The 71753-nt window shown below is 45.6% G+C and overlaps 1 protein-coding gene across 1 annotated transcript; it reads left to right on the top strand.

The window, feature by feature from the left end:
- Positions 1-19528: 19528 nt before the first annotated feature.
- SERINC2 (serine incorporator 2) lies at positions 19529-42064 on the top strand. The gene is made up of 9 exons (XM_056845779.1): positions 19529-19684; positions 20397-20584; positions 23677-23756; positions 29089-29226; positions 31275-31444; positions 32545-32635; positions 34207-34351; positions 37771-37983; positions 41926-42064. Exons 1-9 carry the CDS (start codon positions 19649-19651, stop codon positions 42062-42064), a joined length of 1200 nt encoding a protein of 399 aa, XP_056701757.1. The 5' UTR covers positions 19529-19648.
- The last annotated feature ends 29689 nt before the right edge of the window (positions 42065-71753 follow it).

The raw sequence follows: 71753 nt of genomic DNA, 5'->3' as shown, positions 1-71753 counted from the left end.
TAAAGGGACTAGGCAGGTAGGTGATGTGAAAGGCCTCTGCCTGAGACCCTGGAGAGCCGCTGCAGATCTGAGTAGTCACTATTGTCTTTGATGGACCGAGGGTCTGATTCAGTAGAAGGCAGCTTCACGTGTTCACACTAAGGTGACATACTGCTTGGTTTACAGGGTTGCCAGCTGATCTGGAAGAAAACACCCTCTCCTTCAATGTATCTGGTTGTTCATTGTAGGTTGTGTTGTGGTGGAAGTCGCTCTCCAGGATGGGAGGGGGGGATCCCCAACATCTTTGAGCCTGTGGGCACCTTTGGAAATCTGACATAGGGTGGTAGTGCAAACACAAATTGGCCACCATGGGAGGCTGAGCCAGCCACTTACACTGGGGTTGCCAGGTCCCTCTTTGCCACTGGCGGGAGATTTTGGGGGCGGAGCCTGAGGAGGGCGGGGTTTGGGGAGGGGAGGGGCTTCAATGCCATAGAGTTCAGTTGCCAAAGCGGCCATTTTTCTCCAGGTGATCTGATCTCTGTCGGCTGGAGATCAGTTGAATTAGCAGGAGATCTCCTGCTACTACCAGGCGGTTGGCAACCCTACATTTACACAGAGGAAAGCCAAGTGCAAGGGTCAAGAGAGGAGTAACTTTTGAAATACACTGGGACATAGGAGAGAATAAATCCAACCCTGTGGTGGCAGCTAATGCCGAAACAATGTTATTTTAATCTGTACAGCTATTCAGATCTCCAGTGGTCAATCTGAGACCCTGCTAGGCAGGAGCCCCACCCGCTTTCTAAAAACGTTTGGCAGGTGCCAAGAAAGGTGTTGGTGGGTGCCTTGGTGCTCTAGACGATAACTAATAAACATCCAACAACACATCAAAACCCACCTGGGAAAAGTCCAATATGCAATGCAGGGGAGCATATGGAGTACCTTTTTGGAGCGGGGTCCATTTCTAACCCATTAATTTGCAATCACGCTGCATTAGGGGTCCCTCTCGATACTTGGCTTAAAAAGCCATGACAATCCAATTAGCCCTCTTCCGCAATGAGTTTTTCAATACCTTGTTGCAAACAACACAAAGCCATGTGGTGCTGAAGGCTTTTAAACGAGCCTGAAAGCTGGCTGCAAATCATCGGTGCCCAACAGAAGCCAAAAGCTAAAGGGATGTGTGTGCTCAAATGCCAGCGTGGTGTAGTGGTTAAGAGCGGTGGTTGGAGCGATGGAGTCTGATCTGGAGAACCAGGTTTGATTCCCCACTCCTCCACATGAGCGGCGGAGGCTAATCTGGTGAACTGGATTTGTTTCCCCACTCCTAGAAATGAAGCCAGCTGGGTGACCTTGGGCTAGTCACAGCTCTGTTAGAGCTCTCTCAGCCCCATCTACCTCACAGGGCGTCTGTTGTGGGGAGGAGAAGGGAAGGTGATTGTAAGCTGGTTTGAGTCTCCTTAAGTGGTAGAAGAAGAAGAAGAAGAGTTGGTTGTTATCCTATATGCTGACTTTCTTTGCCACTTAAGGGAGAATCAAACCGGCTTACAATCACCTTCCCTTCCCCTCCCCACAACAGACACCCTGGGAGGTAGGTGGGGCTGAGAGAGTGTGACTTGCCCAAGGTCCCCCAGCTGGCTTCATGTGTAGGAGTGGGGAAACAAATCCAGTTCACCATATTAGTCTCTGCAGCTCATGTGGAGGAGTGGGGAATCAAACCCGGTTCTCCAGATCAGAGTCCACCGCTCCAAACCAGTGTTCTTAACCAACTCTTCTTCTTCTTCTTCTTCTTCTTCTTCTTCTTCTTCTTCTTCTTCTTCTTCTTCTTCTTCTCCTCCTCCTCCTCCTCCTCCTCCTCCTCCTCCCCCCCTCATACTTTGTAGTTTTTATTATCAGGGTACTTGTTCACCCAACGAAGGATTCCAAGGGTGTTCCCAAGATTATGTTCTTTACAGAATGAATAATTCTCTTGTGGGATACACTGCCAGCGCTAGTATCGATGGCACTATGAGGGGATTCAACAGATCCATGGAGGATACTTCTAGGCGTGGCTGCTAGCCATTGGTGACTAAAGGGAACCTCCACATCCAGATGCCTCGACCCCTGAATTACCAGTGCTAGGAGGCAACATCAGGGAAAGGCCTCTGTGTTCGATTTGTTGGCCTCCAGGGCAACCGTTCTGCAATATTTACTGGATTTTAATTCTGCATGTTTTCACTTTCTGCAGCTTCGATGCATGTTTTATGGTTTTCTTGATGTGGGAATTATATTTTACAAGAAGACCCACAAGGAATTGCAGAGGGCGTCTCATTTTTCCCTTCGCCACTATGCCCTCCTTCCCTTCCCTGAAAGCCCCCGTAGCCTCTCCTCTTTTCTTGCTTCCTTCCCATCTACCAGCCAACCAACCCTTATCTGCCCCTCTGTCTTCAGATTTCCCTCCCTCTCTCCCCCAGCACCCAAAACCCAGGGACTTGGGTACCAAGCCAGAATCAGTTGTGCAGTGGGGAACCAACAAGGACTTGTGGGGGGCACTTCACTTTCTTCTGTATCTCCCTCCCCACACTACTTCTCTTCCCCCCATCCTAGCAACCCCTATATCCTCATCTTTCCCTGCTTTGTTTTCTCCTCACCACCCTTCAATGAACTTACCTTTTATCTGCCCCCGTCATTGTAAGCTGTAATTATTATCATCTTCATTTATTCCCCACTTTTCTCCACAATGGGGACCCAAAACAGCTTACATCATGTCCTCTCCTCACAACAACCCTGTGAGGCAGGCTAGGATGAGAATGTGCAACTAGACTACGGTCACCCAGTGAACGTCCACAGCAGAGTGGGGCCTCCCAAATCCTAGTCTGAAACTCTAATTGCTACACCACACTGGCTTTTGTGGGATGGTTACTGTTGAATAGTAGCAAGCAGTAGGATCTGGATGAGTCATGCAATTTGCATGGTATCAAGTCACTTGTGGTGGCTGACAGGCCTGGGCCCAATGAATCCTCCCTCAAAGGTGAAAATAGCCCTGGAAATGGCCTTACCCCTCCTCCTGCCTTTTACTAACAGAAACCAAGACTTGAATGCTGGCAGTACTGTTGTGGTTGCCTAGCAACAGCCACTGTGGGCATTTGTTTCTGAAAGCTACAAGTGTTGCTTCTATCACTTAGAAGGTCTTAACCCTCCAGTGTGCTTGTAACACAATTTTCAGATTTTTCTGCTTACTTTGGGTGTTTCTCGGGTTTCTCAGGTTTGTAGAAAGATCTGTCCAATCCAGTCTCCGGATTGAAGTATTCACAGATTTGGTTATGCTGAGAATTAGATTTATTTAGTTATGTTATGTTACCTACAGGGAGACTCAAAATGGATCACGCTGTGCAAGTCAATACGATGCGACATCCGATAAGCAATATAATAGGATTAGGATGCAGAAATTAAAACCATGTAAAAAGCTTGAACAAGGCTCAAACAAAGCATAAGTATTAACATGGAGTATTAAACCATGCAGAAATTATATAATAGGACAATACATACAGCAACAGATAGTACGTACTATATGTAGTAGTATAATCCACAGTATTTCCCAAGTATTTCCCAAGTATCCAAAGTATTGAAGCATTCTTCCTGAAGCATTCCATTACAATAAAGCCCTATCACCTTTGTAAAAATGCCCTCTTGAATAAATCAGTTTTGCATAGTTTGTGAAATGTCAGGAGAGTGGGGGCCTTCCTGACCTCCTCAAGTAGGTCATCCCACAAGATGGGGGCTACAACGGAGAAGGCATGTGCATGGGCAGTTGTTGACTTTGCCCATTTTTAGGTTGTCACCTGCAGAAAGTCTTGCTCAGATGAGCGAAGCTGTCGTGGCAGAGGATAAGGGGAGAGACAGTCTTGCAGACATGAGGACCCATGGGCTTTGTATGTGACAGTGAGTACTTTGAACTGAACCCAGTAACAAATGGGCAGCCAGTGGGGTAGGGTTGCCATCCTCCAGGTGATGGGCTGGAGATCTCCCGCTATTACAACTGATCTCCAGCCGACAGAGATCAGTTCACCTGGAGAAAATGGCCACTTTGGCAATTGGACTCTATGGCATTGAAGTCCCTCCCCTCCCCAAACCCTGCCCTCCTCAGGCTCTGCCCCAAAAACCTCCAGGTATTTCCCAACCTAGACTTGGCAACCCTAGTCTTTAAAGTGCTGCTGGAATCTTGTTCCTTTCTACTGTTACAAAGAAACAATGAGAGCTAGAGTGGTGTAGTGGTTAAGAAAAGTGGTTTGGAGCAGTGGACTCTAATCTGGAGAACCTGGTTTGATTCTCCATTCCTCCACATGCGCGGCAGACGCTAATCTGAACTGGGTTGGTTTCCCCACTCCTACACATGGAGCCTGCTGGGTAGTCATACTCTCTCAGTCCCACATACCACACAGAGATCAGTTCACCTGGAGAAAATGGCCGCTTTGGCAATTGGACTCTACGGCATTGAAGTCCCTTCCCTCCCCAAACCCTGCCTTCCTCCGCTTCTGCTCCCAAAACCTCCCGCCAGTGGCGAAGAGGGACCTGGCAATCCTACAGTGGAGTGACTCCAGAATGGGGTTAATGTGTACTGGTCCACCCATAATAACTGAGCAGCAGCATTTTGCAACAACTGAAGTCTCCAAGATGACTGAGGGGAGACCTGTGTACAGTTCACTACAGTAGTCTAGGCTCAATGTTACCGTAGCATGAATCCAGGCGGCCAATAAATAAGCAATAAATAAAGGCAGAGGCTGTGCGGTGTAGTGGTTGGACAGTCAGAACAGAGCTCTGGTTATATGTATTTGTTAATTTACAAATTAAAATGTTGAATGTGTTTTGAGTTTTGTCGAAGGCTTTCACGGTCAGAGTTCATTGGTTCTTGTGGGTTAACCGGGCTGTGTAACCGTGGTCTTGGTATTCTGAGTTGTCGCTGTTTTTGCAGGTTTATTAAAGGATACAGTATTCTGTTACTAAGTTTGCAAATTAAAGAGGAATTCAGCATTTTAAATATGTTATGGTTTTCTACATTAAGAGCTCTTACATTTTCAAATAAGGCCTTAGTAGCAGTAATTTTACAGTAATAATATATTAATTTTTGTTTTAGATTGACGTGATTGTTATGTTTCTCATGTGTCTTCTTATTCCTCTTATTAACAGGATTCTCATTGATTTTGCTGGGATCTGTCGACATATTACAATATTTATATTTTAATTAATTAAGCATATTTTAATCCTCCCCTTCCTGCAAGCAGCTCAAGGGGAAGTGTGTTATTTCATTCTCCATTTGATCCTCATAACAACCCTGCGAGGTAGTTTAGGCTGAGAATGAATGACAGACCCAAAGTCACCCAGTGAGTTTCCATGACAAGTGGGGATTCGAACCCGGGTCTCTCCAGTCCTGCATTCTAACCACTATACCTCACTGAGATGCTAATGTCCTTGTTTAAGGATCCATTGGTGCTGTAGCTTAATGTTTCCCCATCTTGAAAAAATAAAGTTGATTTTGTTTGTTTTTAAAGTAACTCGTTTTGATCAGGTGACTAACAGGACTTGCTTCGGAATCCAGTTCATATACAGTGCAATCCTAAAAACACTTTCCTGGGAGTGAGACACATTACATAAAAAGGGACTGATGTCAGAGTAGGATTGCTTAGACTTGCTCCTGTTCTCCAGCAGCAGGCGGAGACGAACCTTCAACAAAGGTAACTTAATTACTCAGGAGCTGATCTTCCCTTCCCTTCCAGATGTGACCTTATTTCCATCTGTGAAATGTTTGCTTTGGCTTAGAGTATTTATAACCTGCGTTTGTCCCTTTGCCATCCTCCCAGTGGCTAGCAAAGCATTAACAAATCCAGTCTGACAGCAATGACATTTTTTTTTTTAGATTGCGAGAGTTTCAAACAAGACCCAACAATGAAAACACAGCAGGCGCAGAGATTAATCGAGCCTGTAACGTCCCTCTTTCAACATGGCCCGGAGGTCTTCCGGAATAAAAATGTCATTGTCTCCATCTGGAAGACCTGTAGCTATAGCAGCACTCTAAATAAAGCCCTGCCGTGGGTCCCAAACCCCACAACATGGTTCCCGTAGGAAGGCATTTCTCACCTTGGAGGGTAGGGTTCCTCCTGATGTTTGGCTGAAAATGCTTTCGATTTAATAAGTACCTGTTGGTTCTGGTCTGACCTTCTGGGGCAACAGAAAATAATTCCGCTCCAACCTCTATATGACAGCCCTTCAAATACTTGAAGAGGGCTATTATATCATCTCTCATTCGTCTCCTCTCCAGGCTAAACACACCATCTTTATTGCCCTCCTCTGGACACATCTGAGTAGACAATACTCATCAAGGGAATGATTCAGTATAAGGCAGCTTTGTGTGTCTATGGTCGTTTATGCATGGGTACTTTCACTCACGTTCACCCCTGTCTGTCTCGGTTGTCCCTTGGAGTTATGCATGAGTTCATTGGTTCTTGTAGGTTATCCGGGCTGTGTGACCGTGGTGTTGGCATTTTCTTTCCTGACGTTTCGCCAGCAGCTGTGGCAGGCATCTTCAGAGGAGTAACACTGAAGGACAGTGTCTCTCCACACTGTCCTTCAGTGTTTCTCCTCTGAAGATGCCTGCCACAGCTGCTGGCGAAACGTCAGGAAAGAAAATACCAACACCACGGTCACACAGCCCGGATAACCTACAAGAACCAATGAACTCTGACCGTGAAAGCCTTCGACAATATGCATGAGTTTTCACTACATTAGAGATGACCTCACTGCCAGCCCTCACAAATCCTGGACCTTCCCGTTCCTCTGTTAACCCGATTCTTCCCTCTCCCCTGAGCTCAGCCCGGGTGAAATCCCCATGCATAAGGCAAAGCGCAGGACACAGAAGCTTGGTTTCTCTCACAGCAAGAAGACAGCCAATTGCAAAGTAGCATGTCAAGGGCCGGGGATTCAAATACTTCCTGCTTTCTCAGAGTTCTTTCTGAGCAGGCTTTTTAAAACGAGGCTTGGATTTCTCTCCCCCTTCCTTTCAAATAGCTCCGTTTTTGTTGTTGTTCTTAAAATGCTCTTAACATGCTTTTTTATATGGCAATTGGGTTTCGGGGCGGGGGGCTTTTCTCTCAATACAGCCAATTACAAAGCAGCATTTCAAGGGGCAGTGACTCAAATGCTTCCTGATTTGAGCTTGGAGACTGCTGGCGCATAGACTCCCAATAGGAAAGTGTGGTTCCAGCAAGCAATGAACCTCAGGTAAAACTCCCATGTATAAACAACCTCTGTGTAGTTCTTGCATGTCACAACCCCTTGAATTTGCTATTGGTTTCTTTTCATAATCTTGGATTTAGATGTCTACCTAACGCAGACTAGCTGCATGTATCTGATGAAGTGGGACACAGTTCATGAAGCCCAACGCTGGAATAAAGGTAGTCTTTAAGGTGCCACTAGACTTCCATTTATTTTTGAGGCAACCAACAAGGCTACCTCTCTGGAATCCCTTCCTAACATACATCACTTCTGCAAGTTTCTCGAGACCACACTGACCCATAGCTGAATATTGCGCTATATCAGTCCTTTGCCACTGGACTGGCTTGTGCACAGAGGAGAATCCCGATGTAAAGGATGGCTTTAGCACATCGTCCAAGAATGTGTGAATGAACTCCCTGTGGGAAAGTCAGAGTATAGTTTCCTGGCAGTGATACAAGACAGTTAACTGATTCCCCAGCCTGGAGCGCTGGGTGACATCATGGGAACCTGGCTGTGAAGGAGAGGAAGTCGCAGAATGGATGCATCTTGAACAAAGGCTGCCAGTTTCCCACCTTTTTCGATGCGCATCCAGCCGTTTTGCCCCAAAAGAGATTTTTCCACAACCCCCAACTGGTTGTGAAATGCACACCTACTTTTTAGGGCTGCCAGTTACAGATCTTGCTCATTTTTATTTTTTACCCATGACACACGCAGTTAGACATGCACACACACACACGTCTGTATCTACACCTATAGACTAGTTCTCTTCACAAGTTACAGCGAACACAAATCCTGCCTGTGTGTGTGTGTTTATATATTGCCCTCCTCTGGACACATCTGATACACACACACACACACAGAGGCAGGATTTGTGTTTGCTGCAACTTATTTCATATTATTAAGGGCACAGAAGGGAAAAGGGGGGTGTAAACAGGGTATCCATCAAAAGATAAAGAAGAAAAAGAACATAAACGTTTCCTCTTGAAAAATTAGTCATGCAGACTACATTATGACTATTATATCTTTCGAGTTAGCTATTATCCTGGCGAAAATATTAGTACGTTCAAAGAGTAAACATCTTACGCTTCTTATCCAAACAATTTTCTACTCTACACTGAGAAGCTACCTTGTGATTATATAACGTTTAGTTTTTAATGGTGTAGTGGTTAAGAGCGGTGGTTTGTAGCAGCCGACTGATCTGGAGAACCGGGTTTGATTCCCCGCTCCTCCACATGAGTGGGCGGAGGCTAATCTGGTGAACTGGATTTGTTTCCCCACTCCTCCACTTGAAGCCAGCTGGGTGACCTTGGGCAACTCACACTCTCTCAGCCTCACCTACCTTACAGGGTGTCTGTTGTGGGGAGGGGAAGGTGATTGTACGCCGGTTTGATTCTTCTTTAAGTGGTAGAGAAAGTTGGTAGATAAAAACCAACCCTTCTTAGAATCACAGAGTTGGAGGGAGCCACCAGGGTCATCTAGTCCAACCCCCCGCACAATGCAGGACATTTTTCTTCTTCTTCTTCAGGCAGTTACGACCAATAACTGAAAAGAATGCCCTCCCAGTCGCAGCTTTTTTTTAATAAATATTTGTATTGATTTTGAATTATAAGTGGAATACAGAAGGAAAGAGGGGTGGGGGAGTAAACGTAAGGAAAATGCAGAAATAAATACATAAATATTTTTCAGTTTTAGTATATCTAGCACTACCACCTTGTAGAGTGAAGGGAAAAATAGGGAAAGGAAAAATGATATTATTTACATATCATTATGTTAGTATCTAACATTCACTACCCCTGTTTATAGCATCTTGCATATTTTTAACCTAGTGATGGTTTAATTCGATTGGGTCTTTTGTCTGGTATTTTTCATGAATTCATAAAAGGGTCTCCACCTCTCGTGATTCTGTTCTCAGGTAGTATCTTTCAGATAATCTGTTAAGTGTGCCATAGTGATATATTCCAGGGACTCATCTAACCATGCCTGAAGTGTTGGGATCTTATTCGTTTTCCAGTCGCAGCTCGAACAACACCCCGCATTGCAAAACAGTTTCCTGCAGACCAAAACAGAGAGGGGGGGGGGAACCTGCCCCTCCATGCGCCCCTTCCGTCCTCTTCCCTGCCTGGCGACCCCAGTCCGCATGACGTCATCCTGTTGGGTCTTAGACGAGTTTCATTGTATTTCAGACAGTCAAAGGTTAAATTGTTTGTAACCCAGTTGACCAGATCAAAAGGTGATGTGACCTACAGTATGTGTCAACTGTGTGTGTGTGTTAAGTGCCGTCAAGTCGCTTCCGACTCATGGCGACCCTATGAATGAAAGTCCTCCAAAATGTCCCATCTTTGTGTCAACTAGCTATTGGTTAAACAGGACAGTTGTGAAAGTATTTGCATATTAGGAGCTTCTTCTTTGCTTAGCAAGAAGCCACCGCCATCGTATTTTAGATCTTACTATGTGAAGCTGTGAAGCTGTAGAAACTCCCAGCTATGAACCTGGGAAGTGATAGGAAACTTAGAATGTAGTAAGGAATTTATTATTTTAAACTCAAGTTACCCTTCCCTGATGTTAGTAAGTAAAGTTGATTTTTGCTAAGAGAACAGACTGCAAGTCTTTATTGCGTGCGTGCAGCCTTAATTAGCTTCTACCGCTTATATCATTAATATCCAAAGATGCATTTCCTCTGACAAGGGTATTAATTCCCATCACACCAGCCCCGCCAAGGTACACCCCCCATGGCACCGCCCGCGCTAATGAGCGCCCAGCCGACGCGCGCAACCCGCCGCTTCCCCCTCCCTTTGCACCTGCGCCCTTCCCGCAGCCTCCCCTCCTCCCAGGCGCGCCGCGTCCAGTCCGGGCTGGGTGGGCGTGGCCAGGCTGCCTCGAACGTCGGCGGAAAGAACCGAAGGGAAGGAGAGGAGGGGGGGCGGAGAAGGCGGAAAGTGCCGAGCAACCCCGGCGCGCAACCCGCAGCTTCCCCCTCCCCTTGCACCTGCGCTCTCCCCGCAGCCTCCCCTCCTCCCAGGCGCGCCGCGTCCAGTCCGGGCTGGGTGGGCGTGGCCAGGCTGCCTCGAACGTCGGCGGAAAGAACCGAAGGGAAGGAGAGGAGGGGGGGCCGGAGAAGGCGGAAAGTGCCGAGCAACCCCGGCGCGCAACCCGCAGCTTCCCCCTCCCCTTGCACCTGCGCTCTCCCCGCAGCCTCCCCTCCTCCCAGGCGCGCCGCGTCCAGTCCGGGCTGGGTGGGCGTGGCCAGGCTGCCTCGAACGTCGGCGGAAAGAACCGAAGGGAAGGAGAGGAGGGGGGGCCGGAGAAGGCGGAAAGTGCCGAGCAACCCCGGCACGCAACCCGCCGCCTCCCCCTCCCCTTGCACCTGCGCCCTCCCCGCAGCCTCCCCTCCTCCCAGGCGCGCCGCGTCCAGTCCGGGCTGGGTGGGCGTGGCCAGGCTGCCTCGAACGTCGGCGGAAAGAACCGAAGGGAAGGAGAGGGGGGGGCGGAGAAGGCGGAAAGTGCCGAGCAACCCCGGCGCGCAACCCGCCGCTTCCCCCTCCCCTTGCACCTGCGCCCTCCCCGCAGCCTCCCCTCCTCCCAGGTGCGCCGCGCCCAGACCGGCGCGTCCAGTCCGGGCTGGGTGGGCGTGGCCAGGCTGCCTCGAGCGTCGGCGGAAAGAACCGAAGGGGAGGAGAGGGAGGGGAGGGGAAGGGAAGGCGGAAAGTGCCGAGCGGCCTCGGCGGAGGAGAAGAGCCAAGGTGTGTGGGTTCGGGTTCCTTCGCGCGAAGGCTGGGCGGGCGTGGCCAGGCTGTCTCGAGCGTCGGCGGAAAGAACCGAAGGGGAGGGGAAGGCGGAAAGTGCCGAGCGGCCTCGGCGTGCCGAGAAGAGCCAAGTTTCGTGGGTTCGGGTTCCTTCGTGCGAAGCCCGGCGGAGCGGGCGCTGCGGTCTTGGCTGCACCATGGGCGCGTGCCTGGGCGTCTGCTCCGTGCTCAGCTGCGTGAGTGGCCGGAGGGGTGGGAATAGGTGCCGGGGCGCAGGGCGGCGGCTCTGCAGGGGAGGGGGCGCGCTTCTCTCCCCCTCGCCCGCTTTGGTCGTTGCTTCGGAGCGCTGGACCGTAGCTTCGTGTTGGGGGGGGGGGAGAAGAAAAGTTTCCGGGGCTGTTTTATTTTTATTGAATGATTCAGTACCGGAGATTACTGCGGGTGTTGCCAGTTTTCTTGTGGATGTGATGAAAGTGATGAAAGTGCAAAAACTTTGAAAGTGCAAAAATATTTGATTATATTGTTCTTTGTTTTATTTCACTGATTTTATGTTTTATGATCCCTTTTTGTAACATTTGTAATAATGTTTATGCCATTAAAGGTTGATGATGATGATGATGAGGTTCCGGGGCTGCCTGAGCCCCCAGTCTATCCTGCTCGAGTTCTATCCCCCCTTCGGGACGACTCGCCCTTCAGCACTCCAGGGGAGGTTTTGCCTTGGGTTTGCACACCTAGATGCACATTTTCCCCATCTGAATTCTCAAAACTCTGCATGGGGGCTTATTTTTTTTAGTTTTGAGAATTTGGCGGGGGGGGGAAACGTGCATTTAAAGAGCGGCAAATCCAAGGCAAAGCCTCCCGTGCGTTTTTTTTAATATAACTTTTTATTGTTTTTATAATAAGAAAAAACAAATTATAAAAAACGAAGAAAACAATAACATAAAAAATACAAAAACACAATAAGAGCACTTATATGTCATTCAAAATTACCCCATACCATATGAATTATAAAATACACAGTGCTCTAATACCCACCACCCACCTTAACAGTGTGTCCCACCACCAATAGACTTCCCGTGCGTTTTCACCCCCTGTCTCTCCTCTTCCTCCTTCAACCCAGTTTGGATTTGCTTTTTTATTCCGGGAAAGTCCAGCACCTTTTGTTAAAAAAAAAAAAAAAAAAAACGAACAAAGCTGGGTTTTTTTTTTTTTTTTTGCAAAGTTTCTTTGGAAAGCGCTTATTCAAAAGATTTAGCCCATTTGTAATGGAGGGGTCGGGACCCACAACTCCACTGCTGTCGGTAGAGGAGTGTTTGTGGGGTGGGAGATGACCATGTGCACTTTCTACAGATCATTTAAAAATGTTTCTAATCTGATTTTTTCCAAAGAAGGAAAAGGTTAAGGAGTATAAATGCTGGTTCTGTATATGTTATAAATGTGGGCTAAGGGGGGTTTTCTGGGGAAGAAGGCTATTACAGGCTAGCGAAGCAGTATATCGGACCTTATCCCCTGCAAAGTAGGAAAGTTTACTCCCCCCATTGTAAGAATGTGAGCCTTTCTCTCAAAAAAATGGAAATAGGATTTGTTGCGTATGTGCGGGTGTGCCGCTCTGTGAAATGCTGCCTTCCTTCTATACCCGCCTATTTCCTGAAAGGTAAAACTGGCGGTTGCAGTAGAAGGGAGACAGTTTGTTGTGTAATCTAATATTTAGACAGGGTTGGCCGTGCGTGCTGGGGCCTCACTACGTTGGCAGCATTGAACTGGGACAGGTGAAACCGCCCGGAAATGTTTGGAGAACTTTGACCTCATCTCCAAAATGGAGCAGTCTTAAAAATTTATTTTATTTATCTTTAGGTTTACAGACTGCCCTCTGTCCCCGGCCAAGGTTGGGCTCGAAGCGGGTCACATCAAGTAGAAAACAATACATCAGAAATACACAGGGAAATGCAGTCCTAATGAAAATTAACTCCAGACTTTAAAACCGATTAAAACAATTTTAAACAACGGCACTCGACTATCTACATACAGGATGGAAAACCAGCCTAAAGGAGAAAGCGGGGTCCCCTATAGAATCAGATGGTAAAGAAAGGAAAAGGGGAATCAGACTGGGCAAAAACCCAAATATATATTTCTGTTATGGTGTGAGACTGGTCTTCCTTGTGGAGAGTCATTGTACTTTGGAGCATTTTACCTGTTATGCAAATGTTTGCATACAAGTAGCAAGTTCCTCTTTAGCGAGTTGTAGCCTCAGATATAAAACGATGAATGCAAAATATATAGCTAGTGGGGTCGCAACGCTTCTTTGAAGGGGGCTAAGGAATCCTGGATTAAACCTGAGAACGTGGATAAAATTTCTTCAAGTCACGGTCCTCTTTTTTGTAATTTGTTTTCTGTCTACCAAAATATTTCTAACATCAAAGTGCAAAACTTCCCCACCCTACTCTGACCACTAAAACTGCAGGCAGAGGTTAGAGAAGAAGGAAGTGAAGGTAAATTACGTGTCAGACTTGCGGCTTTCTTTAGGGTTCACCCTCTTATGAACAAATACCAGTAAATCTGGATACCGGCTCGCCTGAGAGTTGTTCCATCCAAGTATCTATGTGTGGTGGCTTTAATGCTTTCCAGTTCCAGGAAGATCTGATGTGCAGAAAACATTCTCTTTAATACCCATCATTGTTTACATTTGGGGGGCAAATGTTATAGTTTCCCAGCAAAATGTTTGAAGTTGTATAACTTCTGTTATATCCCCTCTAGAAGAGCCTCCTTCTTTTATCGCACAATTTTCTGGTGGATAGTTGGGGAGGAGTGGAGAAATCCTAGTATTCTGGAATACTCTAGTTGGAAAAAAACCTTAATCTCCATTTCTGTTTTAATAGCACGGATGGGATTCTTGGGGACTTAAAAAGGAGCAACACTTTCTGTATCTGTTTTGGGCTGTTGAGAGCTTCAGTCGCCACTAGATCCACGTATGTGGTTCTCCACTTGAGTAGACTGCTCAGATGCTTAATAACCACTCGTTTTGTGTTCTACGCTGGTATTTGGCCATTATAGGGGCAAACTGTCAGACACACTCTCCTGCATTGCAATACCAAATTTTGAGTAAGATTGCTCTTTTCTGAGTGCACATTCCTCTCCTGCTTGAGGAGGAGAGGGAGGATACATGCAGTTGGTCCCAGCTGCCCCTCATAAACTAGATTCATTGCCACTTGGGATAGCCTCTCAAAATAAGTTTTCACATCTTTTAGAGAGTCAAAGGTAGAGCTAACTGTTTTAGCTGTTAAATCAAGCAGTTCTATATTTTTATTCATGTCGTTATCTGGATACTGGCTTGCCTCTGGCTGTTGCTTTTTCTTGGACTGCCATGCACAAGAGTTCTTCCATCCAAGTATCTATGTGTGGTGGTTTTAATGCTCTCCAGTTCCAGGAAGATCTGATTCTTTCTCTTTAATACCCATCATTGTTGACTTTTTGGTGGCAAATGTTATAGTTTCCCAGCGAAATGTTTAAAGTTGTATAACTTCACATCTTGTTAGTCTCTGAGATGCTATTGGACTGGAATCCAGGGCAGCTTGGTCTGTTGACTTGTAGAACTCAGTCCCATGGGATGAGATGGATTTGCAAGGTGGAAGATCCATCTGTCACTGGCTGTGATTCTGGATGGAGTGATCTAGTCCAGATTTGATTATCTGATCCTGGGAAACTGCATCAGTGCCCCTGTTTGTGAGCATCTGGTTGGCCATTGTTGGCTTGATTCTGCAGGGCAACCTTTTATGTTCCAGTTTTCCTTCTTACATACAGTTGGGAATAAATTCCATTGGTCTTATTGGAATTTGTACTGAACTCTTGCTGGCTTTATTCAGAAGTCTCTGTGGAAGTGTGTCGTGGGCTACAAATCCTAGGCATGCCTGCTTTTAAGTAGGTCCTGTTGAGCACTCTTGAGCACATGTGCTAGCAGCCTTATAGAACAGTCTGATGTGAACACGTGAAGCTGCCTTATACTGAATCAGATCCTTGGTCCATCAAAGTCAGTATTGTCTATTCAGACTGGCAGCGGCTTTCTAGTGTCTCAGGTAGAGGTCTTTCACATCACCTACTTGCCTAGTCCCTTTAACTGGAGATGCCGGGGATTGAACCTGGGACCCTCTGCATGCCAAGCAGATGCTCTACACTGAGCCAGAGCCCCTCCCTGATGTGGATTTAACTGGAAGCAAGTTCTACTGAGGTGTGTTTGCTGATCAGTAAATATGCACACAATCTAAGCCTTAAGTCGTATGACACAGGGAGAAGGAGTCATCTTGACATGCAGAGGAACTTGTATAGCCTCTGTAACAATCAATTGTGTTGCAACACTGGAACTATGCGACGTAGAAGGGTGTGTCATATTTTCCTAGGCTTGTCACATGAATTTCAGTACTAATTCATCCATTAGCAAGGAAGCCCATTAACTGATGAGGATGACTCTTCCAAACAAGAGAATGCCAATAATACAATCTTGTGGTATGTCTTTTAATAAATTGAGGCTAAGGATTTTGGAGGAATGTAGTAGACCAGATACAGAACTTTAGTGTAATTATAGACACTTACTTTTTGGATCTGGCGGGTTTGCAACTGGAAAAGCACAGTAATCAATATACACCATAAAATTGTGATGGGGATATCTTATGTTCTCCTTTCACACCTACCCAGTGGGCATTCATGACTTAAAGTTACAGAGATTGCTTTATTATTTTGGGAGGTTAACCCCCCCAGTGTATTTGTCTTAGATTTTTTCTCTGCAACTCTTGAGCTTCAGTAAGTTTGTAAAAAAAATCCTCCATGCCTGATCCTGGCCCCATTGTGTAGATTTTTTGATCCACACTGTAGGGCTTGGTTCAGAATAGGATAAAATGATAAAACCGAGTGAACTTCTGGCAGTCGAAGTAGACAGTAGTCAGGCAGTACTGATATTGATAGACCAAGGATCTTACTTGGTAGAAGGTAGCTTGGGGTGGAAGAAAGTGCCATCAAGTCGCAGCTAACCTACGGTGGCCCTGTAAGGATTTAAAGGCAAGAGACATTCAGAGGTGGTTTGTCATTGCCTACCTGTGCATAGCAGCCCTGGATTTCCTTGGTGGTTTCCCATCCAAGTACTAACCAGGACCAACCCTGCTTCTGATATCTGATGAGATTGGGCTAGCCTGGGCCATCCAGGTGATGTGAGCTAGCCTTCCTTAAATTACAGGATTGTTGATAGAGGCCCGTTTTACACATGGGTAGTGCTTTATCTTGAACCATTTCGGGCTGCGGGGAGCCATATGTATGTTTCCCTGCCACTCCTTAGCATGTTGTCTCTCCGCACACAAGGGAGGCTTTAGAGTGTGGGTGGGCATAACATTGTAAATCTGTAGGCTGAAGCCCAGCCAAAGTTTTCTCTCCCATCTGGTGCAGGCAGACGTTAGGTCTGAGATAATGGATAAATAATGCTTTGAAGCACTGAGGAAAAGTGCTTTGAAAAATGAAGGGTTGCTTTTTTCTCTTGGGAATATGCGCTGGCGTGATGCTCCGCAGCCTCTTGAAATTAACTGTTTCACTTTGGGGCAAGAATTGTGTATGTTTGTGTGCGGTTCTTCACTTTCGTAGACTAAGCAGGTCAGTTTGTGCTCCCTGCAGTTCCTCCTAATGTCCGTATTTGGTGGGGAGGGAATCTCTCTGGCATGTGTTTTGATAATATCTTGAAGTAGTTGCCTGTGACCATGAAATGCAATAGCTTTTTTTTTTTTTTTTTTTTTTTAAAGAAAGCTAAATATCTGAGGGATTCAGATCCTGGTTTCTTGTGCGTGTTAAGTGCCGTCAAGTCACTTCCGACTTATGGCGACCCAATGAATCAGTGTCCTCCAACACATCCTATCATCAACAGCCTTGCTCAGGTCTTGCAGTCTAAGGGCCATGGCTTCCTTTATAGAGTCAGTCCATCTCATGTAAGGTCTTCCTCTTTTCCTGCTGCCTTCAACTTTTCCTAACATTACTGTCTTTTCCAGTGACTCTGGTTTTCTCGTAATGTGACTAAAGTACGATAGCTTCAGTTGAATCATTTTAGCTTCTGGGGAGAGTTCAGGCTTGATTTGATGTACAACCCCACTGATTTATCTTTTTTGGCTGTACACACTATCCGTAAAACTCTCCTCCAACACTACATTTCTAACGAATCTACTTTCTTCCTATCAGCTTTCTTCATTGTTTAGCTGTCACACCCATACATAGTAGTAGGAAATACTATGACATGAATTAACTTGACTTTGGTCACCAGTGACATATCCTTACACTTAAGAATCTTTTCTGGCTCTGTCATGGCTGCCCTTCCCAGTCTCTTCTTAATTCTAGGTTGCGGTCTCCCTTTTGGTTGATGATGGAGCCAAGGAATAGAAACTTTTGAACAATTTTAATTTTCCTCATTCCCACCCTAAAGTAGTCATTACTTTGTCTTCTTGATGTTCAGCTGGCACTTTCTCCTTTAACTTTCAGCAGTAGTTGTTTCATGTCTTCGCTATTTTCTGCCAGTAATGTAGTATCGTCGGCATATCTCGAATTGTTCCTCTCCCCAATTTTCACTCCACCTTCATATACTCTAATCTAGCTTTCCTTATGATATGTCCTGCATACAGATTGAAGAGGTATGGAGATAAAATACGTCCTTGTCTGACAGCTTTGCCAACTGGAAACCATTCTGTTTCTCCATATTCTGTCCTAACCATGGCCTCTTGTCCAGAGTACAGGTTGCGCATCAAAACAATCAGATGCTGTGGCATGTGGCACACCTATTTCCTTTAAAACTAGCCATAGCTTTTCATGATCTACACAGTCAAAAGCTTTGCTGTAATGTATGAAGCAAAAGCTGATTTTCTTCTGCAGTTCTCTCATGTGCTCCAGTAACCAGTGTAAATCTGCAATATGATCTCTAGTGCCTTTTCCTTTTGTGAATCCAGCTCGGACATCTGGCATTTATCTTGCGAGATAAATTAATGCGATGGCCTGATAGTTGTTGCAGTCTTCAATGTCTCCTTTTATTGGAATTGGAATGTAAATTGACCGTTTCCAGACTGTGGGCCATTGTTTGGTTTTCATATTTGTTGGCGTAGTCTTGTCAAGATTTTGATGGACTCGTTTCTGTGTCTTGGGATAGCTTTATTGAAATCCCATCTCCCCCTGGTGATTTGTTTCTCCCGATTGCTCTCAGTGCAGCTTTCACTTCACTTTCTAGAACTTTAGGTTCTTCTTCAAAAGATTCTTCTTGGAAGGAATCTGTCATCCTTTTATCTCTTTTATATCTCTTTGGTATAGTTCTTCAGTGTATTGTTCCCATCTTTTCTTTATTTTGTTCTGTTCAGTTAATGTATTTCCATGGTGATCTTTCAGCATGCCTAAACGTGCTTTAAATTTCTTTTTGATTTCTTGGATCTTGTGGAACCGATCTCTTCTTCTTTTTGTTGTTGTTCTCATCTATTTCTTTACATTGGTTATTACAATAGTTCTCTTTGTTTCTACATGCGAGTCGCTGGAATGCTGCATTTAGAAGTTTGATTCTGTTTCTGTCTATCTTGTCTATCTTTAGCTATTTTAAGCATTTCCTCTGTCATCCATTGAGGCTTTTAATTTCTTTTGGCTGTGGGAATAGTCTTTTGGCATTCTTTCTTGATAATATCCCTGGTTTCAACCCATGGTTCTTCTGGTTCACATTCACTTGAACATAGTCCTCGGTTCTTTGGGTATCTGAAAGCCTTCCTTCTTTCAAGTGAACTTGTCTGCTGATTAAGATAACCCTAGGAGGCCTTCTCTGGTGCTTCCTGCCTGGGTGGATTGTTAACCAGAACCTTTTCTGTGAGGGGACCCACCTGGGGGGCCTTTCTCACCAAAGACACCCTCTTGGCACCTTTTCATTTTCCATGTTTTTGGAGAGCATTGTTTTTTGGTTGTCGTTCAGATGCATTCGTCTCCTGCTGCTTGTACTGTTTCTGGGTTGATGCATGATGCAGATACTCTAATTTGGTCAATTCCTGTTCAAATTGTTATAAAAATGTCATTGGGTTTTTTTATTACGTGTTATAACCTGCACATCACCTTGAACATCTCTGCTCTGAAGTGGGATATAAACCTCTTCGACTGTTTTACATAAAACTCAATAGGTGGAATCTTGCATGGCTTGTTCTCTGGGACTGTTTTGACTTGGATAGTCTAAAACATTTGCTTGTTACCAAGCTGAGTGAAAATCTGAATGATCACTTAATATGATCTTGGGTCATTCTCTAGGGTTCGCCGAGAAATTGCTAGGGGTACTGTGAGAAATAGTGACGAATAGGCTAATCATATGTCGGGTTCCCTGAGGCATGAATATTATTTTCAAGGGTTCCACAAGGGTAAAAAAGTTGAGAAAAGCTGCTCTAGATCCTCCAGCATGAAAGCCAAGAATGGGATTTTGGTATGGGGTGGAATTTTAACAGTTGAGCAAAACATTGGTGGGCTGTTCCTGTTGCATCGTCCCATGAGCTCCCAATGGATGTTCACCTTTGTTCTTTCCGTGCCAGGTGTCTTGTCTCTGCGGCTCGGCCCCTTGCCTCTTGTGTGGCTGCTGCCCTTCTACAAAGAACTCCACTATAACCCGTCTGTGTTTCACCTTGTTCCTGTTCCTGGGCACCTTGGTCTCGATTATCATGATCATTCCTGGAGTAGAGGCCGAACTCCACAAGGTAACTGGTCTCTTCCTCATTTCCGCACATCCTTGAAAAGCAAGACATTCTGGAGGAAACTGCGCGAAATAAGCCGTATCTATTTATAGAAGAAGAGTTGGTTTTTATACCCCGCTTTTATCTACCTCTAAGGAGTCTCAAAGTGGTTTTCAATCACCTTCCCTTCGTCAGCATAGTGTAGTGGTTAAGAGCGGTGGTTTGGAGCGGTGGACTCTGATCTACAGAACTAGGTTTGATTCCCCATCCCTCCACATGAATGGCGGAGGCTAATCTGGTGAACTGGATTTGTTTCCCCCACTCCTACACATGAAGCCAGCTGGGTGACCTTGTGCTAGTCACACTCTCTCAACCCCACGTACCTCAGAGGGTGTCTGTTGTGGGGAGGGGAAGGGAAGGAGATTGTAAGCTGGTTTGATTCTTCCTTAAGTGGTAGAGAAAGTCGGCATATAAAAACCAACTCTTCTTCTTCTTTCCTCCCTATGAGGAAAGGTTGAAGAAGCTGGGTATGTTTAGCCTGAAGAGGAGAAGACTGAGAAGGGAATATGATAACCATCTTCAAGTACTTGAAGGGCTGTCATAGAGAGGATGGTGCCGAGTTGTTTTCTGTTGCCCCAGAAGGTTGGACCAGAACCAACAGGTTAAAATTAAATCAAAAGAGTTTCCATGTAGACATTAGGAAGGGCTATCTTGATGTTGTCTATCCTTTTACCAGCTTCCTGGGTTCTGTGAAGGGGGCACGTCGATTCTGGGCACCGAGGGGAAAGTCAACTGCAAGTCCTTCCTGGGTCATAAATCTGTGTACCGCATGTGCTTTGCAACGGCCGCTTTCTTTTTCCTGTTCGCCTTGATGATGGTCTGTGTGCGGAGCAGCAAAGATCCACGGGCGTCGATACAGAATGGGTGAGGCAGCTGGTACTGGGCACACCCTATTACGGGGACTCTGTGTGAACCCAAGAAGGGTTCATGTCCCTTTATAAGGAAGGGGTGGGACATAAAGGAAGAGGTAGACACCTTTAAAATTTATTTGGGGTGGGGAGCAGAGCCAGTCTGGCCTGTCAAGAACCAACATGGTCCTACCAGGAGTTTCTCTGGTGGCTCCTCAGACCCAAACAAAACTCAAGCATCATCTGAAAATAAATCAACATGACTTGCCAACTCCATGGACCCTCACGGTGACTGGGCCACCTTAGAATTTTGTCCCTGTATCTCCCTCATCAATGCCCACAGTCTTCTGAACCCTCTTTGAGTTCTCCTTTACAGACCAATTGGTATTATGTGAATATTAGTATAGCTTTGAGTATCCCTTATTTGGGCTGCTTGGAACCAGAAGTGGTCCATATTTCGGATCTTTCTGTATTTTGGAATATTTTGGCATTTTTGCATATACAGAATAAGATATCTTGGGGATGAACCCGCCTAAACACGAAATTCATTTATGTTTTATATATACTTCATACACATAGCCTGACTATAATTTTAAACAATATTTTTTAATAATTTTGTGTACATTGAGCCAGCATGGTGTAGTGGTTAAGAGCAGTGGGTTAGAATGGTGGACTCTAATCTGGAGAACCGGGTTTGATTCCCCACTCCTCCACATGAGCGGTGGAGGCTAATCTGGTGAAGCGGGTTGGTTTTCCCACTCGAACACGTGAAGCTGCCTTTTACTGAATCAGACCCTTGGTCCATCAACGTCAGTATTGTCTACTCAGACCGGCAGCGGCTCTCCAGGGTCCTCAGGCTGAGGTCTTTCACATCACCTACTTGCCTAGTCCCTTTAACTGGAGAGGCCGGGGATTGAACCTGGGACCTTCTGCATGCCACTCTACCACTGAACCACCACCCCTCCCCAAAAACACTGTCCTTCCTGGCCACATCACATGAAGCTGCCTTATACTGAATCAGACCCTTGGTCCATCAAAGTCAGTATTGTCTACTCGGACTGGCAGCGGCTCTCCAGGGTCTCAGGCAGGGGTCTTTCATGTGAAGCCAGCTGGGTGACCTTGGGAAAGTCACAGCTTTCTCAGCCCCACCTACCTCACAGGGTGTCTGATGTGGGGAAGGGAAGGTGATTGTAAGCCGGTTTGGTTCTCCCTTAAGTGGTAGAGAAAGTCGGCATATAAAAATCAACTCTTCTTCAGTGGCTTCTGAGGACTTTTGAGTAATGCCTGCATGCTGGCTCAAAATGTCCGGTTTTCGGATCAGTCCGGAAACTGGATGTCCGGATAAAGGATACTCAACCTGTACTGAAAGCCAGCCCGAACTGATCCAGCTATGCCTCATGAGCAGAGCTGTGCTCCATAAATGGCAACTTTTCTGCTTCTCCCTGCTTGGAGAAGAGTTGGTTTTTATATGCCGACTTTCTCTACCACTTAAGGAAGGATCAAACTGGCTTACAATCACCTTCCTTTCCCCTCCCCACAACAGACACCCTGTGAGGTAGGTGGGGCTGAGAAAGCTCTAAGAGAGGTGTGACTAGCCCAAGGTCACCCAGCTGGCTTCCTGTGTAGGAGAGCTCTAAGAGAGGTGTGACTAGCCCAAGGTCACCCAGCTAGCTTCCTGTGTAGGAGTGGGGAAACCAACCAGGTTCACCAGATTAGCGTCCGCCGCTCATGTGGAAGAATGGGGAATCAAACCCGGTTCTCCAGATTAGAGTCTCTGCCACTCTTAACCACTACACCATGCTGTCTCTTGTGCTTCTGAGGGTCAGTGGTCATAGGAACATAAGAGCCCTGCTGGATCAGACGAGCAGTCCATCTCGCCCAGCATCTTGCACTGCCATGAGTCATGGTAAAGAAGAGTAATTTGCCCGAGGTATTCCTGTTGGCCAAATCTGGATAGCGCTTGCGTTTCTGCAGCTTTTACTGAGCAGCCTAAATTTCTGCTCCTGACGAGCCAGACAGTTGATGTATGACTTCAGTTGCAAAACCCGAAGGCTGGTCTTTGCAACCTGGCAACAGCGAGTGTTAGATGTCTTCATTCCTTTCCGGAAATAGATACAAACGAAACATGAATAAATCATCTCTCTAAATAAAATGCTGTCTCCCTTTTGGCGGCGGCTACTCTTCCGCCCCGGCTGAGCTTTCCTTTTCTCTGAGTGTGCTGGAAAAAGACTGCAAGCCTCTTATTGGTCCTTGACATCCTTGTGCGTTAGAAATGCAAAGATGCTCAGGGCTGACCTGAGTTGGGCTCAACTATTCTGCTGGATGTCACTTGAAGGGCTCATTCAGATGTTGACGCAAGGAAGCAGGGATTCTCTGTTTCCATGGCCGTCTTAAGGCGAAATAATGTTGAGAGGGAAGGGGAGAGAGAAGAAGAAATAATAGAGTTGGTTTTTATATGCCGACTTTCCCTACCACTTAAGGGAGACTCAAACCGGCTTACGATCACCTTCCCTTTCCCACAACAGAAATCCTGTGAGGTAGGTGGGGCTGTGAGACTTTGGAGAGAGCTGTGACTGGCCCAAGGTCACCCAGCGGGCTTCATGTGGAGAAGTGGGGAATCAAACCCAGTTCTCCAGATCAAAGTGCACTGCTCCAAACCACTGCTCTTAACCACTACACCACTCTGGAATGAATGAATGAATGAAAGAAATCTTTGCCCTGCTCTTCCTCCAAGGAGCTCTTAAGAGAGCTGCGACTAGCCAAGGTTTCACACAGGATTCCTTCCTTTCCGTCAGTTTATCCTCATAATAACCCTGTGAGGTAGGTTCGGCTAAGAGTGTGAATGACTGGCCCGAGGTCACCATGTGAACTTTATATGGTGGAGTGGATGGAGGGGGTTGGCTCCTAATCAGATTCTGTAACCACTACACTGTGCTGGTTCTCACTGACCCGCCCTTACATCAATCCTATAAGGTGGGCAAGTGGTACTGTTTCCATTTTGCTGTTAAGAGGCTAAGGGTGTGAGAGTGGCTTGCCAAAGGCCATCTGATGTGTTCAGAGGCAAAGTCTGAACTGGAGAATGGCCTTTTCTCTTCTTCTCCACTCCAGGTTCTGGTTCTTCAAGCTTCTGATACTGATTGGGATCACCGTGGGGGCCTTCTACATCCCCGATGGAGCATTCACACCTGGTAAACGAAGCGAAATTAAACCTTGTGCCTGGCATGGTTACTGTGATGCTTTGTCATTGTGTTTACTCTTTTGTGTAAGGTAGGGCTGGATGCTTTCTACCGGGAAGGATGGTGGACCATTGCCAGACATGGAAGCCTTTCCTTCTGGCAGTTAATACCTCTGTCCAGGATCCTCTTTTGGCAGGAAGAAACCGAGTGCACTTGCCCTGGCCCCTCCTATCCGCGTTCACTTGAACGCTGGCACAGCCCCTATGCTTGTAGGGCTTGGGCTTGCCTAAGCTCCACCCTGTGATTGGTGACCACCGAGAACAGATGTTCCACAGGAGTGGCGCTAGGGTTGCCAACCTTCAGGTAGCAGTTTGTATCCCTCCAGGAACGGCTACAAGCATCTGTGCAACTATGCATTGAAGATATAATATCCTTGCAAGGAATATCAGAATTATACTAGGCATAGCTGCGTTTTCAACCCATCAGGAGAATAGAAATGATATTTGAATACATACAATCTGACCTCAGTTGAAAGGGGCTGAGGAAGAACGGAAACGATCGTCCCCCTCATTATTCTTCTAAGAAGACTTCTACAATATTAGACTTTACCCATATGGGACTGTGAACATCTTGCTTCCTTATCATTCCTCTATGAAGATTACTCATAGTGGGATTGTAGAGATATATACCTTGTAGGATTGTTTAAATAGGATTGTATATATAATTGTGTGTTTGTCTTTCACTACACTGTATGCACTACATTGTGATAAAATTGTGATATATTTGTACTGATTTGTGACCGTGATTGTCTTTGAAGGCATTAGCCTTATCTGTACTTATTTCCTGACTTCAGTAGTAGTACGGAGGTGTTTATTTTGGTTTATTTTGGTTGCTTAACCTTCAGGTACTAGCTGGAGATCTCTATCGGCTAGAGGCCAGCTGTAATAGCAGATCAGTCCCCCTGGAGAAAATGGCTGCTTTGGCTATAGGACTCTATGGCGTTGACGTCCCTCCCTTCCCAAACCCCTGTCCTCAGGCTCTGCCCCCAAACCTCCTGCCGGTGGCAAAGAGAGACCTGGCAACCCTAAGTGGCTCCTGTGCTCTTACCGGCGCTGTGCCCACATACAGTAAAAGCACATAAGGTGGGGACAGCGGCAGCTTGGTGATGTGTTGGCAGCAGGACCAGGTTGCTTCCATCCAACCCTCCGTATGTGGTGGCCCATCTGTGTGGCTAGGTTGGGTGTGCAGGGCTTTTGAGTCACACCATTGTCCCATCTACTCTGACTGGCGTTGGTTCTCCAGCCTCTTGGGTCATTCTCAGCCCCTGTTGCCAGAGATTAGGGTTGTCATCAGTGTTGGCCTCCCTACCTTCCCCCCGTCCCCCCCCCACACACCGTTGGTAGGGTTGCCAGGTCCCCCTTTGCCTCCGGCGGGAGGCTTTTGGGGCAGAGCCTGAGGAGGGGAGGGTGTGGGGAGGGGAGGGACTTCAATGCCACAGAGTCCCATTGCCAAAGCAGCCATTTTCTCCAGGTGAACTGATCTCTATTGGCCGGAGATCAGTTGTAATAGCAGATCTCCAGCTAGTACCTGGAAGTTGGCAACCCTAACCGTTGGCCTGATGGTGTGTGGTTTTTAAGTTGTTACAGCCTCCAGCGACCGCTCTGCAGATTGAGCGCCATCTTTGTATTTTGTGCAGGAATCTTGCATTTTGATTGAATTAAATTATTTTTCTTTGTTTTGATGATTCGACTAGGAAATGTTAGACTTTAACTGTTTTACTGTAACAAATTGTTGTAACCTTCCCGGAGCCTGGCTTTGGCCAGGGATTGAGGGCAGTGTAGAAATCAAATAAGTAAAACAAATGAAACTGCCCAATACTGAATTAGACCCCGATCCATGAAGGTGGGCATTGCCTACTTTGACTGGCAGTAGTTCTCCTGGGTCTCAGGTCAAGGTCTTTCCCGGTGCCTATTACCAGATCCTTCTAACTGGGGATTGAAAGTGGGACATTCTGCTGGCAAAACAGATGGTTTGCCACTGAGCTCTAACTCCAGCATGTCCTCCCCCCCATGTGGACAGCCCCTATCCACCTTGCCCGCTTCCTCCTAGGCCATTTATGCGGTGTCGATTTTGATGCTCGCTCAAAGCTCCTTTTTTAAATCCCACCTTTAAAACGACTATTCAGGTTCCCGATGCGGGAGGAGAAAGTCAAACAAATTCCAACCCCACACTCGCCTGCTCCTTCGTTTGCATAGTCATTAGCAATAGTCATTTGCATAGCTAAGTCCCGGCTGTGATTCTGCCTGCTTCCTTCAGTGAATGCTTTGATGCGGGGGCGCACAAATACAAAAGGTTGCATTAAAGGGCTCTTAAGAAATGCGAAGCAGGTATGCACTGGCTTCACAGTGACTTCTGGAATGACGATTCAGCATGAGGAAATAAAAATAATATGCTGGGCACTTCAGCCTGGAACGCGCTGCTAATTACCAAGCATAAACGGCCCTAGAGATTCTTCAGTCATTTGCCATAATTTTTGCTGCTCCTTCCAAGGGGGAAAACAAGAAAATCCAGGTAAGTTCTGCAGCATCAAGTGGCCTCGGATGCAGGGTATGTGCTGGGCTCAAAAAGAAGCATGCAGGTTTAATTGGCCCCAATGGCTCCCCTTGAGGTTTTTCTTTCAGTGTGCGATAAAGGATGCGAATTTAAAACCAAACGGGACCAGCAGGAAAGGGAGATTAGGGCTAGATTCTTCAGGTACGCTTCATGTTGCTGGAATTGGAGCAGTACACAAACAAAGAAGACGACAGGGAGACAGAAGCTGACGGGACCCTTTCATTAAGTTTACTGTTCCCTGCTGACCACCGTCATGCTGGGTCTGTCCTAATTCTATTGCCAGATTGGGACAAGATGAATTCCAGTTGGATTCAATGGCACGCCTTTGTTCATATGGGTCAGGGATTCAGAACGGGGTTCCCGTGGGGGCCAGGAAGTGTTTTTAGGAAATTGGTGGGGCCAGGTGAGGCTTTTGCCAAGCAAGGCTTCTGACTGGCTATTGCCGATTTGGTCGGCTGTGCCTATTTTTAAAAGCATTTTGGCAGCAGCTGCCGCCACAGCACAAGGAACTTCGCTGTGTGACTGAAAGTCAGCTGCGGCAGCCGTTTTCTGGCTGCACCCCTCCCTCTGTGTCAGAATCCAAAGGTGGCCCCAAAAGGTTGGGGCACTCCTGAAATGGGTGACATGTTGAGTAATAATCTGTGGGGTAGCTCCAGCGTCGTCTCTGCTGAGATACTGAGCAGGAAACCCTGGAGGGAAGATGCACTATGTACCACGTATATAAAGTGGACATTGTAACACTGGGAAGTGGACATCGAAGTGGACATTGTCCCTATTGTCCATATTGAAGTGGACATTGTAACACTGGGAAGACACTAAAAAGAACCGATGGAGAACTGAAGAGTCGAAACGGCCATCTGGCTTAATGATTCATCAGAGTTGAGGCCGGATGACCTACTGATCTCCCTGTGGAAAGAAATTTATATTTCATATATATGTCATAAGTACACTGGACAGGAAAACGGGACTGGATAAAATTTACATTTGAGTATACAAAACAAGCATATGAGAAATTATGAAATTGTACTTACCTTACACTGATCCTTGCAATATTTATGCAGACAGCATGCAACTAGGTTGTAATTCAGTTACTAGAATTACAGTTGTTAGTCATATTGATGGATGAATGACTACATTTTGAAATTATTTGCGCTGAAACATGTTTTTGTGTGGCTGCTGCTGTCGGCTTTCCCCAACTACTTATTGTACTTAGTGGTGCTTTTTTCTCACGAGATACTGAGCAGGGCGACGTTTGAAAATCTTGTTGAGTTTCCAACATCTGGCTTGCGTGTGTGAAAATCTGCATCTAACTGCTCTGTATTGTACGTTGGCATTAGACCAGTGTTTCTCAAAATGTGGCAGTTTCCTCATGGGTTATGTGTCCTGGGTTGAATAAAATTCAGAAATGGATTCTTTTCATGCTTCTCCCAACAGCATTGTGGTGCACCTCCCAGGGTTTCCCCGGCTTTTCCCCAGTGTAAACTTCCAGGAGTCATTGTTCCCCAAAGATTATACTGGAATAAATTGTAATTAACCTTTAGTAGCACCTTTAAGGTTAGTTACAATTTATTCTTTGGGGAACAATTACTCCTGTTTAGTTTTGCTACCCCAGGTTAAGGGCTAAACGAGATGAGACTTTTTTTCCCTCTTAAGTTGGTTCTGAGTTTGGGGAGGGGCTGTGGCTCAGTGGTAGACCCACTGCTTGGCATGCAGAAGGTCCCAGGTTCAATTCCCAGCATCTCCAGTTTAAGGGACTAGGCAAGCAGGTGATGTGAAAGACCTCTGCCTGAGACCCTGGGAAGCCTCTGCCAGTCTGAGTAGACAATACTGACTCTGATGGACCAAGGGTCTGGTTCTGTATAAGGCACCTTCGTGTGTTCATGGCTTTACTTCATGTGTTCATGTGAGTTCCTCCCACTTAACTCTCTCATCTGATGAGGCAGCGGCTGGGGGTTAATTTCCCAAATGTGCATGGGCCCAATTTCTAATCGGAACCATGGGCCAATGCAGTCGAATCAATCACACATATAGTGCTGTACTTTGAGTTTTATGATGAAATCAGAACAAATACTGTTTTCCCTCTGCTATCTCGTTTTAAGCATCTGGACTTTTTTCTGGGGGGTACGGAGTTAGCCTTGATCAAACGATTGCTTGAGGATAAGGAAGCTGCTGTATCCCATGCAATGGCAAAATTCTGTTTTTTACCCATGAAGTAGAAGAACACACTTACAAGTAAGGAGGTGGATTAATGGTTTTATATAAACAGTACTAATTTATATTGTAGTTGAGGTTCGCATAATTCACATCTGACATCTACAGTATATAGTTATCCTTAGCTTATTTATTCAATCGGCTTTTATTTTTTGCTTTTATACAGTTTTTCTCTTTTTATAACTATTGACTGTAATTTGTATGGATGTTGGTCTTTGACTGTAACAATAAAGATTGATTGATTGAATTAGAATCATGGTAGGGGGCAAGAGGGGGCTTTAGCCTTCCCCCTGTGCCATTTTCCCAACCTGAATTGAGTCTTGGGGCATTTTACCTTCACATCACCTCCCCCTACACAGACATATCTGAATTGGATCTCTACAGTGCTTGGGGAGATTAGTTCACAGACCTAACTTGGGTATGAGAAAATTTCTGTTCTAGTTTGGCTTTAACCTGGCTACCCATCTGGATCTAGAATAATACATTTCACCTCCCTCTCTTTCTTTTTTTAAAACTTGAGTTTGGTTCTACTTCGGCGTGGTGGGCTCTTTCCTCTTCATCCTCATCCAGCTCATCCTGCTGATAGACTTTGCGCACTCCTGGAGTCAGATTTGGCTGCACAATGCGGACGAAGGCAGTGCCAAATCCTGGTACGCAGGTCAGTATCGAGCACAGATTAGCCAGGGTTTAAAACGGCTGCCTGTCGAGTTGGTTTCTGTAGCCTGGCTGAGATTGGACTGGGGACCTTTTATTCTCACCTTGGTTTTTCTGTTCTGTTTCATGTAAGCTGCCTTGGGTATTCTGTTGTTGCAGAGAAGCGGGATATAAATGGTCAAAAGAGATAAATGTAAAAACCCTGGTGCGGACAAACAGGTCTTCCTCCCACACAAACATACCTTTTATGTAGCTATAGGTAAAGGTAGTCCCCTGGCAAAGCACCGGGTCATTACTGACCTATGGGGTGATGTAACATCCCTACGTTTACTAGGAAGATCGTGTTTAAGGGGTGGTTTGCCACTGCTTTCCTCAGTCATCTTCCCTTTACCCCCAGCAAGCTGGGTACTCCTTTTACCGACCTCGGAAGGATGGAAGGCTGAGTCAACCTTGAGCCGGCTACCTGAAACCGACTTCTGTCGGGATCGAACTCGGGTCGTGAGCAGAGCTTTTGACTGCAGTAGTGCAGCTTACGTTAGAAAATTTATTGTATATGGCCGTTGGCCGTCACAATTAACTTAAACATAGTAATGCAACAAATAGTAGTAGTATATACATACAGATGGCTAAAACATGATAATGTGTGTGTGTAAAGTGCCGTCAAGTCGCAGCTGACTTATGGCGGCCCCTTTTGGGGGGTTTTCATGGCAAGAGACTAACAGAGGTGGTTTGCCAGTGCCGCCTTCTGCACAGCAACCCTGATATTCCCTGGTGGTCTCCCATCCAAATACTAACCAGGGCCGACCCTGCTTAGCTTCCGAGATCTGAGATCCAGGTCAGGGCACAACATGGTAATACAGCAATATAAATAAAACAAAGCAGAGATTAAAATATTATAACAGATACCAGAATATACTCACTGTTTTAAATTTATTGCAGCTTACCACTTCGCCCTGGGGGTCATTTACATAGCTATATGCTTCTATTTTTTTCTTTATTTTGGTCTGTGTTCTCTCTAGCACTGAGGCATCCCTTCACATGCCTCCCCCCACCCACGTCTTTCTGCCTTTCAATTTAAGTGTATGGTCTGTTTTATTTATTTATTTATCTGCTTTATTTACTTCATTCATTTATTTACTTCATTTATACCCCACCTTTCTCCCCAAAGGGGGACACAGGGTGGTTTGCATCGTTCTCCTCTACTCCATTTTATCTTCATGACAACCCCGTGAGGTAGGGTATTTATTTTTTTATTTAAAACTTTTTTTTTTTTTTGCTGCCTTCTGACCTGATCAGGGTTCCCGAGGCGGTGCCCATAGAAACATTGAAACGTTTGAACAATTTAAAAACATTTATAATGATAAAATAATTCACTCAAAACACATAAGCACACAACACCAGGCCCGGGGAGGAGGGCCAGAAATAACTGTTCTTGGGAGATATGCCAAGCTAAACAAAAAAATGTCTTCACCCACTGGCAGAAGACACCGATAGAGGGTGACAGACGAATCTCCACATGAGTGGCGGACGCTAATCTGGGGAACTGGATTTGTTTCCCCGCTCCTACACATGAAGCCAGCTGGGTGACCTTGGGCTAGTCACAGCTCTCTCAGTCCCAGCCACCTCACAGGGTGTCTGTTGTGGGGAGGGGAAGGTGATTGTAAGCCGGTTTGGTTCTTCTTTAAGTGGTGGAGGAAGTCGGCATATAAAAACCAACTCTTCTTCTGCGGTCCCTGTGTAGCAGATCCACTGCCTCTTCTATTTAGTGCATATTAAACAGCTGAGATGGTGACGAGAAGGCAGCATAGTGTAGAGGAAACCCAGGAAACCTGGGTTCGAGTTGCCCCTACACCAAGAAGCTTCCTGGGCGACGCTTGGCTGGTTGCCGTCACTCTCAGCTTAACCTACCTCACAGGATGGTTATGAGAATAACATGGAGGAGGGGGCAATCATGCTTGTTGCCCTCAGCAGTTCAACCTGGTTCTTTAGACACTCTGGAAAGACCTTTCTTTAGCTGCTAAGATCTCTCCGTCTCTCTCTCTCCTTTACCAGCCCTCTTCTTCTTCACCTTCCTCTTCTACGCCGTCTCCATCGCAGCCGTGGTGCTCCTCTACGTGTATTACACAAAACCAGACAGCTGTACAGAAAACAAGGTGCTCATCAGCCTCAACCTCATCTTCTGCATTGTGGTTTCTGTGCTGTCCATCCTGCCCAAGATCCAGGTAAGAGATTGTTGGGATCCGGTTCTCCTCTCCTCAAGGGGCTTCCAGGCCATTGGGCAGAGAAGGGTGGCTGGTACCTGTGTCGTCACGCAGACTGTTGACATTCAGCATCTTTTGGTGGCCTCGTGGGCGTTTTGAACACTTGAGCTTCTCTCTTTTAAGTGGGCTCTTTGTCCTGCGATGAAAGCAAAGTCGGAGGAAATCTCCCCAGTTTTGACCTGGACCCCTCAATTGAGGGTTTCACCAGAGGTCAGAGCATGCTCTGGCATGCGGGCAAAACCTACTATTTAACTACCATAAGAACATAAGGGAAGCCCTGCTGGATCAGACCAAGGCCCAACAGGTCCAGCAGTCTGCTCACACAGTGGCCAATCAGGTGCCTCTAGGAAGCCCCCAAACAAGACAACGGCAGCAGCGTTGTCCTGCCTGTGTTCCACAGCACCTAATATAATAGGCATGCTCCTCTGCTACTGGAGAGAATAGGTATGCATCATGACTAGTATCCATTTTTACTAGTAGTCATGGATAGCCCTCTCCTCAATGAACATGTCCACTCCCCTCTTAAAGCCTTAGAACATAAAAAGGTCCATCAAATCCAGCAGTCTGTTCACACAGCGGCCAACCAAGTGCCTCTAGGAGGCCCATAAACAAGACAACTGCAGCAGCATTTATCCTGCCTGTGTTCCAATGCACCTAAGATAATAGACATTCTCCTCTGATGTAATTATGCCAATAAAGGTATGTGTATGTGACATGCTCCCCTGCTCCCAGAGAGAATAGGTATGCATCATGACTAGTATTCATTTTGAGTAGTAGCCATGGATTGCCCTCTCCTCCATGAACATGTCCACTCCCCTCTTCAGGCCTTCCAAGTTGGCAGCCATCACCACATTCCCAGTGGGTGCTTGGTGAGCACAGGGCAGGGTTGATGTCTCCATGCCATTCACAATCAACGTTCCTGAAGGTTGTGGGCAAAAGGGAAAGCAGGGTGGGGTTTTCCAGAAACCAGCCTCTGTCACTGGTTGACCTCAATGTTCCTCTAGCTAAACAGAATGCCTGGCTGTTAATGGGGTTTTAATTGGACCACCTCTTTCCCGCAGGATGCGCAGCCCCACTCTGGCCTTCTGCAGGCTTCCATCATCACGCTGTACACCATGTTCGTCACCTGGTCATCCCTCGCCAATGTGCCAAGTAAGTCCTTGTCAACCTGCCCTGAAGGGTGTCTTCCTTTGTAATTGCCGGGGCCGTGTTTGGAGGTGGTGCTCAGTGGGCAGGGCCTTTTCAGCAGCAGCTCCTTGCTTATGGGAAGTGCTTCCCCTTGAGACTTGCCTTGCACCTACCCTCTTTTTAGGCACCCAGCCAAAACTTTTCCTTTTTTTCTTTTATCCCAGGCTTCTAATGATGGAGTTGATCTTCAATATTATTGTTATAGTATCCTTCTAGCCTGGCCAGTTTTATGAGACTTATTTAATAACCAAGTTGACGCTCTAGCTGGAGGTTTTTAAGCAGGGTTTTTCACAGTTAACTTTAATAGTCATATATTCTTTATTATGTAGCCCTGACTAGCCCAAACCCATCAGATCTTGGAAGTGAAACAGGGTCTGTTCTGGTGAGTACTTGGATGGGAGACCATCAAGGAAGACCAGGGCTGCTATGCAGAGGCAGGCAAAGGCAAACCACCTCCGTTAGTCTCTTGCTCTGAAAATCCCATGGTTCCAGGGTTGCCATGAGTTAGTTGCGACTTGACAGCACATTACCAGCAGCATCAGCATTATCCACCACTATGTTGTCTGGAGAGGTGGCATAGAAATATTCTAAATAAGTCTTGGCTGAAGCAACCTCCAGGAACCATTTGATCTTGGAGTCTAATGGCCAGATGAGAAGAGATGCTGAAAGATCACTGATGTATTTCCAGTTCCTTTTTGAATTGTGCAACTCAAGGGCCAGCAAAGTTGTAGGGTATATAATCAGGGTGCAAGGGTTTTGTGTGTGTTTAATAATAATAATTGTGTTCTATCAAGTTGCAACTGACTGATGGCAACCCCAGATCCATGGGGTTTTCAAGGCAAGCGAGGTGGTTTGCCATTGCTTACCTCTGCATAGCGACCCTCGTCTTCCTTGCTGGTCTCCCATCCATTACTAACCAGGGCTGACCCTGCTTGCCTCTGTATAGCAACACTGGACTTCCTCGGTCGTCTCTGAGGAAGTACTAATCCAAGTACTAACCAGAACAGACCCTGTTTAGCTTCTAAGATCTGAGTAGATCAGGCTAATCAGTGCTATTTAGGCTGCTTTTTAGTGTTTATGGACAGGATAAAATAGATCTTCATGCCCTGTAACAGAAAAAAAATATCTTTAAACAATTCTCCTTATCCAGCAAAGGTGCCTATAGCAGTATACCTGGTTCTCTCCTCTATTTTTTTTTTTTACTTTCCCCAATTTTATTCTTATACCAAACTTTAGGGAAGAAGAGTTGGTTTTTATGTTTGTGTGTTAAGTACTGTCGAGTTGCTTCCAACTCATGGCGACCCTATGAATCAATGTCCCCCAAAATGTCCTATCTTTGACAGCCTTGCTCAGATCTTGCAAACTGAGGGCCGTGGCTTCATTTATAGAGTCAATCCATCTCTTGCTGGGTCTTCCTCTTTTCCTGCTGCCTTCCACTTTTCCTAGTATGAATGTCTTTTCAAGCTGGGCTCTGGGCAGGGACCATGGTTCTTCAGGTGTGGTTATTTTTTTGATTTCTCGGTCTTGTTTCTCAGACAAATACTGCAACCCCACCCTTCTGGTACGAGTGGAGAACAACAGCACAGCAGTGGTGTCGGATGGTGAGCCGCTGACGCAATGGTGGGATGCACCAAGCATTGTGGGATTGGTGATATTTGTCCTATGCACGTTCTTCATAAGGTGAGTACCTGTCTTCTCCTTGTCTGCTTCCACGCTAGGGAATGCCAAACCTAAACTGTAGTTGGGAAGGGGCTGTAGCTTGGTGTTAGAGCCCCTGCTCTGCTCGTTGAGCTTCCCAGGTTCAGTCCTTGGAATGTCCACAGGAAGAGGAGCTCTGGTCGCGATGGGAAAGGCCTTCTCTGCCCGAGGCCCTGTATGGCCACTGTCAGTTGAGGAGATTATATTGAGTGAGTCAGGACAAAAATTAAATCTGAAGAAGAAGAGGAGTTGGTTTTTATATCAAAATTTTCTCTACCTTGAAGGAGTCTCAAAGCTGCTTACAATCGCCTTCCCTTCCTCTCCCCACAACAGACACCTTGTGAGGTAGGTGGGGCTGAAAGAGTTCAGAGAGAACTGGCTGGCCCAAGGTCACCCAGCTGGCTTCACGTGGAGGAGCGAGGAATTGGACCTTGTTCTCCAGATTTAGAGTCCACCGCTCCTAACCACTACCCCACACTGGCTCTCTGGATCAGACTAGTGGTCCATCTAGTCCAGCATCCTTTCTCGCATGGTGGTCAACCAGTTCCTCTAGAGGTCTAACAACAAGACATAGAGGTTGAGGCCTTTTCTTAATCTTGCCTCCTGGCACTGGGATTCAGAGGTTGACAGCCTCTGAATCTGGAGGTTCCATTTAGTCACCATGGCTAGCAGCCATTGTTTGACCTCTCCTCCTCCATCAATATGTCTAATCCCCTTTTAAAGCCATCTGTGCTTGTGGCCATCACTACATCCTCTGGCAGCGAATTCCACATTGTAATCACTCACAGTGTAAAGAAGTATTTCTTTTTGCCCATCCTGAATCTCCTGCCCATCTGCTTCAATGGATTCTCTCAAGTTCTAGTATTCTGGGAGAGGGAGAAAAAGGTTCTGTTTATCAACTCTCTCCACCCCATGCATAATTGTATAAACCTCTATCATGTCCCCCCTTGGTCATCATTGAGAGCCAGTGTGGTATAGTGGCTAAGAGCGGTGGTTTGGAGTGGTGGAGTCTGATCTGGAGAACCGGGTTTGATTCCCCACTCCTCCACATGAGCGGCGGACGCTAATCTGGTGAACTGGATTGGTTTCCCCACTCCTACACACGAATCCAGCTGGGTGACTTTGGGCTAGTCACCGCTCTCTTAGAGCTCTCTCAGCCCCACCTACCTCACAGGGTGTCTTTTGTGGGGAGGGGAAGGGAAGGTGATTGTAAGCCGGGTTGATTCTTCCTTAAGTGGTAGAGAAAGTTGGCATATAAAAACCAACTCTTCTTCTTCTTCTTCTTCTTCTCTCTTCTAAACTGAAGTCCCAGACTCTTCAGCCTTTCCTCATATGGAAGGAACTCCCTATGTGCCCATATGTGCAAAGTTTCTGGGAAGCAGTGTTGTCTCTTTGGCAGAGGGCGCACTTTACAGGCAGGGGGTCCCAGGTACAGTCTGTGGCATCCCCAACGAAAGAATCTCAGGTAGCCACAGTTGGGAAGGACCTTTCTTGGCCTGAGACCCTGGAGGTCTACTGCCAGTCAGAGCAGACAAGAGACATTTTTAAGTATTTATTTATTTACAGCCAGTACATAGTAAACAATTAGACTCTTCAAAAGGATTTTAAAAGGGTAGGTATCAAATCTAAAAGTATCTCCATAGCTTAACAGAAATATATTAAACTGATAAAATAGTTGCGATAAAAAATATTATACTAAAATTTACCTAAAAGTTAGTTGTTACCATTAGTGATCTCTCTGAAACGGATCTTAATAGCCACTGAACAAAATGTAGCAACTTGGTTAAGACAAAAGGTGTTCCCTTCCCATATCAGAAATTTCATTTCCTCTTCTTCTGAAACAAACTCCCTTAGGTTCACCAGTGGATGAATCAACCTCTGACTAATGTCCTTATAATAATTACTCCTGAGGATAACATGGCTGGAGTCTTCAATTTCTCTGGCCCCACAAGGACATTCCCGCTGAACCCTTGGGAGTTTTCTACATTTCCCCTCCAACATTGCTGAGGGAAGTACGGAACCTCTAGCGTGGGTTTGAGCTCGCCTTTGCTTGTTTACTTCTATAGTATGAATATACTGAGCCGGAGCCAGCTGGTATCTTGCCTTGGAGGGAGCATGGGAAGTTGGGGAGCACCTAAGATCCGTTTGGACAAGAGACGTTGGACCCATGGCCTGATTCCCCAAGGCAGCTTGGCCGTTTTTGAGCACGGTTACAGCCACGTGGGAACCGTTTCTCAAAAGCTGCTCCCACAAAGGCCGAGAGCCCTTTATTCTGGAACCCAGCCATGATGGGAACTTCGCTGTGGGTGACGGTCAGAATCCAAGCTGTACCTACTGCTGGTAATAGTTTCGCAGCAGGGTCCCCTGGCCTGACCTGGCCCTCTCCTTTGGGAGGCCGCAGTGAATGCTGGGAGAAAATAAAAAAGCATGGTTGAAAGTGGTTTTGTGCAAGCCAACAGGGTAACCCCACAAGCTGTCTCCACAGGAGGTACTGAGTTGTCTCAGTATCGCTTCCAGCCTCCCTCTGGTGGTAGTGCAAAGTAAATTCCTCCCTAAGGTTTTTTTCTTTAATTTTTTTAAAAAACAAATCACATATTTTCAAGAAGACTAATACAGCATGGCTTACATGAAGAAGAGTTGTTGTTTTTATGCCAACTTTCTCTACCACTTAAGGGAGAATCCAGCTGGCTTACAACCACCTTCCCTCCCCACAACAGACACCCTGTGAGGTAGATCTGATGAGATTGGGCTGTACCATACCATTCCACACCCCCAGCCCTGGTTAGCATTCAAGAAAGAAATTCCTCCCTGAAGAAGAAACAGTATTCAAGCCCTGCAGTGCCTTAAACATCAACAAAAAATTTCCAGGGTATAAGCTTTCATGAATTAAATACCCTGAAAATTTTTGTTGGTCTTTAAGATGCTGCTGGACTTGAATTTTGTTCTACTAGTACTACTAATAATATAGAGAACCCGATGGCACAGAGCAGTAAGCTGCAGTACTGTGGTCAAAAGCTCTGCTCACGACCTGAGTTCGATCCCAACGGACTTTGGTTTCGGGTAGCTGACTCAGCCTTCTATCCTTCTGAGGTGGGTGAAATGAGTATCCAGCTTGCTCGGCAAGTGTAGACGCCTGAGGAAGGCCATGGCAAACCATCCTGTAAACATAGTCTAGTAAATGTCATGATGTTACGTCACCCCGTGGGTCAGTAATAACCTGGTGCTTGCACAGGGGACTACCTTTACCTACTAATACAGCTATCCACCTGAAAGTTACCTGCCCACTCAGGAATCCTGATGGATAAAATGCAATGCTTTTGATGTTACAAGACAATTTTTTGGGGGGGGGGGAATATACAATATGAGGTGTGTGGATGTAACCTCTCTCTGTTTGCCACCAGCGTCCGGTCCTCTGACCATGCCCAGGTGAATAAGATGATGCTGACGGAAGAGAGCTCGGCAATGACAGGTGGGAACACCCCAACCTTGGAAGATGGGGTGCACAAGGCTTATGACAATGAGGAGGATGGAGTATCTTACAACTACAGCTTCTTCCACATCTGTCTCCTCTTGGCCTCCCTCTACATCATGATGACCCTCACCAACTGGTACAGGTGTGTTTGGCTTCTCTGAGCATGCCCCTTGCTGTAAAGGAGCCGGAGCTGAACAGTCCAAGATGGTGGAGAGGAATCTGGGCATAGGATATAGCACAGGAACTCGGTGGTGGAAAAGGGAGGAGGCTTCATGCTCCGGTTCTCCTGTCAGGCGGTATCTGAAGTCTATAACATGAGCCTCATGTTGGGAAATTTCTGGATATTTGTGGAACTCCCTGCCCCAGGATGCGCTGATGGCTGCCAACGTGGAAGGCTTTAAGAGAGGAGTGGACATGTTCATGGAGGAGAGGACTATTCATGGCTGCTGGTAAAAGTGGATGCTGGTCATGAAGTATACCTATTCTCTCCAGGCTCAGAGGAGCATGCCTATTATATTGGGTGCGGTGGAACACAGGCAGGACAATGCTGCTACAGTCGTCTTGTTTGTGGGCTTCCTAGAGGCACCTGGTTGGCCACTGTGTGAACAGACTGCTGGACTTGATGGGCCTTGGTCTGTTCCAGCGTGGCCTTTCTTATGTTCTCATGAGATCTGGGGGTGGGGTGGAGCCTTGGGAGGGCAGGGTGTGGGGAGGGGAGGGCCGAGTTGTAATTCCAGGGGATCTCCAGGCCCTACCTGGAGGTTGGCAACCCTCCTTGTGCCAAGAACAGCTTGGGTGGGAGGAGAGGCATTTAATTCCCTCCCCCCACACACACACATTGGTGCCCATTTTAGTTATAATTTGGATTGTAGTTTGACCCATTATGGGAAACGTGCAGGCCATCGGGATAGCATGGAGATTGACCCATTATGGGAAACGTGCAGGCCTTCGGGATAGCATGGAGAAGGGACCACAGTCGGTCTTCTGTCAGTCAAGGAAAAAAACCCTCTGAAGATCTGACTTCTTGGCTTCTACCATGTGTGTCATGGGGGGAGAGACTGACCCAGCATGGATGTCCTTGGAATCTGTTCTGGCATAGAAAGTAAGAACTAAAAACAGCAGCTGGTAACTCAGTATGAGGTAGGAGAAGAGAGGTTTTTCTCTAGATTCTGTAAACTTCGGCATAGATCTTGGTTTAATATTTTGTCCTGGCTGACCATAATCTGGGTTTGCATTCCTTACCACTTGTTCTCCGACTTGGGAGAACTTAAATCCCTCCTGAGCGGTGTTCTAAAACTCTGCATTGCTGAGTATATCGGTGCATTTGCATACTGTCTCCATACGTTACTGGAGTGTTGAGCGAATCTAACCTTTTCCTTCAAATTCAAACCTTTTTACAATTAGAGGTGCCAGAGTAGTTTTAGGATTGGTTTTAGACTTTTAGGGCTATTTTAAATGCTGTTTTAAAAGGTTTTATCGATTAAATGGGTTTTATTCCCCTGTAAGCCACTCTGACCCCGGTCTCGGCCAGGGAGAGCGGGGTATTAAATTGAAACAACAAATAAATAAATAAATAAATAATAAAACAATAATGTAGTGGCATAAGATTCAGACCGCAGCAAAAACTGTAAAAAAAAAAAACATAAGCAGTCAACAGAGAACAAGCGTGGTGTCACGGTTAGGGTGTCGGACTAGGTTATCTGGGAGACCCAGGTTGGAATCGCCATGGATGCTTGCTGGGTGACCTTGGGCCAATCTCTCTGTCTCTCCCAGCATAACCCACATCACAGGGATGTTGTGTGGATAAAATGGAGATTCGAACCCATGCTCTTCCCCATCCTCGTCTGACACTCCTAATAATCACGGTCAGGTCCTGTGCAGTGTAGGGCTGCCCTCGAGACAGATCTGGAAACTCCAGCTGGGACAGAATGCCGCAGCGAGGCTCCTTACCAAGGAAGCATATTACAGCCAGTGCTCTGCCAACTGTGCTGGCTCCAGCTGGAACTCCGGATCAGGTTCAAGGTGCTGGTTTTGACCTTTAAAGCCTTATATGGTCTGGGACCTTCATACCTGTGGGACACCCCCCAAGAGAACATTGTTCTACAAATAGTAAATCTTTTGGTGGTCCCTGGCCCAAAGAGCGTCCGGCTGTCCTCAACTAGGGCTGGGGCCTTTTCAGCCCTGGCCCCAGCCCGGTGGAACTCCCTTTCTGATGAGACCAGAGCCCTGCGGGACCTTAAAGCTTTCCTCAGGGCCTGCAAAATGGAGTTATTAAGCCTACAGTTGAGGGCAGCTACGGTTTTCCATCATCACTGGCCTCCCTACCCCCCCCCCACCACTAGAGTTGCTATATTTAGGGTTGCCAGGTCCCTCTTCGCCACCGGCGGGAGGCTTTTGGAGAGGAGCCTGAGGAGGGCCGGGCTAGGGGAGGGACTTCAATGCCGTAGAGTCCAATGACCAAAGCAGCCATTTTCTCCAGGTGAACTGATCTCTGTCAGCTGGAGATCAGTTGTAATAGTGGGAGATCTCCAGCTACGACCTGGAGGTTGGCATCCCTACCCATCACCCTTTCGTTTTTGCACTAACTATTGATGTGTGTGTGTGTGGGGGGGGTGTTGGCTGTCCTCAGACCTTGCAGGGGCCCTTACACTTCAAAATGATCACCATCTGCCAAATTTACAAATCTGTTACGGATGTTTTATGGGGCCGGAAAGGATTGATTTTATTTTTATTACTGATTTAATGTGATTTTACTTTATTTATTGTATCCAGTGTACGGAATATTATGTTGTGAGCCGCCCTGAGCCCGGCTGCTGCCGGGGAGTGAGGGCGGGGTATAAATTTTACAAATGTGTCCCCTAAACAACCCAGGTGCAAGATGCTTTCAAATGTTTGGCTTTACCCTCTGCTGTTGCCTAGGTAATGAGCACGGAGCAGCAGTGTGGCACAGCTGCGCTTTGAGGAGGAGAGAGAAAGGCCATCTCCTCGGATGAACTTGGTTCAGGGATCGCCGGGCTCAGGGGCGTTTCCTCCAGAGCAGCTCCAGGGGGGGCGTAGTTTGAGTTTTTCGAAACTGGAACTCCTCCCTGGGCCCCGAGGTCTCTGCACCCTTGGCTGTAGCTAGACCTTTCCCGCTGCTGTGAACACCTGGCTATTTATAGCGCATGGCTTTGCTGTCGCATTCCTACCTGCAGACACGCCAGATCCGCAAAACGTGCGCTCCTGTCTCTTAGTGGGCTTGGCAGTGTACGGGAAAACTGGCAGCTAGCTGCAGTGCTTGGTTGGTTTGGAGTCGCAAACATAAACCTCCTCTCTCTCTCCCCCTTTTCCCATGCCAGGCTATGATATGCTGTCATACTGCCCTTGTACAAATCTGCGATGAGACCACACTTGGAATACTGTGTGCACTTCTGGTCACCACACCTAAAACAGGGATATTGCAGAGCTTGAGAAGGTGCAGAAAAGAGCAACCAAAACGATGAGGGGGCTAGAGCGACTGCCCTATGAGGAGCGGTTAAAACGCTTAGGGCTGTTCAGCTTGGAAAGAAGGCGATTAAGGGGAGACACGATAGAGGTTTATATAATTATGCATGGTATGGAGAGAGTGGACAGGGAGAAGCTTTTCTCTCTCTCTCATTATACTAGACCATTGGGGTCATCTGCTGAAGCTGGAGGGTGAGAGGTTCAAAACAGATAAAAGGAAGTATTTCTTCACACAGCGCCTAGTTCAACTGTGGAACTCCCTGCTGGAGGATGTGGTGATGGCTGCCAACTTGGAAGGCTTTAAGAGGGGAGTGGACACGTTCATGGAGGATAAGGCTATCCATGGCTACTAGTCAAAATGGATACTAGTCATGATACATACATATTGTCTCCAGGATTAGATGAGCATGCCCATTATATTAGGTGCTGTGGAACACAGGCAGGATGGTGCTGCTGCAGTTGTCTTGTTTGTGGGCTTCCTAGAGGCACCTGGTTGGCCACTGTGTGAACAGACTGCTGGATTTGATGAGCCTTGGTCTGATCCAGCACAGCTTTTTTTATGATGAAATCATATTCTATTTCTCTTTTCTTCCCTCCCCAGACCTGATGAACATTACCAAGTGCTCACCAGTCCATGGACTGCGGTGTGGGTGAAGATCTCTTCGAGCTGGGCCGGGCTTCTCCTCTATGTGTGGACACTGGTCGCCCCCGTTGTGCTTCCAGACCGAGACTTCAGCTGAGAGATGTTTCTGAGCACCTCGTAAGCAAAAGAGATCCGTTTTCCAGGCGGAAGCAGACAGGAGGATCCTGGCTCCTTGACTTGAATTGAGATCTGGGCTCCAGTCCCTGCGAGCATTGGAGCTGTCTGCCATTCTCTTGATCTTCTGCATCAGCTTGTGCCTTTCCCCTCCACCTTGAGTTTTTATTTCTAAGGAAAATGATGCCAAAAAATGGGAATCTCTGTTGCTTTTGTGAAATGCTAGATGCATAAGAAAATAGAATAGGAAGAAGGTGTTTGTCACCGTTGGCCATGACCTTGGAACATATTATGAAATAACGAAGAAAACCCATGACATTCTACACAGTCTTTATTTCTAAAGGATGTTCAGATGAATCATTCTAAAATGTAGCAGTTTTAAAGTAACTCTCCTCTACCGATTTGCCTTGCTCCTGGAAGCCTTTTATGTAAACGTGTTCCTTTTGATACACAACTGTGACGGGAAAAATAGACTGAAATAAATGGGCAGCTTTTGAGAATCATACTTCACTGGCAGTGAGATCCAATTCTGGTTGTGGGGGATGAACTTTGGCTTACCATAGCCAAAAGCAGATGTTACATTTGGAAACGAAGCACAAAAAGACTCCAGTGGCACCTTTAAAAGCACTTCCACGCACTCTGAATCATGCACTTTCAATCCACTTCCAATTCACTTTGCACCTGGCTTTTAGTGTGTGAAACCACAAAATCCATTTGCAAAAGATCACTAAAATGCACTTGAACTGTACTGAAAATGGATTGTTTTGCATGCGTATGCTCTTTCAGTGCACTTTAGTGATTGTTTGCAAGGGGATTTGGCCATTGCACACAGAAAAATCCAATTGCAAAGTGCATTGAAAGCAAGCAGCTTGAAAGTGAAGGACTTTTTTTTGCTTGTCTTTAAGGGGCCACCAGAGCCCTGGGGTTTGCCACTGCAGACTCACACAGGTACTCATCGAGAATTATTTGGAAATGGAGAATGTTTGGCTCTGACATACACAGCGTGCCAGGGATCGTGAAACTGGGTTCAAGGTATTTTTTTTAAAAATCAGCCACTGTGTGTAGAACCAATAGAACTCTACTGTTGTCACCTTCTCCTGAACTCCCAAATCCGGCTGTCTTCCATCCCCAGTTGTGGCTATACTGCAGGGAATAGAGCGTCATCCTCTTGCGTTCCTTTTAGCCCTCTTGGTCCTGGATGACTGAAAAAGGAATGTAGAAGGAAAAAGGGTTTGGAAGGGGATTGTGCTTCTGGCTTTTTCTCAGCACGCGGCGGTACTACCCAATCTGCTGTCAGCTGATCAAGAATTTTGGGTGACCTGGGAAGCTCGCAGGCAGGTTTTTTTTTTTTTTGCTTTCTCCTCAGTGAACTGTAGAGGGCAGCACCTGTCTATCCAGAACAAAGAATTGGTCTCCTGTGTTCATGGTTTGCTAAGGTTTCTTTTCTCTAAAAACATTGCTAATGAACCAGTGGGTAGCAGATGCAGTTCCCGTGCCTTGAAGTTCCCTTTGGGTAGTGTTGCAGCTTATGGTATCTTCGGTGTACTGGAAGAAGCAGTAAGAAAAGGAACAGACTTAGTAAGAAAAGTCTTTCTGCATCATTAACGCAAGAACAGCCAGCCCAGTGCCTCTGAAAGCTCCAAGGCGTGAAGCGTAATACCAGTCTCCTCTTGTTGATTTCCAATTGGAGGTATACTGCCTCTGAACACAGAGGCTCCATTTAGCATCTGTGGGTAAGAGCCACGCGTTTGTAGAAACTTTTTTTTTTTTTAAAGCTGCCTTGCTATCCATCTTCTGGCAGTGAGTTCCAGAAGTCAGTCTTTATACACTGGAGGCAGAAGCGTTTCTTTACTTCCTTTGGTCCATCCTGAACTTAATTACCCGTCTCTTTCACTGGGCACTCCCAAGCTTTAGTATTACGGGGGAGAAAGAGAAATAGGGTCTGCTTATCCACTCTCTGTATGTAGTTGTAGACACATGAACACATGAAGCTTCCTTATACTGAATCAGACCATTGGTCCATCGAGGTCGGCTCAAACTGGCAGTAGCTCTCCAGGGTCTCAGGTGGAGGTCTTTCACATCACCTATTGCCGCATCCTTTTATTTGGAGATGCCAAGGGTTGAACCTGGGACCTTCTGCGTGCCAAGGAGATGTTTGACCACGGAGCCACTGTTCTTCCTACAGAACACTGCGACTCTTGCAAGCGCTCTCCTTAACCCCATTGGTGTCCTGGATAATATCACAGCATCGTCTGCATAAAGCAAAACAGGGATGTGCCTATTCGCTAGTTTAGGTGGATGAAGTTCTGGTGCGTTAAGGGAACTAACCAAGTTGTTTATATAGAAGGTGAAAAGCATAGGAGCAAGAAGACAGCCCTGTCTAACTCTTCTGTAGGTGTTTATAGGATCAGTTCATCCCCATTTACCTGGAGACATTAGGGATTGAACCTGGGACCTTTTGCCTGCCAAGCAGATGTTCTATCATGGAGCCACAGCCCCTCCCCCTAAAATCTCTTTTTCTAACCTAAGAATGTTTTAGTCGTTTCTTAAAAATGGAGAGTTACCAACTTCTCAAGCATCTTTTTCGACACTTACTCCAGCTCTGTTCTCTTTTTTGAGAGAGCACTGCCCTCGTGTTCCAAATGAGGGGACATAATTTGCGGTTTTCCATTTCCCTTTCCTTGACAACTCATAGCACTGAATTTGCCTCCTTCTCTGCTGCAAAAATACAGGGATGATCTTTGTTTTCCCCGAGATCTTTCTTCCTAGAAGAAGAGTTGGTTTTTATATGCCGACTTTCTCTTACCACTTAAGGAAGAATCAAACCGGCTAACAATCACCTTCCCTTCCTCTCCCCACAACAGACACCCTGTGAGGTAGGTGGGGCCGAGAGAGCTCTAAGAGCTGTGACTATCCCAAGGTCACCCAGCAAGTGCAGGAGTGGGGAAACAAATCCCATTCACCAGATTCGCTTCCATCGCTCATGTGGAGGGGTGGGGAATCAAACCCGGTTCTCCAGATCAGAGTCCACTGCTCCAACCCACCGCTCTTAACCAGTACACCACCCTGGCTCCCTAGGCGGCTGCAAGCAATTCTCAAACTCCATCATCATACATGTAATGAAGCTCCCCCCCCCCAATCTGGTTCAACTTGAAGAGAGAGAAAAATTGTTGTAAAGAAACAAAAGGTTGGGAGAAATGGACAGCTGGTTGATTCATTCCTCGCAATTGAAAGGAATGTTTGAATGGAAGCAGGAATTGGACAAGACCGAGCCTCCTGCCCTACCCACGACCCTCAGAGCTGGAAAGAGGGCCGTGTATCGTCCCGGTCAAGGTGCCGACGCAAGCCCTGGGGTCCGTCCCCGCCACCTCTCTGATTCAACAAGGTGCCAGTTCAGGTTTCTTCCAGCTCAAGATTGATCCTCCACTCACCCACTCAGGAAACAATGCGCCTGGCGCTGTTCTCGTGCTTGATGCTCACCTCTGCAGAGGGGTCCGCACGGCAATTATTTATCAGGCCCCGTGTAATGATGCGCATCTCGTGATCTGCTTGCTGTAAAAGGTAATAAGTGGATTACTGCCTTTCTGCTGTTCTCAGGCAGGCAGACGCGGTGACATCATCTCCTTCGCCTTCTAATTAGACTTAATCCACTGTTTTATTGTCTCTTGGCTGAATTTTTTTTTCTTAAGAGGAAGGATCGGAGGGGGGAGCTTTTGGAGAAGCATAGTCGGAAGAAAAAAGAGCGCTCTTGGGACCAGCCTTCGGATTGCAATGTCTTCGTGTTGGCCAGTGGGCAACGCAAGGGCTTCGACTGAGATGCTCCAAGGGGGGTTTTGTGCCTCCCGGACTCATGGGAGACTTTTCCTCCTTGTGAGCGAGGTGTGTGGGGCAGAAGGGCTGCAGCTTGCCCCCCCCCCCACTCTAAACTGAGCCACAGAGCTGTAATGGGCTCCATATGCAAAATCACATAATTTAGGCAGCTGCGGGTAAGTTTTGCAACGGAGCCAATATTGGCAGTTTGAGGAGGTAGCGTGGTGTAGTGGTCGCAGCGGTGGACTCTAATCTGGAGAACCGGGTTTGATTCCCCACTCCTCCACATGAGTGGCGGAGGCTAATCTGGTGAACTGGGTTGGTTTCCCCACTCCTACGCATGAAGCCAGCTGGGTGACCTTGGGCTAGTCACAGCTCTCTCAGCCCCACCTACCTCACAGGGTGACTGTTGTGGGGGATTGTAAGAAGGTTTGATTCTTCCTTAAATGGTAGAGAAAGTTGGCATATAAAAACCTACTTCACAGGATGTCTGTTGTGGGGAGGGGAAGGGAAGCTGTTTGTAAGCCGGTTTGAGTCTCCTTCAAGTGGTAGAGAAAGTCGGCATATAAAAACCAACTCTTCTTCTATATTTGGATTAATTTTTTTAAACCTCATGAAACAAATTTTTCTAAGTATTTCTATTGGTAACCTGATACAAGTAAAGGGTTAAACGAGACCCCGAGATGTGAAGAGCTAGGTTGGGTGGGTCCATCCTATCAAATCAATAGCTTTCACACATGCTCAATCGTGCACTGTTGACCTTCTTCCGATGCATTTTGCAACTGGATTTTTTACTGTGCGAAATGGCAAAATCCACTCGCAAGCGCTCATGTGGATTTGGAAGGTGTGTGATTCAGCACGTGATAAAGCATCACAGGGTTAGGTAGGCTGCCCTGGCTTGGACCCATCCTGAACTCTGTCCCTTGTGAGGGTTTTCCAGTTTTCCCCCTGTGGTTTTCGGTGTCCTTATAGATCAAGCGGTTATGAATGGTTTTTGAACTGTTCTTCCCCACTCCTCCACGCGAAGCCAGCTGGGTGACCTTGGGCTAGTCACAGCTCTCTTAGAGCTCTCTCAGCCCCACCTACTTCACAGGGTGTGTGTTGTGGGGAGGGGAAGGGAAGGCGATTGTAAAAGAGTCTCCTTTAAGTGGTAGAGAAAGTTGGCATATAAAAATCAACTCTTCTGCTCCTCCTCATCTTCCTCCTCCTCCTCCTTCCCCTCCTCCTCTGCCTTGAGAGCTACGTGCGTGGAAATGGAGGGGTATAAAAATTCAGGACAATGAAATGCCAAATGAATGGGGCTGTAGCAGAAGCATGGAAACCAGCCAGGAGAAAGGACCAAGGGCAGGTAAGATCTCCAAGGGGACTGGGGATTCTGCACACCTGCCTCCGCCCCACAGCAGTTCCCTTTGATGGGAATATTTGCTCTGGGGTGGGGTATTCGAAGGTTCTCTTTGCTTCCACCCCTCCCTACGTGACCCAGTGCTGGGTGGCAACTAGCCCTTTTCAGAAGTTACGATCATGCACCCTGGGAGCACGTTCGACCCGGGGGTCCCTCCCGATTTGCACAGTTGCCATATTGCGTGAGGAGGGGGCAACGTTACTAATCACTAAGCACATACAGCTTCAGTGCTTGCAAACTGACAGCTGCGTTTTTCAGGGTTCGCATTGATGCGTATTGAGGCTGCGTGTTAGGGTGGCCAACCTCGAGGTGAGGCCTGGAGTTGTCCCAGGATTACAACCCATCCCCAGACTAGTGGTGGAAAGGGCCGTCACGTCGCAGCCAACTTATGGCAACCCAGTAGGGTTTTCAAGGCAAGAGACGTAACAGAGGGGGGTTGCCGTTGGCTGCCTCTGCATAACCACCTTGGACTTCCTTGGTGGTCTCTCATGCAAGTACTAACCAGGGCTGACCCTGCTTAGCTTCTGAGATCTGACAAGATCAGACTAGCTTGTACAGTCTCTAGACTGCAGAGTTCATTTTCCCCTGATGGAAATGGCAGCTTCTGAGGATGGGCTCTATGCCATCTCATGCCGGCTGAGGAAGAAGAAGAGTAGGTTTTGATATGCCAAATTTCTCTACTGCTTAAGGAAGAATCAAACCAGCTTACAACCACCTTCCCTTCCCCTCCCCACAACAGACACCCGGTGAGGTAGGTGGGGCTGAGAGTGTGTGAATAGCCCAAGGTCACCCAGCTGGCTTCATGTGGAGGAGTGGGGAAACAAATCTAGTTCTCCAGATTAGGCTCTGCCGCTCATGTGGAGGAGTGGAGAATCAAACCCGGTTCTCCAGATCAGTCTGCTGCTACAAACCACCGCTCTTAACCACTACACCACGCTGCCTCTCATTGCCTTCCCATACTCTGTCCTCCCCAGGCTCTACCCCCAAACTCCACAAATCAGCCAAGTTGGAGCTGGCATTCCTGTCACGCATGCATAGTAGAGGATTCTAGCAGTGATCCAAATTAATATCTCCCTTTTCATCGGTGAAATGGTGGCGTGCATGGCGCCATCGACGCTTAACCTCTGCAGCATGTGTCCCACATAAGCAGAACCCAGTGCCTGTAGGGATGTTTCTGTGCTTCCTGCCAATGGGCAGAAGCCTGAAGACTGTTGCTAAGGCCCGACCCAAGCAAGCCAGAACAATTGCAGGTGAGCACAAAATGGGAGGCCAGTAGGGTTGCCAACGTCTAGGTAGTAGGAAATCAAAAGTCTGCACTTGTATAAAGCTCAATAAAGCACATACAAAGCACTTTGCAACAGTTATATTGTGAGGTGGAGCCTCACCAAAACAATATATATCTTAATTAATATAAGATATTTAAAAATATATATCTTATTAATCTATTATATCTTACATACCAAAGTTTGGAGAGACATACCAAACTTTGGTATGTAAGATATAATAGATTAATAAGATATATATTTTTGTAAGCTAAAATATTTTTGTATATACGAAATATTTTAAGAACCATGAATTATTTATTATAGTACAAACCTGTGATTTTTTGAGATATTATGTAGGTATGCATTTTATTACAGGTGATACTTGCACGTGGTACTCCTTGAAGCTTGACGAAAGCTCTGAAATGGGGATTTTACCGGAAGCCCATTGCGTTTGAAATCTGTTCCGTGCTTCATTTGGACATTACCATTCTGGATTGTCAATTTTTGTGCACCTGATTTTGTTGTGTATATACACTTACCTGATGTAAATTTATCACATTATAACAAGTTCTTGCTCTGTATTTATATCCTTGGGATATTGTTTTGGTGAGGCTCCACCTCACAATATAACTGCTTGCAAAGTGCTTTGTATGTGCTTTATTGAGCTTTATACAAGTGCAGACTTTTGATTTCCTACTCTCCTATTTTGTACTTGTAGCCAGTGTTTGATTACTAACGTCTAGGTAGTAACTGGAGATCTCCTGCTATTACAATTGATCTCCAGCCGATGGCTATCAGTTCCCTTGGAGAGAATGCCCCCCTTGGTAATTGGACTCCATGGCACTGAAGTCCCTCCCCAAACCTCCTGCTGGTGGTGAAAAGGTTCCTGGCAACCCTAGAGGCTAGCCTTTGGTTTTTTCCAGCTGGCACAGGATGGTTGATACAGGAAAGAATACCAATGAGAGACACAGGAGGGATTACCTGGGTAGGGCTGCAAGGAACCGTCTTGACGACTAACGCAGATCCACAGTTAATAAGAGAGCCAAAATGTAAGCAGCGATAAATCCCATCCTACAGTTAGCAAAGAGCAGAATGTAGTTCAGGGTAAGGCGGTTAAAAGACTTCTGTGCAAATGTTGGAGGCAGGAAAGTTCCATTCTGTTGTTGGGAAGTTTTAATCTGGATTCAGACCTGTTTGACCATGACCCCGCTGCCCAGCCGTTCCTGCATCTTGACGAGGGAAGTTGGCCAACAACAAAGGGAAAACAGACTTAATCCTAAAAACAACAGAATTAAGTACCCAAAGGTCAAGAAAAAAAAATCAACATTCAAGCCCAAACATTATACAATATAAAGGTTATGTCGATACAAAATGCGTATATATTTATTAGAGGTTAAAATCAATAACATATATAAGGCCCTGCAATAGCCTACCAAACCAACATGTTCATGTAAACGTACAACACAAATAGACATAAAATCACAAAATTAAACTTTGATCAAACGCATTTCGGCCAAATGGCCTTCTTCAGTGGTCAAAACCATCACAATTCCAGACAAAAAAATGTACATAACTTTCTAAAACTCTTTATGACTGTAGGTATGTTGTGTTCTGAAAAAATAAAAAGGCATTAAAATATTAATTATTCTGTACATATCAATTATATAAAATATGAAAACATTTTAACCAATTAAGACTCCTCACTAACTGGAGGATAACAGGCCCTTATGTATGTTATTGATTTTGGCCTGTAATAAATATATACATATTTTGTATTGACATAACCTTTATATTATATAACTTCTGGCCTTGAATGTTGATTATTTTTCTTGACCTTTGGGTATTTAATTCTGTTGTTTTTGATCTCAGACTGTCCTGGCAAATACCAAGCAAAAACTTGAAGTATTTGTGTAAAAACATCTTCCGAGCAAACTTTTTCCATTTATTTGGCTGTCGCTCCTGGATTTCTTTGCTGCCACGTGACAGCGTAAAGACACGAAGTGTGGTTTAAAATAGACCTGATGATTGTTCCTATGTGAATAAGACAAAAAGGGAAGCTATCGTCCTACTACTACCAGGTTATTTTAAAATTTCCGGCGGTATTAATAAAAATGCAAGCATCCGAATGATGCTAGCGTGTTACTGAAACAGCACCTGGAAGAATATTCTGTCAAGGTTTGGCTGATAAGAACTTTGGTTTTTTTAAAAGCCATTTGCTTTATTTGGAAAATAAAATAAAAGCAGAAAAGTATGAATTAGTAATTCTTCTACCAGTGTGGTGTAGTGATTAAAAGCAGTGGTTTGGAGCGGTGGACTCTTATCTGGAGAACCGGGTTTGATTCTCCACTCCTCCACATGAAGCCACCTGGGTGACCTTGGGCTAGTCACAGTTCTCTCAGCCCCACCTACCTCACAGGGTGTCTGTTGTGGGGAGGGGAAGGGAAGGTGATTGTAAGCTGGATTGATTCTTCCTTAAGTGGTAGAGAAATTTGGCATATCAAAACCAACTGCCATCTCATGCCGGCTGAGGAAGAAGAAGAAAAGAGCCCATCCTCAGAAGCTGCCATTTCCATCAGGGGAAACAGCCACTGGCTACCCCTCAACCACTTCACACTTTAAAAAGGGGAGATGAAATTTAATTTTTCCTTGACACGATAAAGAGAAAAGTTGCCACAGCTCTCACGCAACTGACCGATCTATTTGACAGCAGATAACGCAGTACCCGCTTCTCAGAAAGTGTCTTTAGCTGTTTTATCCAGGGAGTGATATATTTATTTTGTGCAATATTATTTTGCGGACATGCTAAAACAATGTAGGCTAGGGGGTCTATTTGATCCAGACAAAATGGTCATTTTCATTCTTCTATTGTATCTCCCTTGTGTCTCGACTGAGCCTAGGGCATTCCATCTTTCCAATAAGAAAGCTCATCTGAATTTATGAATTGCCCACTGTCCTTGCTTAAAATTCTGAAAGTGCCCGCAGGCTTAACCATGTTGGGTACTCATGGGCTATAAATGCTGAACTAGGATGTGGGTATGAATCCCCACAGTGCTGTGAAAGTCACTGGGTGAACTTGGGCCAGTTCCTCTGCCTGACCTACCTCACAGGGTGGTTGTATTGATAACATGAGAAAGGGAGAACCACACTTGCCCCCTTGAGCTCCTTGGAAGGACGCCAGGCTAAAACTGTACGGTTTGTGGTCATGCGAAGGTTGTGGGTGTCCTCTGCGACTCATTTTCCTCTCCAATTGCAGGGCCTCTGCAGGTGTAGTTCCTACCTCGACAACCAAAGAGCCTGACCTATAAAAGAGAGCTTTTAAAACTTGCCAATGACAGCAAAAGATTTCGACCTGGCTAAAATGTGATCCACATGCTTCTTTGCCATTGGGGTCAACGTGAGTCTTATGTGAACATATGAAGTTGCCTTATAGTGAGTCCTACCTTTGGTCCGTCAAGGTCAGTATTGTCTACTCAGACTGGCAGCAGCTCTCCTGTCCTGGGCGCATATTACATTTTACATCTCTGGCTCTTTATCGTGTTTTCGAGATGGTTATTGTTTGGTAATTGTGTTACAGCCCGTGGCTGAATCCAGTACCGCTAATACGATGATGACTTGGGTATAAAGCAGGGAGCTGACTTTTCCCGCAAGGATTCAGATGGGGCTTGGAGCTTGGGTGATTATAAGTCTGCAGCCCGTATTTTGCTGGAAGCATCCAATTTGTTAATTAATTAAGCCTGAATTATGGCCCTAATCCAATTGGTGGCATAAGCGTGGGACAATCTATTATGGTTCTCCCTCTCTCTCCCTCCACTGCTACGATACCCAAGCAGTCCGTTCTTTATTAACTTACCAACGTCAGCAAAAATTGGTTTTGAAATGATTGGTAACAAGCAGTCGTCTTTGACAAATGGAAAGAGACACTAAATGAGTGATGGGCCAGAATATGCACGGAGTCGGCTGCAACCCCAAGCAAACAACATCGTCATTGCTCCATAATGCACGTCTTCATAAACTTTTAAAGATCGTAATTTGGGGGGAGCCATGCAGCCAGTGCCATGACCTTGATGGCCCCCAGGCTAGCCTGATTTTGTCAGATCCCAGAAGCTAAGCATGGTCAGCCCTGGTTAGTACTTGGATGGGAGATCACCAAGGAAGTCTAGGGGTTGCTACCTAGGAGCAGGATCCTAAGCTGTGCGTAAGGCTGCTTGGAGAAATTCCTAGAGATTTGGAGGGTGCTGTTTAGGAAGGGGGAGCTCGACAAGAATGTGATATAACTCCAGGACTTCTGTTTCTCCTAGACTCTATGGCAGACTGTAGAGGCTGCACTCCAAAGCTTTGATTTCCTCCAGGGGGAAATGTTCTCTGTCATGGGGGAATCAGTTATAATTTTGGAAGGACTCCAGGTCCCACCTTGACATTGGTAAGCCTAGCAGAGCTGCATATATGGTGACTTCTCTACCACCCCGCCACAATTTTCTATTAAATCAATCATCATCAGTCATTGGGGTCCCAGGAACACCATGGGGATCAAAGTAAGTGTGTGTATGTGGGAAAACAACAAGAGGGACAAAAATGGCCTTCTCTCTCTTCCATACCTCCTTTGAGCAGAAAGGCCACTTAGGATCAAATCCTATACTTATTCCCTATGTATTTATGGACATAGGAAATGGATTCCATGTGAGAGAATGGATCCCTGTGACACATTATGAACATATACAAACATGAACCAGACTACTGGCCCTCAAGATTGTCTTCTCTGGTTGGTAGCATCTCTCCAAAGACTCAGCCAAGAAAGGCCTTTCTTAAGACTATCCACTAGAGATGGTTTAACTGGAGAGACTGAAGGTGGGACCATCTACATACCAAACGGATGCTCTACCGTTGGGCCAAAGTTCCTCCAAGGAAAAGCAGACCTACAAAGGTGAAAGCTAATTGTTCAGCCAAAATATATTTTTCCGCCTTTGAAAAGCGAAATGGTGCAGTCTGAATATTTCCAAGAATGTAGTTTGAAAGGAACCTGGAGAAATGTATTTTGACAAATAATTCAGTGAATAGCCATATGGCAAATGAAGTTAATCACTTTGAAAAAGCATTTGAAGAAGAAGAAGAGGAAGAGGAGGAGTTGGTTTTTATATGCTGACTTTCTCTACCACTTAAGGAAGAATCAAACCGGCTATTAATCACCTTCCCTTCCTCTCCCCACAACAGACACCCTGTGAGGTAGGTGGGGCTGAGAGAGCGCTAAGACAGCTGTGACTAGCCCACGGTCACCCAGCTGGCTTCATGTGTAGGATGAGATGCACTCAAGTCCATAGATTTCCAGGCAACCTTAAGGCCATTATGGTGTTCTAACAAGTTTGACCTACTGAGCAAAGAATGGAATTTCTTTTGACTCTCCTGGCATTATGTGTTAAGCCAGGACCAAAGAAGTTACTTGACTTTGTAGCAAAGTGTCAAGCGCATAACTAAAGCTGCTTAGCCAAAGTGTGGCGGAATGATTGGGTTATGCCAGGACCTGGGGGTATGGGTGGGGGGAGGTAGTTGTGAATTTCCTGCATTGTGCAGGGGGTTAGACTAGATGACCCTGGTGGTCCCTTTCAACTCTATGATTCTATGATTCCTAAATGACATTTGCTTTTAAACCTGCTTATGGCCCACAGCACTCTTAGGATTGAGGCTCAAGGACCGACATTTTCATTTTTGCACTTGGGGAACAAAGAACCCCTTGGGAATGTGTAGTCACTGCAAGAGTGGGTGGGAAAGGCTGAGAAATCGTAAAATTAAATCACCTGCACTCTGTATCAATGTGAGTGAATGCTGCAGAGAAATAGTTATGAAGGTAAACGCAAGCCACAAAGTCCTTGTGGCTGTTTACTTAATCCTTACTTGGCCGGCTTCATGGGTGGCTACCCACCCACCCAGGGCCTCTTTGTTGCCATTGTTCAGTAGCATTCTCTTCCAAATGGCGATAAGAACTCAAAACTTATATTGCTGGATTAGAGCATGGGTCGACTGAAGCAAAAACTCGAGGGCCAGGCCAAGCCCTCAAATTGGACGCACAGCAGTTTTTGGAACACAAATTTTCAGTACTTATGCTTGACCACCAGCTAGCTCAGCTCATTTCCGGCTCACCGGGAGGTGATTGTTTACCACATTGTTCAGATGTGGCTGATCAAGTTTGGGTACATCCCTTTGCACATTTACCCTGTTTGCTCAAAGCTGTGACCCCTGCCATCCATCTGCTGCTGCCTCCAATTTTTAAAATGCTTTCAAAAGTACAAACAATAGTGCTGTATAACTAAGAGCATACAAGCTAAGAAAAACAGCACAGGCTCTGTATAAAGAAATACAATGATGTATTCAAAAGGTATGTAAACACACCAAAAGAAATTTTCTGTTAAACAGTACAAACGGCGCAATAACTGTGAAACAAGCAGTTCATACAACTAAATATAACCATGCCAAACGATCTATTAACGGCTATACACAAAAGGAACGAGAGAACTCAATGAAAGTCAACTCCGACAATCAGGTAAGTTGGTCATGCGCAGTAGAGATAGGATGATAAATCCAATGAATGGAGTAGCAGCAGACATGCGCAGTAAAGATGTTGAAGGTAAATCCAAGCTCTGGCAAAAAACGGTCATGCTCAATACAAACCTCACCCTTCAACTTCTTTGTGATATGGCAATACAAACCTCACCCTTATCATTTGACTGATATGAAACGCTCTTTATTGCAACAAGAATGTAAATTTATCCACATCTTCAAAACTATGGCCCCATACAGGTTAAATACTGAAATGGATCTTTCATGTTTTTTACAACCTGAAACGTGAATGTAGCTCTGTTTCTTTAAGAATGCATTGACAGATATTTGCTGTTCTATATAATTAAGGTCAGACATTCAATGGGCTAAGATCTTATGATTACCACTTGAACCTGTCGGTCACTCAGAAGACAGCACTGTCTGTATGATATTGAATGATTATTGGTAAGTTAATTTGTTGGCATATATTAGTATTTTCTTTGTAAGTACATATGTTTATCTGTAATTTTTGTAATTAGCCACGTTAAGTACTTCCTTGCACACCCTTTTCCTTAGGCTGAAGAAGCACTCAAGCGAAACGTGATATTATCTAGAAATCGCGTTCTTGTGATCTTTCAGCCTGTACTATGGCCATATACTATCATAACATCAATATGGCTATTTTTTTGGATGAACAATAGGCTGATTCCGGCTTATACCTCCTTTTTTGTATTGCGCATGACCGTTTTTTGCCAGACCTTGGATTTACCTTCAACATCTTTACTGCGCATGTCTGCTGCTACTCCATTTATTGGATTTATCATCCTATCTCTACTGTGCATGACCAACTTACCTGATTGTCGGAGTTGACTTTCATTGCTGTCTCTCATTCCTTTTGTGTATAGCCGTTTTGCATGGTTATATTTAGTTCTATGAACTACTTGTTTCACAGTTATTGCGCCATTTGTACTGTTTAACAGAAAATTTCTTTTGGTGTGTTTACATACCTTTTGAATACATCATTGTATTTCTTTATACAGAGCCTGTGTGGTTTTTCTTAGCTTGTATGCTCCAATTTTTAAAACGCACATTGTCAAAGGGGGGAAAAATCTGCCTCAGAATTTTTTTTTTAGTCAAGACTTGCTACTTATGTGTCTCAGTGTCACTTCGGTTGCTGCCCATGAAGCTAGCTAATCATGCAATCTATTCATTTGGTTGTTTCATGAATAGATACCACTGACCGCAAACGTGCAAAAACCGTATCCGGCGTCAGTGGTGTTGCATCCAAATGCGCAGGAGCAAAGAAGGGACAAACATTTTTAGGGACCCAGCTGTGAGCCTAGGACTATGTGCCCCTCTTCCGATCAATGAGGTGACTTAATTTGTGGAGTGGACAAAAGCAGCATCAGCAGCTGCAAATTATTTGTTCCTTAGTTACCAAGAGACACACTGCAGCACAATTTAGCCCTGTACAGGTGCAAAGGTGTTCAGCGTGGTGTGACGCTCGAGATGAACTTTGAGGCAACCTGATCAGGAACTCACCTTACATGTAAGGGAGGGAGTTCAAACAAGGTAAGCTTGCCATGTTAATATTCTTTCGATTCTAACTCCCAAGCTGCATCTTCTAAACTCGAGGATAACAAAAATTAATTAAAGCATTTGTGTATTTTCCATGGAAACAAAATATTTATGGATTATTATAATGGAAGAAATGAAACCGATTTCACTTGATGTTACTGTTCTTCTGTGTAAGAGGGGGTGGTTGCACAGTAGTTTAATAAGAAGGCAAATGATATGTTCTTTTAAACTGTTCATTTGCCAGCAAAAAAGGGCATTCATTATTTAAATTTACCCTGTAATGGACGAGTTTTAGCCAGTTATAAAAGGAAAGAAGCAGTTGTTATAGCTAATGATAATCTGAATTATGATTTAAAGTGTTGATGAATAATAATGGCAGGCATATTTTGATTTAAGGGTGCTTGGATGGCAGAATGATCACAGTGGGAAGTGTGTACTGTCCAATTAACACACCACGGATGTTCTTGGAGGTTCTTATTCTGGAAATAGATAAATTTAGAGTCAGACCATCGATCTCTGGGGAAGACAGTCGTGCGATTTTGATTCTGTGTTGGTCAGAAACGAAAGGACAGTGGAGGCATTTGTAAGAGCAGCAGCCAAATTCTAAGGAAGGGGTTTTAGCACATGGGTAAAAGATTGGTACCTAATGGATTTAGGGCATTAAAAAAAATCAAATGGAAAAGATTAGACATTATTTTCAGAGATCATTCTTATACACTAAACTGTTTCCAGGGTTTAATTTGTCTTATTGATGTGTTATAAAACTGGAGATGATGATGATGATGATAATGTGCCAACAAGTCTCAGATTTCTTATGATGACACCATAAGGTTTTCAAGGCAAGAAATGTACAGAGGTGATTGGCCATTGCCTGCCTCTGCATAGCAACCTGGGTACTCCTCGGTGGTTTCCCATCCGAGTACTAACCAGGGCCGACCCTGCTTAGTTCCAGGCTGGGGTATCCAGACTGCTTTAAAAAACCTGAATTGGGGAGGGAGGAATATGGGCCAGTCCGTGGTTTGGAGGCTAGGGGATGTGCCACACATCATGTGCTCCCTTTTTTCTTTTAGCGTACCAGCCATAGGTTTTGTGTGCACATGAGGAGGAGTTGGCTGAGTTCAGAGGTAAGAAAGTGGCACATGCCATTCTACTACATTAAATATTCTTTCAAGAAGAGGACATGGGTGGAGCTAGACCATTTCTCCCTTATCTGATCGCCTTTGGCATGCTGGAAGGCTTTTTTTTTTAAATAGAAGAGTTGGTTTTTATATGCCAATTTTCTCTACCTTTTAAGGAGAATCAAACCGGCTTACAATCGCCTTCCCTTCCTCTCCCCACAACAGACACTTTGTGAGGTGTCTCCAGTTAAAGGGACTAGGCAGGTAGGTGATGTGAAAGACCCCTGCCCGAGACCCTTGAGAGCCGCTGCCGGTCTGAGTAGACAATACTGACTTTGATGGACCAAGGGTCTGATTCAGTATAAGGCAACTTCATTAATTAGGTGAGGGTGACAGAGCTCTAAGAGAACTATGACTAGCCCAAGGTCACCCAGCAGGCTTCATGTGGGGGAGTGGGGAAACCAACCCACTTCTCCAGATTAGAGTCCCCCACTCTTAACGGCTACACCACACTGGCTCTCATGGGAGAGAATGTCTTATCACACCGAACACATGAAGCTGCCTTTATACGATTTATCCTTGGTCTTCCCAGACGAGGAAACAAGTAAATAAATTTTGTGCTGCAATATACAAGATCCTCCAGACAAAGCGGGGGCTTGGCAATCAAACCTAAAATGGAGACTGTTATTTTAATCTGAGGTTTTTAGCTTATCTATTTAGGAGGGAAGGCAGCACGGTACAGCCCTATCTCATCAGATCTTGTAAGCTAAGCAGGGTCAGCCCTGGTTAGTATTTGGATGGGAGACCACCAAGGAATACCAGGGTTGCTATGCAGAGGAAGGCACTGGCAAACCATCTCTGTTAGTCTCTTGCCATGAAAACCCCAAAAGAGGTCACCATAAGTCGGCTGCGACTTGGCGGCACTTTCCACACACACATTTATCTATTTAAGAATTATATATCCCATTGTTTTAGATATTGTATCTTTTAATTCTATTTTGTAATTTATATGGGTGTTTTGGTGGCTTCACCATATTCATAAATCTGATTAGCAGTCACATATAGAGTCTGCTGCTTAAAATTGGGTCATGGCAACTAGATTTTTTTTTTAATTTTTTCTTTTAATATTTAGTGAAAAATTCTTAAATATTAGTCAAGAATTTTTGCCAGGTATCATCTTTTTAAAATCTATGTAATCTTTTATCTCATGTATAGATGATACAATTGTTTTACTGGCATATGCCGTGCTAATAAATCTGATTCTGACCCTTGGCCTACCAAGGTCAATTTTGTCTACTGTGCCTGGCCGCAGTTCTCCAAGGCCCCTCTTAATTTGACTCTTCCCTGCTGAACATCCATGGTCTTAAGAAGACACAATTTCAGGAAAACTGGAAACTGCAACGGGAGGTGTGTACGGGTGGGTGAGGGATTCTCTATATATGTGGCTCCGCTTCATTTACAAAACCGCAAGCTGGGTCTTGGAGTTCTCCCAGAATGACAACTGACCCCGAAAGTTCTTTCGCCTTAATTTTAAAATGTAATAAACCCTTCAGTTTATGTTTGTTTGATAGATCTAGAGGTATATCTAATCAAATCTCCTGCGACTTAATGGATTTACACTGTGCTCCCCCCCTTTAAAATGACTTCTTTTGAACACCAATGCTGATGACTTTTACAAATGTATTTTGTGCTTAATTTATTTGACAATCAGACAAACCAATCCTATGTGCTAAACCAGGGGTGGGGAACGTCAGGCCCGGGGGCTGTATAAGGCCCGCAAAATCATTTGGTCTGGCCCTTCATGGGTCCTGGCAGATCTCTAGTTCAGAAGGATCTAAGACTGGCGATCCGCCCCCTCCCACGGACAGGAATAGCCTCTATTCAAGGAGGATGTGAGTTTGTTTTGCTGAGAAAAGGAACCTTTTCCCCCCTTGAAGAAGAGTCTTTAGCTATGGAGCTGCTAGGACCGCCCATGAAACTGTGTTAACCCTTTCCCACCCAGGCCATGGAGAAACGTATTCCCTCTGTACTACAAGAGGGTTGGGGTGAAAGTGGAAGGGTTAAAGGGGGCGGGGTCAGAATGCACGGCCTGCCAATGATGTTATAAATATCCAAAGGGCCCTTGGCAGAAAAAAAGGTTCCCCACCCCTGTGCTAAACACTACAACAGGAACAACTGAGTTAAGTTCCGAAAGGGTTGCAGGAGGTTTTTCGGACCTGAAACAAGACTTTCTAAAGCTGAGACACAGCAATTGTTTTAATCTAGGTGCAACCTTTTAAAAAAGTTGATATTTAAAGTTGCGGTGCAAGGTCCATTTTCTTGGAATAAGCCCAGCTGAACACAGCTTGACTGCTTTTGTAGGAACCGGTTGTTTGCCAAAAACACAGTGTAACAGAATTCATAAATATCCCCAAGAGGTATCCGTCTGTTTCAGACATAAGCCATTGTTACAGGCTTGAGGCTAGAGGGATCCTTGGCCTCTTTATAATATGCATGTTTTATTAATTACATGTGGTGGAAAATGCCGTCATAGGGTTTTCAAGGCGAGAGATGTGGTTTGCCATTGCCTGCCTCTGCATAGTGACCCTTCCAACAGTACCATCTGTAGAGCGGGACGTCATCGAGCATAGTGATCCTGGACTTCCTTGGTGGTCTCCCATCCAAATGCTAGCCAAGGCTGACCCTGCTTAGCTTCCCAGATCTGATGAGATCAAGCTGGTCATGGCACTGATTGCATATGCCTCCTGCTTTTTTCATGGTGATAACTCTTGGCAGTATACATTGGAAAGGGACCGTAGCTCAGTGGTAGAGCGTCTGCTTGGCATGCAGAAGGTCCCAGGTTCAAACCCTGGCATCTCCAGTTCAAGGGACTAGGCAAATAGGTGAGGTGAAAGACCTCTGCCTGAGAGCCTGGAGAGCTGCTGCCAGTCTGAGTAGGCAATACTTTGATGGACCAAGGGTCTGATTCTGTATAAGGCACCTTCGTGTGTTCATTGGGTTTCCAAAACATCTGTCATCCAAGCAGGGACCAATCCAAGACTTGCTTACATTAAGCAAGGTTGGGGGGGGGGGAGGTTTCCTACAAGCCAGGAGACCCCAGGGTTGCCAACCTCCCGGTGGGCCAGGAGATCTCATGGAATTACAACTGATCTCCAGGCTAGAGAGATCAGTTCCCCTGGAAAAAATGGCTGCTTTGTAAGGTGGCGCGTATGGCATTATACCCCGCAGAGGTCCCTCCCCTGCCATCCACAAGGCTCCACCCCCAAATCTCCAAGAATTTTCCATTCCAGGAGTGGCAACCCTACTGCCTAAGAAGGTTTCCCATCTGGAAAGGATAACAAATACCAAGCTGGGTATACCTGCAGCTCCCTCTGGTGGTATTCATCGCCCTGTGTGAAGTCGGCATGACGTGGTCACAAGCATTGATTTTCTAAGCTAGCACATTGGTGGCAAAACAAACTGAATTCTGTGCCAGAGTTTATTGATTGGAAATATGCTAGCTTTTGTTATATGTGTATGTATTTACTGCAAGGAGGTTATTTCTATGCCGACAAAACCTGATGGATGCTGTTCATGCTGCATACCTGTTCTCTCTTGTATCAGAGGAGCATGCCTATTATTTTGGGTGCGGTGGAACACAGGCAGGATGGTGCTGCTGCACTCGTCTTGTTAGTGGCTTCCTAGAGGCACCTGGTTGGCCACTGTGTGAGCAGACTGCTGGACTTGATGGGCTTTGGTCTGATCCAGCAGGGCCTTTCTTATGTTCTTATGCTTGACATTGTGCAATCCCCCACCCCACTTTGCAATTTGAATGCAAAAGCTGCAATCATTTTCATTATATCATGTATTCATTTTTGTTATTCAGTTCAGTTCAGCCCTGCTGCCTTCTCCAGGTTCTGGGTAGGGTTGCCAGGGCCCTCTTTGCCACAGGTGGGAGGTTTTTGGGGCAGAGCCTGAGGAGGGCGGGGTTTGGGGAGAGACCTTGATGCCAAAGAGTCCAATTGACCACCAATGATTTGAGCCCAGGTCCCCCAATCTACTGCTCTAACCACTCCACCACATTTGTTTTCTTCCACTGGCCTCATTCATATTGCAAATGTGCATTTATTTTCTCACTTAATCCTGCCTTTAGAAAGAAAGTATGCATTTTCAGAATGCAGATATTATGATTGTTACGCAAGTCTTTTTTTAAAAGCCCTGTACGCCTTAACTCAAGCAAAAAAGCAGTAAAGACGAGTGGTCACAGCAGTCTCTTAGAAAGGAGAGCGATTACCACCAACTCAACACACTCAGGGGTACACTGGATTGCTTTCCTCACACCTCTTTTATAAGTTAAGATTGCCGATCTCATGGCTTTGGGGAGCCAAGCCAGGAGAGGAAGAGTTATTGCAGCCTAAAGGAAACAGTGCTGACTGGAAATTAAAATGTGTCCTCTGTGACTTGCGTAAGGCCTCTGCATACGTTTCTCTTGATATCCGTAAAAATAAAAAAGAGAGCTAGAGATTGTATTCGAAGAGCCATTATGATGAACGAAGGAATTCCTGATAAGTGCGGGCTGTTAAATGACAAACTTCAGATTTCCCTGCGAGACGGGCCTTCGAAGACGTTCACGCCGCGGCAATCGGTGAGGCTTCCCAGATTGCTCACCAACATGGCAGATCTGCAAGGGTGCGCGCTCTTAGCAAAAGGGAGACTTGCCCCCCTCTCTTTGTATCTGTTGGCAAACTGTGTTGTTTGGACAGGCCCACGTCCAGAAACTGAAGGACCCTGCTAATTGGTTTGAGAGGGGTCTCCTGGCTGAGCTCATTTCCTCATCACATTCACAGACAGCCCTGACTCCCACCCCACCCCGCAACTTGGTTGTCTGCTCTCTACTCCCACACCTGTGGGAGCTGCCAGAAATGTGTGCGCACACGTACGAAACTGCCTTGTACTGAATCAGACCACCAAATCCAGTCATTTCTACTCAGGGTGGCCGTGGCTCTCCAGAGTATCAGGTGGAGGCCCGTCACATCACCCACAAGCTGATCTTTTTAAATGGAGAAGCCGGGGATTGAGCCTGGGACCTTGTGCCTGCTATGCCGATGTTCTTACTGAGCCACAGCCCCCCTGAAGACATCAGTGTAAGGCTGTTTATCAAGTAGGGTTGCCAACCTCCAGGTACTAGCTGGAGATCTCCTGCTACTACCACTGATCTCCAGCCGATAAAGATCAGCTTGCCTGGAGCCGCTCTTGAGGTTGGACTCTATGGCATTGAAGTCCCTCCCCAAACCCTGCCCTCCTCAGGCTCAGCCCCAAAAACCTTCCTCCGGTAGCGAAGAGGGACCTGGCAAGCCTATTGCCGAGCCATTTGGCCTTGGGCTAGAGGGTTCTCTAAGTTCTAGAGTAGGGGTGTCGAATTCATTTGTTATGGGGGCCGGATGTCACATAAATGTCATTTGGTCAGGCCAGCCCAGATCAGAACTGGGGTGTGTGTGTGTGCCTCAGCTTGCGAGACCACAGCAGGCTTGCCAGCTCAGATCAAGAGTGGGGAGGTGGCTTCCTCGGCTGGCAAAACCAGCACATACATTGCCCTGCCCCTGCGGGAATGGTAAAATTGAATCCCTTGTGCATGTCCTTTTTAATTGTTGCTTTTATGCTTGTAGCCGATCCCAATTCATTGGCCCACTGTTCGTAATCAGGGAATGGCTCTCTGGTGAAATTAAGAACATCTTATCTTATGACCACACAAACCCCAAAAATAATTGAATCAGTGGCAAGGTTCCTACAGCTAGCAATCAGGTATCGTGAATGGTGTGTAGCTTTCCTTAATGGCTGATCCAGGATGGTTTTATCCAGTTGTATTTATTTGTACTCAGATTTATCCAAAAAGAGTCACTGGAAAAGTCAATCATGCTAGGAAAAGTTGAGGGTAGCAGGAAAAAAGGAAGACCCCACAAGATATGGATTGACTCTATAAAGGAAGCCACGGCCCTCATTTTGCAAGACCTGAGCAAGGCCGTTAAAGATCAGACGTTTTGGAGGACATTGATTCATAGGGTTGCCATGAGTCGGAAGCGACTTGACGGCACTTAACACACACACGTTTTTATTATTTTCTTTTGTCAAGTAGGTCTCTGAAGAGGCAGAATTTTTTCTAAATAAACTGATGCAAGCACCAAAACAGACAGTAGCAGATACTTCACTTTCCCCTCCCCTTGGGCTGCTTTCAGAGGTTTAGTACCTCCTGCATGTGGAGGTTTCCGCTAGTTATCATGTCTAGTAGCCACTGATAACCTTTCCTCTATGAATTTTCCGAATCCCTTTTTAAAACCTGCTGTGCTTGTGGCCATCACTATGTAAATGGCAGTGAATGCTGCAACAGAATTTCTCGTAGGGGAGGGACTTCAATGCCATAGAGTCCAATTGCCAAAGCGGCCATTTTCTCCAGGTGAACTGATCTGTCGGCTGGAGATCAGGTGTAATAGCGGGAGATCTCCAGCCACCGCCTGGAGGTTACCAATCCTACTTAAAGGGTTGGCCTGCCCCTTTCCGAAGTTCTTTATCCAGGACATGACACAAAACCGACGGACCACTTTAGCGAATTGGGGCATGGAAGTGTGGGTAACAGAGGAAGGGTAAGAGGGGAGAAAATATCTTCCTCTTTGCACTGTCCTTCTTCCAACTCCACCATTTTTCTTCTTCTTCAAGGGGTACCCTTACTTTTGTGCGTGTGTGGTTTTGCGTTCACGGTTGCTATTGGAAATCCCCGCTTGTCTGGTTCAAGTGTGCAAAGGGGAAATGGAACCCTCTGAGGACAACATTCAATCGCTGGGCTAGCATTGTGTGCGAGATGCTGGATCTTTGCCCTCTCTGAGGAGAGAAATGTCATCCTCGTGGTTTGATAGCTAACTGTACAAAATTCTTTTCCCAAATTAAAAAAAAAATCCTTTTTACTAATTGGGATTTCTTTTATAATCTATGGGCACCCTGTTTCAGCTTTCCGAGTGCTGTAGAAGTACTTTTTTTTTTTTTTAGTTTTACTTGGTTCATATTCTTTGGCCATTTATGCATGGGTGGTATCTCCCTGGTTTGAGCATAGTTCGCCTCACATTAATCTAAACCGATATGGTTAAAACGGTATGCATTGCCTCGTAGGACGAGAGAGGAAACTATGTTCAAATTGAGCCGTGCATACTGTCCTCTGTGAAAATGCGAGAAAGGTGGACTTCCGATCCAACCCGCCCTCTCACCCACCTGCTCGCCACCTCTTGGTGATTGGCTGCAGCCCACCCCCTGTTTAGGTCCATTTAAATAATTTGCTTCCTCCTTTAAAAAAAAAAAGTTTTTAAAAAACAACAACCAACCCAGTTTACCAGATTAGCCTCCGCCGCTCATGTGGAGGGGTGGGGAATGTACAGCGTGTCATTTTCAGACTTTGCTAGGGATTAGGGTTCCCGGGAGCCAAATTTTGGCTTTCTGGGCAAGGTAGCAGTTGGTTCATCTTCGTGGCTTCTGTGCAGTCCAACACTGGTACTGCGCTTACGCAGGCCAAATTGGTTCCTGCACAGAAGACCATTAGATGAACAACAGTTACAGGCAAGTGCAACTCTGTTAGAAACATGCAATTCAGAACAGGATTGAGGAAACCTCCTGTAGCACAGGGTGAATCAGCTTTCTACTGAGTCAGACCACAAGTCTATTGAGGTCAATATTGCCTACACTGACTGGCAGCAGCTCTCCAGGGTCTCAGGTCTCCAATCTACTTGATTTTTCGATTCCTTCCAAGAAGAATCTTTTGAAGAAGAACCTACAGTTTTAGAAAGTGAAGTGAAAGCTGAACAGAGCAGTTGGGAGAAACAGATCACCAGGAGCAGATGGGATATCAATAGAGCTATTCCAAACCACAGAAGTGGAGTCCATCAAAATCTTGACAAGAATATGCCAACAAATATGGAAAACAAAACAATTGCCCACAGATTAGAAACGATCAATTTACATTCTAATTCCCAAGAAAGGAGACATCAAAGATTGCAGCAACTAATGTACCATCGCATTAATTTCTCATGCAAGTAAAGTGATGCTCAAAATCTTACAACAAAGACTGTTACAATACATGGAATGAGAAATGCCTGATGTTAAAGCTGGATTCAGAAAAGGAAGAGGCACTAGAAATCATATTGCAAATCTCCATCGCTTACTGGAGCATACGAGAGAATTTTAGAAGAAAATAGGCTTGTGTTTCATAGATTACAGCAAAGCTTTTGACTGGTGGATCATGAAAAGCTATGGCTGGTTTTAAAGGAAATGGGTGTGCCACAACATCTGATCGTTTTGATGTGCAACCTGTACTCTGGAAAAGAGGCCACAGTTAGGACAAAATAGGGAGAAACAGAATGGTTTCCAATTGGCAAAGGTGTTAGACAAGGATGTATTTTGGTTCTTGTAGGTTATCCGGGCTGTGTAACCGTGGTCTTGGAATTTTCTTTCCTGACGTTTCGCCAGCAACTGTGGCAGGCATCTTCAGAGTAGTAACACTGAAGGACAATGTCTCTCAGTGTCAAGGGTGTAGGAAGAGTAATATATAGTCAGAAAGGGGTTGGGTTTGAGCCTTCGACAATATTAAGGATGTATTTTATCTCCCTATCTCTTCAATCGGTATGCAGATCATATAATTAGGAAAGATGGATTAGATTTAGATGAAGGTGGAGTAAAAATTGGGGGAAGGAACATCAACAATTTGAGATATGCCAATGATACTTTGTTACTGGCAGAAAATAATGAAGACTTGAAACGACTACTGCTGAAAGTTAAGAGAAAGTGCCAAAGCAGGGCTACAGATGAACATCAGGGAGACAAAAATAATGTCTACAGGAGAATTACTCAACTTTAAGGTTGACAATGAGGACATTGAAATTGTTCAAGACTTTCTATTCCTTGGCTCCATCTTCAACTAAAAGGGAGTCTGCAGCCAAGAAATCAGAAGGCGATTGAGACTGGGGAGCTAGAAAAGATTCTTAAGTGTAAGGATGTGTCACTGGCAACCAGGATCAAGTTAATTCATTCCCTATTACTATGTATGGGTGTGAAAGATCAAGTTAATTCATTCCCTATTACTATGTATGGGTGTGAAAGCTGGACAATGAAGAAAGCTGATAGGAAGAATGTAGATTCCTTTGAAATGTGGTGTTGGAGGAGAGTGTTACGGATACCGTGGACTGCCAAAACAACAACAACAGTGGGTTATAGATCAAATCAAGCCTGAACTGACCCTGGAAGCTAAAATGACTAAACTGAGGCTATCATATTTTGGTCACATTATGAGAAGACAAGAGAAAAGACAATCATGCTAGGAAAAGTTGAGGGCAGCAGGAAAAGAGGAAGACCCAACAAGAGATGGATTGACTCTATAAAGGAAGCCACAGCCTTCAATTTGCAAGACCTGAGCAAGGTTGTTAAAGATAGGATGTTTTGGAGGACATTGATTTGTAGGGTTGCCATGAATTAGAAGTGACTTGACGGCACTTAACAAACACACACACACACACACACACACACACACAAAAGCCCAGGATTGAATCTGGGATCTTCTGCATGCAAACTAGATGCTTTACTACTGAACCATGGCCAGTGTTTGCAAAAAATCTGGGCAAAAGTAACATGAACCAATCATCCACTGGCTTCATGGATGGGACTTTCCCCACTTCCATTTCCTGCTGCAGCCCACTATGGCCAATGGAATATTGTTTCTGGGGGTCAGTGAACCCTCAGTAAATGCAAAGTAGGGATCTGCACGGGAAACAGGGAGAAATCACCCTCTTCCATAAACAGAAATGTTCTGTCTCAGGAAGAGTGTGGTTGAGTACTTGCCAGTAACATTTCCTTCTAGCTGATTCTTCTGTATTTATTTTTATTTAGCAAATGTACATCCTACCTTTCTACCACGAAAAGACCCTGGAATGGTTTGCAATGCATAAACAAGTCGTTTTTTTTATTTATTAAAACATTTATACCTTTCCTTTCCTTGTGGTTCGAGGAGGTTTACAGATGTTTTGGACCAAGAGAAATATCCCAAAAGCCAAGAGCACAACCCATAAAATACCTTTAATTAGGACAAATCCAAGGACACATAACAGTGTGCAAGCTTTTGAGTTCCCCAGAACGCTTCATCAGGCCATTTTGACGAAGACTTTGGTGGAATCTGAAAGCTTGCAGACTGTTATATGTTACTGGGTTGGTCCTTATTAAAGGTATTACACGGATTGTGCTCTTGGAGTAAAGAAGGCACTCATTCTAATAGCACAGGGCTGGGCCCTGGTACGATCACGAAAACAGCAAAACCTGGTAATGCACAGACAGGGCAAAGATTTCTACATTTCAGAGCAACTCTATGTGGAGTGGTATGGTAAAGCCCAATCTCGTCAGAGCTCAGAAGCGAAGCAGGGTTGGTATTAGGGTTGCCAACCTCCAGGTAATAGCTGGAGATCTCCTGCTATTATAACTGATCCCCAGCCGATAGAGATCAGTTCACCTAGAGAAAATGGCAGCTTTGGCAATTGGACTCAATGGCATTGAGGTCCCTCCCCCAAACCCCGCCCTCCTCAGGCTCCGCCCCCAAAACCTCCCGCCAGTGGCAAAGAGGAACCTGGCAACCCTAGTTGGTATTTGGAAGGGAGATGACCAATGACGACTCTTCAGAGGAAGGCAGTGGCAAACCACCTCTGCTTCTCACTTGTCTTGAAAGCCCCTTGCTGGGGTCGCTATAAGTTGGTTGGACTTGACAGCACCTACGCATGCTTCAAGTAGGCAAAAATGAGAACTTTGCAAATTAACCAAAAGAAAAACATAACCTTCCTAAGCTTACTGAAAAAAACAAAACGAAATAAAACCTCATTGAATGCAGAGGGCTGATCTATGCTCAGGTAACGTGAAATCTTGAGAGAGCTTGAGAGTCATTTGAAGTGGGAAGAAAACAGTGGCAGGCGGAAGAACTAGGGTTGCCAGGTCCCTCTTCGCCACCGGTGGGAGGTTTTTGGGGAGGAGCCTGAGGAGGGCGGGGTTTGGGGAGGGGAGGGACCTCAATGCCATAGACTCCAATGGCCAAAGCTGTCATTTTCTCAATGTGAACTGATCTCTGTCAGCCGGAGATCAGTTGTAATAGCAGGAGATCTCCAGCTAGTACCTGGAGGTTGGCAACCCTAGGCAGAACTGACTGGCGGAACCTTCTGAGTTATTATAGCATCCTATAAGAATCAATCTTGGAGGTTGTGGTGAGGGGGGTCTTCCAAATTGTTTTGCGCACTTCACAATTCCTCACAAGCCCCCCCTTCCAAACTTCCTAACATTTATTTATTTGCTTACTTATTTATACCCCACCTTTCTCCCCAAGGGAAATCCAAAATGGGTTACAACACTCTCCCCTCCTCTGTACAGTCTTCACAACAACTCTGTGAGGGAAGTTAGGCTGAGAATGTGCGCAATTGGATGTACGCACTGTGGTTACAGGTTGATGTTCGGTCTTGGTCATTGCCCGGGCAAAACGGCTGCCATTGAAGCTCTGTGCCAGCGTCGTGTAGTGGTTAAGAGTGGCGGTTTGGAGCAGTGGACCCTAATCTGGAGAACTGGGTTTGATTCCCCACTCCTCCACCTGAGCGGGGGATCGTAATCTGGTGAACCAGGTTGGTTTCCCCACCCCTCCACATGAAGCCAGCTAGGTGACCTTGGGCTAGTCACAGCTCTCTTAGAGCTCTCTCAGCCCCACCTACCTCACAGGGTGTCTGTTGTGTGGAGGGCAAGGGAAGGTGATGGTAAGCCAGTTTGATTCTTCCTTAAGTGGTAGAGAAAGTCGGCAGATCAAAACCAACTCTTCTTCTTCCATCAGAACAAGCGCACATAAGAAACTGGGCACCAGTAACTAACTTCAGCACGCAACGGTGGAAATTAAAGCAGTTCATTGGTTCTTGTAGGTTATCCGGGCTGTGTAACCGTGGTCTTGGAATTTTCTTTCCTGACGTTTCGCCAGCAACTGTGGCAGGCATCTTCAGAGGAGTAACACTGAAGGACAGTGTCTCTCAGTGTCAAGGGTGTAGGAAGAGTAATATATAGTCAGAAAGGGGTTGGGTTTGAGCTGAGTATTGTCCTGCAAAAGTAATGTGCTAATCATTGTCCTGTAAGTATCAAGATAATGTGGTAATGAGGGTATGGTATGTTAATATGGAACCATTGTATCCTGAAGTGATCTGTTAATGTGCGTATTCCAAAGCTAATCTGCATGGCTATTGTTGAATGCTGTCTTTGTTAGTCTGGAGGTTTTCAGAACAGGAAGCCAAGCCTTATTCATTCTTAAACTCTCCTCTTTTCTGTTAAAGTTGTGCTGATGTTTATGAATTTCAATGGCTTCTCTGTGCAATCTGACAAAATAGTTGGTAGAATTGTCCAGTCTTTCAGTGTCTTGAAATAAGACCCTGTGTCCTGTTTGGGTCAGTCCATGTTCAGCCACTGCTGATTTCTCAGGTTGGCCAAGTCTGCAGTATCTTTCATCCTTGTTTGTATGCTGCGTTTTGTGGTCCCGATGTAAACTTCTCCACAGCTGCAAGGTATACGATATGCTCCTGCAGAGGTGAGGGGGTCTCTTTTGTCTTTTGCTGATCGTAGCATTTGTTGTATTTTCTTGGTGGGTTTAAACACTGTTTGTAGGTTATGTTTTTTCAAAAGTTTCTCCATCCTATCAGTGACTCCTTTAATCAATGGCAAGAATACCTTTCCTATGGGAGACTGTTTTTCCTGAGTTTTCTGATTTTTGTTTGGTTTAGTGGCCCTTCTGATTTCATTCTGATTTCATTTCGCCACAGTTGCTAGCGAAACGTCAGGAAAGAAAATTCCAAGTCCACGGTTACACAGCCCGGATAACCTACAAGAACCAATGAACTCTGACCGTGAAAGCCTTCGACAATATTTTAAAGCAGTTCGTTTGCTCCATTCTCTAAGAGGACTGTAGTTACTTTTAGGAGGTGTCCTTTTGTTTCTAAATTATTATTCTTTTTCACCTCCCCGGGCACCACAGGCTGTGGGTTTTAATGACTGGTGGTATTTTGGGGAGGGGGGTAACTCATAAAGGCTGGAACCACTTGTTGACTGTAAGGAAGTGAAAACACCAGTCCGAGCGGTACCGGGGAGAGGTTGCTATGGTTAAATTGTAGTTTTGCAGCTTGAAACTCCGCTCACATTAGGTAGTGTTTTTTTTTTTAAATCGGTAATGGGTTGCCGATTAGCCAACTTCCTGTACTCCCGTGCACGGTGTATCAATTTAGCGTCTATGGTTGGCCCGATCCCAAAAATTGTGGCAATCCTAGGTGTGCCACAGAAGAACTACAATGCGTCTTGTTAGATGAGAAGACAACAAGGATTTCTTCCGCATAGCTTTACTTTCCTCTTGGTGGAAGATATCGTGCTCCCTGCTTTTGGGGGAGCTTCTGCACAACGCTGTGTGCTTTCCAAACATGGCACATGGAGCTCTTGGGGCTTTCCCTTTTAAGACGGAGCAAAGGGAAAATCTCCATTGCTATGACTTAAAAGGGGAAATGTGGGTGGAGCTCCTGGCCTCTTCAATATACCTTAAAGTATTTCCTTCTCTTTTTAAAAGATTACACATGGTTTGGTCCTGCACTGAGCTACATTGGACTCTGGAGCAATAAGTTGCAGACCTAGGGTTTCCAACCTCCAGGTGGGGTCTGGAGAGCTCCTGGAATTGCAGTTGATCTCCAGATTAAAATCCTGGCGTGTGGACAATGTGGAATTACAGATCCCTCCCAAAACTCCTGGGATTTCTTAAAACAGAGCTGGCAATCTTATGAAGACCCCTTATTTATGGCAATTTTTCATTGGATTAATGTAAGGAAAGATGGAAATTTCTAAATTACATGTAGACTGTCAAGGAGAAGAAGCGATCACCATTTGAAAGACATTTTATGGAAGATCCATAAGACTGTAGTG

The sequence above is a fragment of the Euleptes europaea genome, chromosome 3 (genome assembly GCF_029931775.1).
Source record: "Euleptes europaea isolate rEulEur1 chromosome 3, rEulEur1.hap1, whole genome shotgun sequence".
Lineage (NCBI taxonomy): Eukaryota > Metazoa > Chordata > Lepidosauria > Squamata > Sphaerodactylidae > Euleptes > Euleptes europaea.
This window is presented reverse-complemented; position numbering and strand designations above follow the sequence as displayed.

Bases quoted from the DNA above. Each gene is read 5' to 3' on its own strand.
- SERINC2 (XM_056845779.1), top strand. From the start codon at position 19,649: ATGATCATTCCTGGAGTAGAGGCCGAACTCCACAAG. The intron at 31,445-32,544 runs GTAAGAGATTGT...TCTTTCCCGCAG, and splicing joins CCATCCTGCCCAAGATCCAG to GATGCGCAGCCCCACTCTGG. The intron at 34,352-37,770 runs GTGAGTACCTGT...GTTTGCCACCAG, and splicing joins CTATGCACGTTCTTCATAAG to CGTCCGGTCCTCTGACCATG.